This window comes from Diadema antillarum, unplaced genomic scaffold, assembly GCF_040938485.1.
Source record: "Diadema antillarum isolate AM-2024a unplaced genomic scaffold, OU_Dant_1.0 seq00000483_RagTag, whole genome shotgun sequence".
In the NCBI taxonomy this organism is placed as follows: Eukaryota; Metazoa; Echinodermata; class Echinoidea; order Diadematoida; family Diadematidae; genus Diadema; species Diadema antillarum.
The window spans coordinates 1,524,557-1,596,645 of NW_027271446.1; the positions used below are offsets into that span (position 1 = coordinate 1,524,557).

Consider the following 72,089-nt stretch of genomic DNA (forward strand, 5'->3'; position numbering starts at 1 on the left):
GTTTTTTGATAACAAGATTCTGAAAATTAAGGATTTGTTTTTATTACAATTAGGGCAGTTTATGTATACTTATAATAATAATTGCCTCCCGTTTGTATTTAACTCCATGTTTATGCGCAACCGGACATACCATAGATACCCAACTAGACAATCAAATGAATTTCATTTACCTCTGTTAAGAACCTTGTTAGCTCAACAGACTTTTATTTATGTAGGTCCAAGATTCTGGAACTCCCTTCCTATGGATATAAAAAGTGCCCCTTCATTGAATTCTTTTAAAACGAGATTGAAAATGCTTCTTTTGAAGTCTTATAATGTAACTGAATGTTTTTAATTTTGTAATATATTTTGTGAGCACGATATCATCTTCTCTTCTTTGACTGAAAGGCTGCGTTCTCTTGAGGTATCACTTATTTTTACCACCTGGTAGTATTCTATACGTGCTCTCGTTCATTCGTCCTCACAGTTGAATCTCTTCCGCTGGAAAGCTGCTCGACAATTTGTCACTTTAGAAAACACCTGGCTAATTGTCTCTGTGGGCTTTCGCCCTTGGTGTATGCATCAACAAATTTTTGGTTTCTCTCTCTCTTCTCTCTCTCTCTCTTCCACTTTTCCCTGTTTGTTGTTTCTTTTTTTTCACACTTTTGCTTTCTTTTTTTCTCTATTCCCCGCTTCCCCAGTTTCCCGCACTCTTTGTAGTTGTAAGTTTTCACCCCATTTTCCCCCTTTCCCTCAGAGGAATCCACATGTTACAAGCTTAGTCTTTTGAGTGGGTACCTCCACTTTTTTTCTCCTCAGTGTGTATATATAGAGTGTATGTATCTTTATTTTACTGATCATGTAGACAAGAATATGTTGTTAATCCTGTCTGGTTATATATATTTACAACGAGTCGCATATCAAGTTCATGATATTGTTTCTTATACATTCTGTTGAAGAAAGAAAGTGAAAATAAAGTTTGAATTTGAATATCAATGTTTATGCCAGCAACAGCTTACTAGGTATCCCTCCCCACGCGCAGCTAAAAAACACATACGCAAAAAACTGACATAATAAACACATTCTTCCATCACACACACACACACACACAACACACACACACACACGCACGCACACGCACAAACGGACACTAAATTATCATGTGCACGCGCACATACACACTTCCTTGAAACCTCACCATGACTTTTTACATGGCATGTTTGCATGGATGTAGTCATGTAAGTTACCCCGGTATGTGTTAGTATTTCAATGATGTATGTCCAGAACGATATTACCCAGCAAAATGTGCTTCGAGGGCGGGCGACAATCCGTGTAGGGGGCGACAATCCGTGCCGCCAACTCCCGTCACGGATTGTCGCCCCGAGCAGGAGGCGACAATCCGTCTAGGGGCGACAATCCGTGTCGCAACATTTCATTCCTTTGCTTCCCCTAATAGAGTAAGATTCTGTATTGATGGGAGGGACTAGGGTATATTGTAAGTATGTTGTCTGGCTAGAGATTTAAGAAGCTACCTGGGTATTGATCACAACTTATTTGGCACGCACAATGGAGGAGTTAAAAATATTGCACTGCCGTTACCATCATGTGAGGTTTGTCATTCCCAGACATTGTGTTGATTTGCATTTATTTTTTCATAGTTGGTGTACCTGGTGATCTAAAGTTGTAAGATCATCAGTAGTTTGGTGTAATATAATCTTTTAACATTATTATACCCCCATCTTACCTTGTTGACCTTCCTGATTTAATGTAGTATATGAATCAGGTGTGTGATTGTCATTGTTTTGAGTAGGCCTCACAGTCGATTTGACTGGGACGAAGTGACTTCTAAATGTTAGGAGTGATAGATGGAAGAGAGATTTTTCCGTATGATATCGGGTGACTTTTATTTTAAAAGCGCAAATGTGATCTTAGGAAGTTTATAGAAAGTGTTAATAATGGATACATTTCAGGCTTCGGTAAACTGTTCAGTACTTTAAATTAGTGAAGAGATAAGTGCTGTATCATTTGTTGTTCTATTATTCGAACAAAATAGCAAGAGTTTCGGTCAGATCTCCGTAGGACCCTAAATCAAAACAGGTATAATTTTTCTCACAGCTAGTTATGATGAATAAGACCTGTATTTATAGGTATGGGATGGTGGTCACACATCTACATTGTATCTTGAATGGCTCCGCAACATTGTATCCGGCCATTTAAAGTCTGTTTAATGCATCATGTTTTTTAAGAGTCGTGACTAATGAAATAACGCAGAGAGCTTTTAGGTGACATTCAGCTAGTGACGGCGGATGCTTTCATTAGTTATGAGACTACTATTGATACTCCACCGTGATTTACATGGCTTAAGGACAATAACTCACTTGGTATCTGTGTGTTACTATGAATGGGTTGTTTTTAGTGTTAAACATGTGCGGACTTTATGATGCTGTACACTTAATAGTGTCTCAAGGGTTCGCCGAAACTGCATTTTAGGGGCTGTAATTGTGTTATGATTATATTATGAGTCAATAAAAGAGACCTCTCTGCTTGCTGTTAACATGACTCCTGTCAAGTGCTTGTCCTTTTTGGCTTTTTTAAATAACCATCCCCATCATAGACACACACCGTTCTCACTTCATCTCATCATCTCTCTCGCTCTCATCCACCCACTCGGCCCCCTTCATTATGATATATAGATGTCGCATGGGCAGACTAGGAGTTTTGAAGTAGAGCCTATAAACCCTAACATGTGTATAGTCACGTACACATCTCTGTACGATCTATACGCTGGATACATACGAGTATATGAATATAAGAACGACCCAAGTCCATGGAAGACCATTTCGAGTAAACTTTAAAAAAAAAACTTCATATCTTGTTTATTTGTCCAATAATATTCTATTTTACTGTGATGGGAAGGCAACATTGAATATAAATTGGAACATATATTATTATGACAATTGACATTTACATTAATTGTGGAGAGGCCATTTTGTGTGATGGACTTGGGTCGTTCTTTGATTCAAATGGACTTGGGTTGTTCTTTGATTCATATACATGATATTCTGCTATAGAGATGAGAGGACGAGAGAGGGCGCTATAATATGAATGTAAGAATGACCCAAGTCCTTCATTCTTCCATTCATATAAGATTTAACTCATTTTTATTTTAGGCACTTCCGGGGGTAATTAGGATTTGTCATTTATACACAAGATGAGTCCATGCATAAGCTACAATTTCCCATGGTAAACTGAATTTGGCCAAAAATTGGACTTGGGTCGTTCTTATATTCAGGTCTTCATACATATTGAAGTACATTGAAGTATACCAACCAGATTCCAACCGTGAAGGCAGTAAACTTGAGGACATGGTTTGGAAGGAAACACCATCTGCAAAGTCAGGTCACGTAATGTATTATGCTTTAGTATCGTGTTCCAATGTCATTAAAGCTCTAGATTAAAACTTGCACGATAGGTCAAGGCACAATGCCTCGGAGAAATTGATTATAGTCGAGATCAAATGAAAAAAGATGGCTCATTTATCGCGAGAGATTCACTTTTTAAATCAAGAACTTGGTTGCTTGTGTTCGTCTGTAATTATGGATCAAAGGGTGAGCAATGTCACACAGTATTTGTTACCAATGTTTATTTTTGTTATTATTATCATTATTATGATAAAAGAACAGCATTTATATTGCGCCATTTATAAAGAACGTTCAAAGGCCCCGGCTCCTAAAATATGTCACCCGTTTTTCACAAAGTTGCTGACAAAAAAAATAATGTAGTTCTTTAGTTGAGATATTTGAAGGTATCAGGGGTGGTAGAGCGTATCATGCGCAACTTACTGTGGGAGGATCGGAAAGGAGGTGCCTATAATGTGTATGATTATGTCTAATTTTCTAAATTGCAATTTGATCATAGGTTTGGTAGTGAGAATACACACACACACGCTACTTCCCCCCCCCCCCCCAATAGCTTGAGATCTTCATAATACTCGACAATTCTCTAAGTTTGATTGCCTTCAATTATCAGTCTCTGGTATAATGATAATGCTGACCTGTCTACCTTGTACCAGCAAGTGAATTAAATGATTTAAAGGGCGATGTAAAGGCAGTCACACTAACGTGGCAGTCAATTACGTCACAAAGAGATCATTCCATCACCACAGGTAGACAGATACGTGTACTCTCACAAGACACTTTAATCGAGGGCATCTTATAAGTATAGAGAATTAGATTCATGAGCATGGAACCCAAACAGAGCACATCATTACAATCTAATTCCACGCGGAAATCTCCTCCAGGATAAGGCTTCTTTTTAAGAAGCACATCTTAAAGAATGTCGGTCACTCAGAGTTATTGATTACCTTGCGTTTGCAATGATCGTGGCTAGCTTTAGTTTATGAAATTGTACAAATAATTCCTAAAGCACCATTGACAATACCACATATGATTTGAGATGAAAATTCAAAAGGTTAATTGCATTCAAGGTGTAACATTTAATAAGCTTGCCACTTCTATCATCTACATTAATTTTCCGCTATATTCCAGTCTTTAATAGAGACCTCCGGATGATTTTCAGACGGTTGCACTTCAACAATAATACTGGGAACAGAGTTTCAAAATTTATAGTTAGGCCTATTAGGATGAGGAATAAGGTTTTCAAAATCTATGACAAATCACAGTAAACTAGGATGATGACATTGCAGCCTCACTGTAAGAATGCATGAGTGGGGGCTCAAGAAAGCAGATCAAAAGAAGAAACATGCATCATTTCTACATAGGTGGACTTCCCAAGCATGACTGCTTCATTTCTGAAACATCTTGCATCTCCTATGTCATCATCCTTGTTCAGTGTAATTTGTTTTGAGTTTTTCAGGGTATTGGTTTCTCTGCTTAAGAACCACGATGGATTCCACAAATCTATCCATGGAGCTGTCAATGTATGTACTACATTATGTGCAATTATGAAAATCGTTTGGACCTCTCCTTTAAAGGCATTATTTACCATTTGCAGATGAAACATAAAACCCAGCTTTAGTGCTTAATAATAGTTCTATAATGTGAGTTAGGAATGTCAAGTATTGCTTAATATAAAAAAATATGAACAATAGTTATAATAACAATGTTTCTAGACTAAACCATGTACAGTTATGGTTTCATTAGAAAAAATAGTGATATCTCCTTATATCTGAGGCTTTGCTGCGAAATTCTTATTATAGGATCTTTTGTGAAACAACTGACCTACCATACCTACACATATGTGTCAAATGTCATATCTTGAACATGTTTTAAATCACTGCTCCCAATGGTAAACAGTTCATCTAATCATAGGATTCGTTTTACGCACATAGGTCATTTTTGAAGATGATGACGAGGCGTGAAACAACTGGCAGACTGACTGTGGGGTCATATCAGATGAATATTGTAACGACCGCCCACACCACGAGGCATTTTCACGTACATCACCAGTCAGAACATGCTCAGCCACGCTGCTCTCCACAAGCATTCATGGGACTGACACACAAATATTCTTCAATTCAAATCAAATTATCGTCACTATTTCAATTCTTTATTGATCAACAGTCTACCAAATAATCAAATAATCACAACCGACTTGTCATACAAACCAGATTCGTGTAGATTTATCCCGATTATCGCAGCTCGATCTCTGTGTCGATTGCCTGCCCTAGTTTGTCACCATCCTAGCAGCTCTCCCAACGTAGGCGGCAGCAAACTACCAGCCCGTTACAATATGTGACCGTGCACCTCAAAACGAACATAAAGTCGCACACACTGATTTTGCGTTTGGACTGAAAATAAGTGAAATGGGTCAACCTAGCCGAACTCGACTTTTTTATATTTTCTGAAAGAGCGGGTCTTCTTTTACATTATGCTAAAATTTGGTATCTTAAGACGGGCAGGAAAGTCTGTTTTTTTAGCAGTTTATCTCGAACACTTTTGGTAGAATATTGTGATTAGGTGTGTCTTTAGAATCCCCTTTTCATTTCTGAAAAACCTTGTCCACACTCTTCACTTTCAACTCTAATAACTTTTGAAAGGATAGTGCTACTGCTTTGAAAGTTGGCATTTATTATGGACAGAATGTGTTAATGAGGCATGCTTAATTTTAGTTTAATCGAGTAATCCCTTCATTGTTGTTACTCTGGTGGTTTACTTCCTGTTTTTTGTCCCATTCATCTCACAGCCAGCACGGTTTGGTAAAGATTAAGCGCTTGAATAGACACTGTACTTCAGAGCCTCTTTTCTCACTTCACACTTTTCCTGAGTTTGTGCTTTCTTTCCAATATTTAGATAGGTTAAGAGAGTCCATTTGATTTGAGTTATTCATCATTTTAAAGCTTAAAGTCTGCTCTTTCAGAATATGGTCTTAACTGAAAATTCATGTCTGGCGACTTTTTGTTTGTTTTGAGGTGCAGGGTCACATATGAACACAAGCTATATTGAGAACTCTTTATCCTATGATCTCTGAGACATAATAATGGATTACCCCATAAAATTCCATGGCAGGGAGAAGTAATTATAGTACAAGGCCCCCTTTCAGTGAGGTATGTACTCCTTTGTAGCTATGATTTAATGGTTTAATTTAAAAAAAGGGACTACTATTGACAAAGGAACTACTTAAAGATTAGTTCATGCATTTGTAATGTGCCACATTGACTATTGTAACAGTCTTTTGTATGGCTTACCAGACAACCAACTCCAGAAACTACGAGTTATTCAGAACGCTGCTGCAAGGCTAATGACAAAGACCAAGAAATACGAGTTAGTATCACTTATCATACGTGCCTTGCATTGGCTTCCTGTCAGATCACGTATTGAATTTAAGATCTTATTGTTTGTTTATCAATGTTTCCCCCAAATTGCTCCTTCTTACCTTTCAGGGCTCCTTGTAAAATATGAGCCTACGAGAGTCCTTAGGTCATCACAGGGGGATCTATATGTGATACCCTCCATTTCAACAAACTACTGTGGCAAACGTAGTTTCAGACATGCCCCCACCCCCCGAACTGTAGAACAGGATCCCAAGTGATATAAAACATGCGAGTTCCATCAATAAGTTAAAAACGTTTTTAAAAACGTATTTGTTTAGAAAGTAACATAGTGATTGTAGATGATGATTTATGCAGCATTTGATTGTTTCTGTATTTACCTTTTCCTGTTTATATCTTCGTTTCCCCTGTACAAAGCGCATAGAGACTTTGCCAAAGGTATTACGTGCTATTATTAGAACGGTGATAATAATGATAATGATGATGATGATGATGATAATAATAATACTAATACTACTACTACTAATAATAATAATATGATAATGAGGTTTTGTAAATGAGTTTCAATGTGCTTTCTTGACACTTTGTTAAAACGTTTCTAAAGGTCTCGATACAAGTTAACGTTCTGGATATCGAGCGACCTTGGGACACACTCGCAGTAACTCACCGGTTCACTCAAAATAACACCACTAACAATTTCAAGCTGACAAGTGGCAATGTGACGTCACTGTTTCTACCGAGTGGCGGTCACACAACAGTCCAGTTTTGCAGTGACGTCATGAGGGAGTTTGATGGTTTTGACTTGGATGTGTATTCGTCTCTCATTAATAGTAAGAACTTTTAGGTTTCTCTTCCTGCCACTCCTTATGTCCCCTTTAATCAAGGATAATTTGGTTTAACACATTTAGCAATGTTTGAGACAGATAATTTAGACACTGTTTCAATGAATTCCAACTGCTCAGTCAGTAAGGCTACACGCAGGGTGGGTTTGTTCTTCCTGAAAAAGGACATTATTTACGTCAAACGCATACGGCCAAACGCTAGGTAAATACCATGTTTCGATTGTTTTTCTTAAAATAAACAATTAAAGTTATATGTTATTTGATGAATTCATTAGGAAACATCTTCCAAATCTGAAAATGTATGAGAACGAAAGATGTTTTTTGATCCATCAGAAATAGATTGGTGTGCAAGATCGTCAATTATACGATCATGAAACTGATTCTACTATGTCAGCATGTTGATTTCCCTGTCTACCCGTAACAATCTGCAATTAGACGCTAATCTTAAAATCGATACAACGAGGAACTTTTTCTGACTATGTCACAGCCGCCAAGTGCCTAACCTTTTGCACACAATCATTGGAATTTGTTAGGTGATGGCATTATCAGCTCAGTTTTGTCGAATTATTGTTAACTGTTTTACAGTACTGTTTGGCGAAATCTTACAATTCCATAAGAATCCAATGTATCCAGTTTTGATCAAAATTACCTTGATGGTGTGCTTATGAAATTATTTTGCTCTGACTTTTCAAAATGAATTAAGTTTTAACTTTTCCGGAATTCCCGCTGAGTAAAAGAGAAATTCGTCTTTATTGTATTGAAGTGTTCTTAACGACAAATAAATAGTTTTAATACCATATCTGTACTATGTCATCCATGCCCCCAGCCACGTGTGGAAGCGATGATCTTCACGGCTTCGTGTGTTCGTCGGGACTGCAGACAATCAGGACTGTAGCTAGGTGTGATCATGTGGTAGACTGCCATGACTTTTCCGACGAGGTTGGCTGCGGCAGTGAGTATCCGCCTACACGAGTGGATAAATACAAAGACGATGGTCCTTTAAGCACACAGTCGCACGTTTTCAGGATATATCTCTCTCTTTATCAGATGTTTTCCCTCTCTTTCGTTTTCTCTCTCTCTGTATACTAATGTGAATTACATAAATCATGTATACATTTTACGTCATCTATAGTGCTGTAAATAGATGTATGAAGGTCGTTTTTATATGTGACATTGTTATTAAATGTTGGGTTTCAAAAGAGACACTTTTTGATATTGGCACGCTCGATTGTGCTCGTAATGATTCATTATTTTTATAGATCTCCTTATGATTTCGTGGGATAATAACCTGACGTTGAGTTATGACGATAACAATCAAGGCAACAATAACAACAAAAACATTCGTAAAAACGTCGAGGTTAGATGCAAATGTGGAAACAATTATTCGAGCGAACACTATTTTTGGCACTAACATTGACGTATAACGTTTTCAGACTGCAGTGCTGAGTTATTCGCGTGTCGAGGAAGCGATTTATGCTTGAAAGCGGATTACCAATGTGACGGTGTCAACGACTGCCCTCTATCGGACGATGAAGAAAACTGTGGTGAGTTTCACCAGAACTTTTAAAAGAAAAGAAATAGTCCTTATTGTTATTAGAATTACACTAATTCTTATATTACTTCTAAAACGCTCATGTAGACAATACAATGATAACAAGGGGGAAAGTTTAAAGTAAAAATTAGGCTAGGAGATGATTAAAATCGTTCATATGTAATTCGACCATATAGCAGAAATATTCTTTTTTTAATCAGCACTTGTGAAGCAGAAATGAGATATCTCCTTCAATCTGTTTGTGTATAATATCGAATGAATTTTTGTGTATAGTTTTAACAATGTAAAATTAAGTTCAAGTTCAACTTTGAAGAATTCTGAAACAAGTGGAGAATTCCACCAAATCAAAGCAATACTGAAGGGAAAGCAAACATTACTATAGCTGAGTCTTAACGGCCTCTTTACAGAATACCTTAGAATACGACGTTATACAGACAAAATAAAAAACAGTTATACATTTTTGCTATATTTTGATCTTTTTTGTTTTTCTTTAATCAAATGTGTCTAAAAACTTTTACATTTATTATAACTTTTTGACATCATCAGTTATACCAGCAATTAATGGTAGCAGCAACCTGCCTTCTCGGTTTTTGTGGGTGTAGTATGGTATAATTTCATGATCATGTCAGTAATAGATAAGATGCATTGTGGAAGAATTTAACTGCACAACTCTGCAGAAACTCTCTGGTGTCCAAGGGGTTGTTCCTGCGGTGAGTCGCCATACAATAACCTAAACGGTCCCCTCCAACCAGCCTGTGGTCAACCAGACTGGCAGCCAATGTGGGTAAACTGCACCAACGGCTGGAACGAAGAATACGCGAGGAACACTACGAAGAAGGCAATTCTATTGTAAGCCTCGCTACCACAAATAATGCTGCTTTCAAAAATTCACGTTTAGATTTCTCGATTAGCAGCATGTTTCCTGTTTTTTGTATTTGTTCTTCAGTTAAGATGAAGATGAATCATAGGTGTGATCGATCTTAAACCAAAATGTATAATAGAGTGTTGTGTATTGATTAAGACTAGGAACGCACTTTCCCTTAAACTGAGCATGACTTGCATGTTTTCATGTTACTAATAATATGATAAACAAAAGTCATTATAGGGAAACCTCGAAGTTACACTTTGTCAAAACAGGGTACAGTGTAATCTAATGTCTTTGGTCAATCATAAATATCACTGTTCCCTTATTAATTAATCTTTTTTTTTTTGGGGGGGGGGAGGGTCGAAGGGGACTTATAGACATAATCTGAAGAAAAATACCAGTAAAATCAATATAACATACAATATATATGGTACATATTCAGATATCCTTTCGGCCACATAATAGTGATAATTGGTGAACTATGAATCAGTGCAAGTCGACGTGCATTTGCATTATACAGTCCCTTTAAGTAGGAATGCTACATTGTATCAACTGAGAATAAAGTGAACGTCGATCACACAGGGTTTTTCACCACGATGCTTTACCCGTTTGTCTGCCATAACAGAGACATAAGTAGGCCTACCCATAGTTTCTATTACGCGATACCACTGTATATTATGAATGATAAGCATGTTTGTGTATTCTAAATTGTTCTGTTTTGCTCTGTTCTGTTTGTCCTGGTATATTATATCGTCTGTATTTCTTTTTGTTCTTTTTTCGGTCTGATGTGACATTGCAAAGCCCGAAAATCAATCCATGGAATTTCCAATGTGAAATAAGTCGAATTGAACTGGAATAGGTATTGAATCTGTAGGGATTCAATGGCAGTAAGTGCGAAACTACAAATGGCATGATTCTATGATGTGGTTACCTTGTTTCAAATTTATTTTGTATCGTTCCTAACTATTATGGTTTACATAAGCTTGTTTGGAAATTACAGATGTGTGAGGTCACATCATACTTTATGCCGCGTGACTGGTTGGCAGACAGTGCTCTTACGTTTAAACAAAGTGCTGGAGCCTCTATTGTTAGAAGTCTCTATTGTTAGAAGCCTCTATTGTTAGAACAACTACAGTAAAGCAGAAAGTGTAGCAAGTGTTGTTTTTTTTTTTGTGTGTGTGTAATCCAGAAACCTGATTGGTGCAAATACTGGAGATTTAGCAGCTGGGTCATTTGAAGGACTGGAAAACGTGCACACGCTGTGAGTTCAATAGTCATCAGAGACCTATACAGTAGTATAATATGCGTTTGCAAGAATTACAAATTATGCCCGACATTGAAACAAGAAACGAAAAAACACAACAGCAATTATGAGTATAATCATGGAAAATTGATAGTTTCCCTCCCGTCATTGAAAGTAATCAGCTGAATTTTTATCTTCTGACGTATTCATGCTAATTAAAACAAATACTGAGAAAGTTAAGAAATTCTTCCTAGAAATGAGATTACTCTAGATGGGTGTGACATTACACTTCTGTGTTTTTTTGATACTTATATCCTCTTTTTATGCCATTGAGTATAATGCACTAAAAATTTATTTACGGTTTCGGAGTAAAGGCAATAAATGACAATAATGAAAAAATATCAGGTATTAAGATATTGCCAAAGATATTCAAAATAACGACCGTATAAAGACTCTTCGATCCTTTGGCATTTGTCTCGAAATTCGCGAAAGCTGTTCATTATTTTCAGCAGTCATATTATTGTGGCAAATTTGTATTCCCATGATTTCCATTAAGTCGTCCTCCCACATAAGTGTCTTGTGATATCTACTTCAAACTTTGTCTTTTACGTCGGTCTCCCTATTCCAATAACGCAATGATTCTGAACAATTGTGACCTGCTACAACAAAAGGATCCGAAATTCGGGGAAGGACAATTCTCTGAAAATGGCGTGACGTTATTCCCTTATTCTTCTACTTTAATTTCATATATAGCACGACTCATAAAAGTACTCGGTTGCGGAGATATCAACAATTCTAATTGCGCATGTCAAGTAGTTGACGAAATCAGATTTTCTAGAAAAACGCCTTCAAAGTTTTTCTTAAAGGACAAGTCCACCTTCATATATATAAAGATTGAGAGAATGCAGCAATATTAGTAGAACACATCAGTGAAAGTTTGAGGAAAATTTGACAATCCGTTCAAAAAATATTTTAAGTATCTGCGCAGTCACTGCTGGAAGAGAAGACTACTACAGTGTATGATGTCACATGCGTACAACTATATAAGGAAAATAAAAAGAGAATTTCACAAAACCTTTACTTTTTGAATAAAGCGCACATTTCTTCAACTTGCTACTGACGTATATGTTAAGGGTAATATTATTCCCCCTGCCTTTTGAAAGAAAGAAGTCGAGTGTTCTTTTGTAAAAAAGAAAAATGGAATATTATGTTGAATTTTCTTTATTCTTTCTTTATATCGTTGTACTCATGTGACACCACGAGCTATAGTAGTCTTTTCATCCAGCCGTGACTGATCAGAAACTTCAAAAATTCATAACTTTTGAACGGATTGTCCGATTTTGCTCAAACTCTCATTGAAGTGTTCTACTAATATTGCTGCATTCACTCAACCCACATGTCTATGAAGGTGAAACTGTCCTTAAGATAGAATCTCATTGAGCGGCGAACGTTTGCGAACGTAGCGAATTAGAGATTCGCCAACTTTTCTGACGCACGTTTGCGAAAAATCAAGGAGCGCTTCTGCCATTAGCGACAGTTACCGACCTTTAGCGATGTTTAGCGACAATTAGCAACACTTGAGCGAATGTTTACGAAAATGTTTGCGAAACACAGGTGGCAACATTTAGCGACTGTTAGCAAATGTTAGCGACAGTTTTGCAAATATTAGCAACTGTTTTGCAAATATTAGCAACTGTTTGCAAATCCCTTGCGACAATTTGCGAATGTTTTGGACCTTGAAAAGTACCAGGCGATTATGTATAGTCAGACCCATAAAATGAACGTACAACTTTCCACTGCATTCAGATCTCTTGTGACCACCGTTCAAGGTGGATTCCCAGAATATGGAAATGAATTTCTGCGAAGTAGAGGCTCAACGTCCTGCTATCCTTGAAGAGCTGCTTTGCCTGGCTGCTGCTACAGCTATCGTGCAGCTTAAGAGAGAGAAGATGAAGAAAAACAAGAAGGGAAAAAGAAAAGAAAGACTGTTTGGATCAGAGAGTGGTTGTTGCAGAGGACAGATTTTGATCAATGTGAAAAACTTTTGCAACAATTACATGATGGAGATGTCAAGAGTCTCAAGAACTTCTTAGAGTGGAACTTGCCTGTTTCAGGAGCTTTTACTTCGGAACCATATGGTAACTTGTTTGCTAGCAGTGGCGAATCAAATTAAAATGATAGCGACACCGTATTAAGACCGTTTGCGAATTCTTGCGAGTATTTTGCGAATGTTTGCAACTGTTAGCGGGAATACAAATTCGCAAAGAAATTTTGAACATGTTCAAAATTTCTTTGCGACAAGAAAAGCTTCTTGCGACAATAAATACCGTTTGCAAACTTTCTTGCAACTGTTAACGAACCTTATGCAACCCTTTACGAACCCTGGCGAAATCCCAAATTTGCTACGTTCGCAAACGTTCGCCGCTCAGTGAGATACCCCCTTTCCGACGCTATCGTGATCAAGGGGAGGCGAGACAGTTTTCACCGCTTGACAATACAAATGTTCATTCAAGCAAAGCGCCAACGGTCTACGCAATCAGTAATCGGAATGTCACGCACTGACAGAAATCATTCCCTCGTTGCTAGGGGCGAAGTCTAACTGCGGCGCTAAATCCAAATCTTCGGACACGATTCTGTTACGTTGAAAGTCGGAAAATCATGGGCCATAAAAACGCTGACTTCTTGCTTTTCCTTTGATCATTTAGCTTCGGAATTTTTGCAGACGATAGACAAGACATTAGACTACAAAATAATACCAAAAAACAGAATCCGATTGTTTTGACCAATTTTGATTATGTGACTTCAAACTCGATTTTCTCGCCTCAGTCGTCAGCGACTTAAGGATCCTTTTGTTGCAGCGGGTCACAATTAGTTTCACATGTACTCTGTGTATTGTTGTAATGCATTGCATGTTTGTTTGTTTTTTTCTCTCCTTGATCTTATATCAACAAAAATGTGCTACTAGAAATAACACTTCATTTGAATTGAATTAAAGACTACTTGAAATAAAAACGGAAACTACCAAACCTTATACTAGTATAATAAGGTTTGCAACATTGACTGGTTTTTTTTTTTATTTCGTGGGTTCATTTGGTACTTCGTTGCCATGGAGACAAATATTCACATAATTATGAAACTTTCCTGCGATTAATCAAATTCTTGAGACGTGAGATATCTCTGCACTGTTTCATTGAACTATACTTCATCGCACTTTGACACAGTTATCATAGTGCATCGTTTTGATTGAATATACTTGTATTCATAGGGAATTTTTACAATTAATAACTTGATTCAGGATAGATTACGACCATCAATGTATTCACATGGCATGCATACATTGGAAAGGGTTGTTAAATTCTTACACACTGATTTTTCATTCAGACCATCACTTTTAACTCCATAGAAGCGCGGCGATTCATTTCCACAGTTTTATGTCTGTGGAGTCAAAATGTACAATTGCAGACATGACAGATTTTGCTATTCAAGCTGACCCTTCTAACCTTCTACTAAACTCTGATACAATTATAAGAGTGCGTTAGATTCAATATAGCTTCTGTCATCTTCATGATTTTATGATATCACTTCAGTATTAGTTTCTATTTCGGCAGGGACTTATCTTCAAATCAGCTAACCCAACTACAGCCTGGTACCTTTGACGGACTCCATCGCTTGTGGAAACTGTACGTATATTATTCAGAACGATATTCACCTTGTCTCAGTTCCTGTCTCTGCGTGATGTTTCAGCGGTTTAATCGCAAAACATGTGAAGCGCCGATTCTAAACATTTAAATGTAAGTCCATCATCAGATGGACCAAAATATACCTTTGCGATGATACCTCACGCATTCAGTATCCTTTACATTATGAGAAAAAAAAAACCCCGTATTATTTGTGACCGTGCATCACAAAACGATCAAAAAGTCGCACACACTGATTCTGCATGAGGAATGAAAATAAGTGAAATGGGTCAACCTAGCTGCCGATCTTGACTTTTTCCTATTTTCTAAAAAAGCAAGTCTTCTTCGACATTTTGCTAAAATTTGGGATCATAAAACGGGCAGGAAAGTGCGTTTTTTAGCAGTTTATCTCGAACATTTTTGATAGAATAGTGTGACTAGGTGTGACTTTAGAGTCCCCTTTCTAAAAAACCTTGTACACACTCTTCACCTTCAACTCTAATAACTATTGAAAGGCTCCCTTTGAAAGTTTGCATTAATTATGAACATGATATGTTCATGAGGTATGCTCAATTTCAGTTTAATCTGACAGTCCCTTCATTGTTGTTACTCCGCTGGTTTACTTCCTGTTTTTTTTTTTTTTTTTGTCCCATTTATCGCACAGCCAGCACGGCTTGGTAAAGATGAAGCGCTTGAATAGACACTGTACTTCAGAGCCTCTTTTCTCAGTTCACACTTTTCCAGATTTTGTGCTTTCTTTCCAATATTTAGATATGTTAGGAGAGTCCATTTGATTTGAGTTGTACACCATTTCAAAGCTTAAAGTCTGCTCTTTCAGAATATGGTCTTAACTAAAAAATTTTGTCTGGCGACTGTTTGTTTGTTTGTTTGTCTTTTGTGGTGCAGGGTCACATTTATCACATTTTTTTCTTTTTTAGCAGATTAAATCGCACAAATCTCCTTATAAAAAGAATGGTATCAACTCGTCCTATGATCAAACTCTTCATTAGCTGTTAACATATCTTCACAGTCATTATAACTGTATGCCCCTATTACAAAGACTTTGAAGACTCCTGCTGGTTGTTCAAAGATCTGTTTGAAATTAATGCCGATGATTTTTACTATCACTATTTAAAAAAACAACTCAGAGTCGACAATCGTTCTTTCTCTTTAACCTCCTCCCTACTTCATATGAGTGGTTGAAGGACTTAGTAGGCATATGTGTGAACAAAGTGTCTTTAGTTTATGCGTTTAAACAGGAAATGGTGTGTAAAGAGTATTTTTTTTTTGTGTGTGTGTGTGTGATTTAGTTTTGCTAAGTTGATAGGTAAAAATTGTTTTACAGGAGACTGATGCAAAGCAAAATGTGGAATTGAATCAACAAAATATATTTCATTCAATACGCAGTAAGCCATTTGATTTTCCATTGACATCAATTATATATCACTTGTTGCATAATTAAAGCTATGAAAGGCTTGCAAGATTTTAAAAGCAGCTTGATACTGGCACACTATAGCTTCAGTATACTTGAAAATGATTTGTACAAAATTTGTTTTAAGTTTTAAGTTTGTAAGAATTTTTGGATGATCTTCAAAATATTTCGAAAATTATTTGCACATGCCGATAACTCTTTTTTATAATCTAATTTTTGTCATTTTGTACCATACAGAATCGTCTCTAACAACAGTGTGTCATATTTAGAAAGAGGAACATTCAGAGGATTATATAACCTGCGCATGTTGTAAGTATGGCTTCCAGACATAGTATTATTGTTAATAACGTCAATTATAGAAGAGCTTGGATTAACTCACATACTACTCTAAACAACAAACGACCAAAAACGACGACGACATCAACAACAATAACAACAACAACAGAAACAAAAGCAAAAACGAACAAATAGACAAACGGCATATGAAATCGAAAAATATCATACCGGTCAGTTCATTTGATTGAAGATTCATTCAATTTAGCGAAATTCCTCGTCACTGCACATTCTGTCATTCATAATTGCAAGCTGTTCGTTAAATTTAGCATTTCGATCAATGAAATTTGCACATGTGCCTTTCGAATTCGTAAAACGGGCATTAGAATTGACATGTGCTCTTCAGTCAATCAAATTCGCCAGCACTGGCCGAAAAGGGTATTCAGTCATTCAATTTCGCACATGGGCAGTCAAATTCCACCAATGTTCACTGAAATTAACGTCATGTTATTTCTTTTTTCAAACGGTGAGAACATTTAAACTCGTATGTCTAAGTGACTTTCCGTTTCATCCACGCACTGTTAAGCAGTAAAAGTATCATATTTTTTGACCCCTATATAACTCGAGTTTGTTGTTCTGCAACGCCCCTCTTCTTTCATACATGTAATTTTAGGCCTATACGTGTACCAATACTACAGATTAACTTCATCTTCATTTGATGATCATGACCTTGACTTCCTAGAACTGGCCGACACACTCTGAATAAAGCGCTCAACGGCCAGATAAGTTGTGGCCACTTTCACTATGTTTGAACTGGAAGACTCAATAAGCACATTGAAGAAAAAAAAAATGTTTCCAAAATCCCTAAAATGAATACGACAATATGAAATGTAATGACGCTTGAAACAGAATAACTATGTTGAACCCCCCCCCCCCGAAAGAACAAAAGCATAAACATGCGAGCCAAATTGACTGCAATGTTAAAGTGGATGCCCAAAAATGGATTTGAATGAACGAGTGCAGCATGTCCGTGATCACGTGACTACATCATTCTAAATTGAATGAACGAATAAAGAAATGGTGATTGTTTTACGAATTTTAATTGAAAAGTGTCAATTAGAATGAGGCCGAAGGTGATTTGAATGCTCCAAAATGAATTTGAATGAAGAGATCATTAAATTGAAATACCAAACATGTCATTTTGCTAAGTTGAATGCAGCAATTAGGAATTGGACTGACAAAAGTGCGAAATTGGCCGGAGAAACCTATACCAATCTTAACGGTCTTTGCAGTACTGAAATGTTATGGATTAATGGTTAATGAACTAGATAAAACATACATATTGCAAGAAGAGAGAGTAAAAAATGAGAATGAATCTTATTCTTAGACTCATCTGACTTTAGGATTGCATAAAGTATAAGATGTGCTATTACGATTTTGCAGTACAACGTATAAACCTCAAAAAGTGGGCAATGCAGTCTTACATAACCTTAAAACGGATATTGAACAATGACTAATCTAATTGCGACATTTCTGCGTTTGTACCTAAATCTGGTATACTCCTGTTTGAGAGGGTGCTTTTACCAAAAGACTAATAGATGGCTGTAATTTCAGACCGAGATGAATAATTTATTCAGCAGCAAAAATAGACAAAGAGCAACCAATGTGAGGGGAAATGTCTAATCGATACCCTGCCTAGTTTGTTTGTTTTCTCATTGAAATGATTTTTAAGAGCTCTTTTTCCTTCCATGAAAAGGCATCTAGAAAGCAATGATATTTGGAGGCTGGATGATGGCTGTTTTCTGGATCTTTACAACTTGTTTTTGATGTGAGTACATCATGAATGCCAAATGATGTAGATTATTGCTTTTTTTTGGCCTAGTGTACAAACGTATGATTATGATTTCCACCAAGTAGGATATTTGATATTTGATTGTAGGGTACTGATACGAGTATTTGTTTGTATTGTGTAACTCCTATAAGACGATATCGATACTCACTGATACTGTGTCATAATGAAAATTCGATAAATAAAAGAGATATTTGAAAGGTTACTTTGTTTTCCGCAGTGGTGTATGCGGTTTTGATTTCTGATTTACTCCTCGATTTAACTGTTGATAAGTATCTACTTATCAATACAACGATGCAGTCCTAAGCAACAAAATAAATAAATAAATAAATAAATAACGTTTCTTAAAGTTGTCGTATTACATGTTTTACATCTATTGGAAATGAATACCCTGTTTAACGTGTCTTTATTTCTCACAACAGCGAATTTGATAAAAATCAGCTGACAAACCTCAGACCGGGTGTCTTCAAGGATTTAGGCCGATCTCTAGAACGACTGTAGGTATAAATCGTAAAAAAAAAAAAACAAAACAGGAAAGACATAAAGCGTTGACATAATTATGCAATTGCAGATGACTCACACACAGAGGACAAAATGAACATTATGAACTCATAAACCCAAGTTAATCTTCGCACTTTCACCAGGCCTTTCCCAGAGCACGTGCACTGTCATTACTATGGAATCATCCCACGAGACCAACACGCACGAGTCATACAGCCCACGAGTTCCACAGTATATGCAAACAAGGCCCACGGATCTGCACTTTAAAGGCTAGGGAGTCCGACAGTGGGTAAAAACGGTAAAAGAGAAATGTGGTCGACATTACATCATGGGATCTTCTGGGCCTTGTTTGCTTAGTGTCGAACTCATGAGCTGTAAGACTCGTGGGCTGTATGAATCGGGGGTGTTGTTACATGCACACATTATTATTACCCGATGTGCAGTATCGCGGAGAAACCAATCGTGCATACGTTGCTGGGACAAGAGGAACATCGTGTTGTACCTATACACGAAGATGTACCCAACCTTTTATGGAAAACCTGATAAACATATGAAGAGTTTGTTCGTAAAACCGATAAGTCCATATTTGCCAAATGAAAATATTTGAGATTAAAGGTCAAGAAAACATGTTTCCTTCATTTGATCAGAACCTAAAAAATGTATCTTTATATGCGGTGACCAATATATCATTTAAAATGAATTATTTTGTACTTTATGACAGGGACCGTACTTAAAAATCTTCAAAAATGGATTTCTCGGGTTTTTTTTTGCAGCAAGCTCTTCATAATATTATTTATTTCTTAAATACTATAGCTCTTGTATTCTATCATAAAACATAAAATACACGAGTTTGACAGCTAAACTAATGTGGCCGCTCCATTAATGATATAAAATTTTGAAGAATTAAGCTAGCCGTTATGGACATAGTCATGATCGTTATGTGACTATATTATGTAATTTCTGAATGAAAATGCGAAAGCGCGATTTTCTCTACGGCTGATGCACCAAGATATAGGGTAAAGTGTCGCGGGTGATGTCAAAAATATATCAAAATACAATGATTTTAGCAGTATTTTGAATGTAATATTTGACAGCAATGGAGATAAATAATATAGAAATGAAGTTTACGTGACATTATTTTCTTAGTTCTTAACATTATCTAGTTCAGCTTGGATAGAGAGAGAGAGAGAGAGAGAGAGAGAGACGGACAGAGAGAGAGATGGAGAGATGGAAAAAGAGACATATTATGACATTGATATGTGTAGCCAAGATTTGATTTCCATTCATGTCAAATGTATTTGAAAAAAGTACAGAATAGAACAGTTAGTGAAATGATTCTACAATTTAAATTTTCAGAGTTCTAACCAACAACTCTATCACAGAGGTGAATGCGACATTATTCACCGGTGTAGAGAACAAGCTGTACATTCTGTAAGTGGATTACCTTCTGTACTTTAACCGTGTTTTCTATATATAAGTGTATCATTTGATATTATGTTACTGTCCCTCTTATTATTTCAAACGTTATGTTTATGCATTTATTCATTCATTTATTCATCCATTTTTTTTTTTATGTCGTCGCATCCGTCAAGTTGGTTGAAGTAACATACAGGACCAAGGACGTATTGCGCTTTGCGATATTTTAATAAGAAAAAGTCATTAAAAGAGTGTTCATTTTTCAATAGGGCCCCATTTATTCATTCTTTTGTCATAAACAACAACAACATGAGTGTTCACCCCTACAAGGAATTGATAAAGAAAATATCAAGTAAGGTTGTTTTCCGATGTAGCACATGTTTATTTATTTATTTATTGAAACATATTTATACAGGATAAAAACGATCAGCTAAAAGCTGTTTTACATCGAAGTCCTGTGTAAAAACAATTCATTTTCCTGCACAGGGGATACTATAAAAGAGAGACCATCAAAAAGCGAAAAAAAAAATCATTTTCAACAGATTTACAACAAAAAGGACTGCCGGACTGGGATTCAAATGCACAACTCGTTAAAAAAAAAAGAAAAATGCTGAGTTTTGGAGTATATTCTGCCCACTATTCACACCAAACAGAATCAATACACACAAGACTGAAACACGCAGTTTTCAGCAACCCCATTTATACAGCACCAGGGCACTCGGTCAAGCCTACAGTTCACACACGGCACACTCAGTTACACACACGCAAACACACACACGCGCGCACACACACACACACAATTACACACGCACACCATCACAGACACACCACACACAAAACTCGCTCGAGCACACACTCGCACCACATGCAGTGATACAACACAAGATGACATATCACAGGCAAATACTCACACAAACAATGCACACATACATAATACACATTCTAGAAACACAACGTAATATACAGTAATAAGACACTGGCGATGGCATTATATGTACATAAACGTGTCAAAAAAAAAATGCGACACAACAACCTCCATTTCTATGTATAGGCCTACTGAAATACAGGGATGAAATGTGGTAGGTGACTGGTAAAAGGTGACAGCCCGGCAGTTCAAAATAACCATTATCACAATTAATCAATCAATCAATGAAAATATAAAATCATACTTAATGAAATATCCAAGGAATCCCCGTGCAGGAAAAGCTCACAAAATTCAAATAAAGGAAAAGAAGTTTACAATCAGCATTGAATATACAAATAGACGACATAGGCAAAATAAAAATGTAGTGACGGCTGTATACATACATTTCAAAGCATTGAATAACTAAGAACTGCTATTTCACAATATATATCTTTAAAAAAGGTACGTTTATAAAACCTTTTAAAAGTCAAAAGAGTTGGTGCATTTTGCAATTCAGTGGGAAGAGAATTCCAGGCAATGGAGCCCGAGTATCTGAAAGATTGTTTAAACATTTCATTTTTTGGCTTCGGTAATACTACATTTAAAGAATTTGCATTTCTTGTGTTTAGGCCATGTCTATCAAAATACATTTCTACTTCATTGCAAAGCCTGACTGGTGCTGTGCCGTGAATGCATTGATACATGAGCATACAAAGAAAATAATCACGTCGGGTTTCTAGGCTTTGCCATCTCACTTGGTTAAACAATTCAGTCACGCTTATATCACCATATCCAAACTGTTTGGAAACTACACGGGCTGCTCTTTTTGGAATGCGTCGTATAGATTCGCGATTTTTTTGCGGAGCAGTTTCCCCACACAGAACAAGCAAAGTCAAAACATGGTTGAATGGTAGACTTGTATAGGATGTTAAGTAACCGAGTGTCAAGGGTGCTACTATAAGTCTTCGTAAAGAAAACACTTTATATGCTAAGCGTTTACACAGCTGTTTTACATGATTATCCCAAGTCAAATTATATCAACACCCAAATATTTTACACAATCGACTTGTTTAAGTCTGATTCCATTAAGATTCACATTTAAATCCTTCAAATTAGGTTTAAAACGTGAGGATACAACCATTACATTTGTTTTATCAGTATTAATTTTCAATCTGTTATTTCTATAGCAGCTATATATTTCATCAATGCAGGCTTGAAGCCTTATTTCAACATCATTCACATGTTTCCCATAGCTGTAGATTGCAACGTCATCAGCGTATATATTACAGATACCTGAATTAACACTCTGAGTGATATCATTGATAAAGAGCAAAAAGAGTATGGGTCCAAGAACTCCACCTTGAGGGATTCCTATTGTTACTTTGTTTGGCTTTGATAGCTTTCCATTCAAACATACTGCTTGTTTCCTTCCTTTCAGGTAACTCTCAAACCAGCATAATTCAGTGCCATAAACTCCATGTTATTGCAATTTCAAAAGTAATAATTCATGTGAAATTGCATCAAAACATTTGAATATATCTAGGAAACACACTGCCACTACTTCACGGGCATTTAAAGCTTCAAGCCAGTCATTTAAAGCTTCAAGCCAGTCATCATGTAATGCAATGTGGTCAAATCTACTTGGCACAGTTTTAATATTTGTAGACTCAACTGAAACATGCATTCAGTAATATTTCTTTGTCCATTTTGCAGCTCGTTTGAAGGTAATCCACTCATGCGCATAGCACCCGGTACATTCAAAAACCTGACAGTGTTGAAGAATTTGTAAGTATTTTTTTGTCAGAAAATAATATCATAAGACAGATACCCAATGCTCCTCACATTATAAACTATAAAAAAAAAACCATTATTTTTCCCTCGATGATAAACATGGCAGTGTATTCAACAGAATTGTAATAATTTCTCATTTTTCATTTTGTTCACTCTGTTTAGTTATGAAGGCCCTTCCACACGTTTTAGAGACATTTTTTTTTTGTTACAAGAAAATGTATAAGTATGATAGATAATATTGATGGCGTGTATGTCATAATAATGGTAAGTGTACTCCGTCACATTCAAATGATAAGCCCGCCAGATCTCTATTTTGATTCAATCAATGCGTAAGCGCCATTATTGACTGCATTGTTCTACTTGATAACGAATAAATTATCAGTAAGACATTTGTAATGTTTAATCACTTCTTTTAAAAGAGGACCTCGTCTATTTACCAGTAGTCAATGGTACTGCGTCCATTTTTTCTTTTTCTTTAAAGCACCAAGTCACTGTTTTTCTTTTCTTTTCCATTGTTCTTGTCTTTTTTTAGCAAAATGTGTTAGGTATATAACGTTATCATGGTTATGTGTAGGTTTATTGGTGTTGTAAAATTCGTATACTAGTATTTAAAGGTAAGGTCTCATCCACGTCAAGCTGTGCTTTATAATGACGGTCCTCTGTATTGATTTCTCCTTTGTTCGTAATAAAAATACAGTATGTCTTAGATTAATATGTTGTCCCATACTGATGTTGGTATGAAATTAACACCTCTTATGCTAATTTTTGTGCTATATTCTCTCTTTTTTTGCATACTCTGTATCACTTTGTTTTCATTTGTTATTGTATTTGGAGAAAGAAAAATGCAGAAATAAACTAAACCAACCAATAGAATCAATATATTACAATTGCAATCTAAACGACATTCGTATCAGCTGATAGAATTTATGCTGTGCAAGTCCCATCCATTTATTTTGCTGTGAGGTATCATTGGCAACAGTAAATCCACGGTACAATTATGACTTTAATGTAATTATATGCAAGTAAAATGTTGCATTATGTTCTCCATTACGGTAGCTTCTTGACAAAGGTTCAATGGTTTTGGTTTGTTCGGTTTTTGGTCAAACAGCACGAATGATAATAAGGTATGTATGTATTATCATCCATTCAGCATGTTTCTTAAAAACGAGAAATTTGTAGCTGCTAATAAATTTTCCATCCTTCCTGGTATTTTTCTCTCAACGAAGATACATCTTGGCACGCCCACCTTCTCCCCTTCTGCTCTATCCTGACATATTTGACGGATTAGGCAACCTGGAAACCATGTAAGACTTTTCACTTTGCTTCACACGTGCTGCCATCAGTATTTCGTTAATTTCATCTAAGATAACCTATGTGATTATTCAGGAACAATCAAATGATGTGACATTTTCAATTTAATCGTCTATAATCTAAGTTATCTTTTCATCCCCTTTGGTAACTCATTCGGTGTAAAGCTATGATCGGAAATGTTGAAGGAAGCAGAACAGCTAGTAACAATGAATTTCTCCATGAATCATTGCAGTCTCTAACACATTTCTAGACAAGGCCTATTAGGTTACTATGCATGGCAATAACTGCTTGCAACAATAAACAATGATAAAGGATTTCAACTCAAGATTTCAACTTTTTTACTGGTTTAGTAGTTTTACATGTTTACTGATTTTACTTGTTATCTTGGCGTTTTTTAACCGATAAATCTAAATATTCGTTGCGTCATACTGGTCCCGTTTTATGGAATACGTTAGAACTGAGCAAATTCAATACACAGTTTGATAATATGTTCAAAAGGCAGTACAAGAAGTTATTGATTAGTAAGTATTGATTGGATTATATGTATGGATGTATTGGTCTTTCTTCTATTTGTATTATGGTGTTTAATGTTTTTCTCTTTTTTGTTATGATTAATTTGATTTTTTTTTAAAGTAATTTTCAAATGATTGTAACGCGGGTTATGTGCAACATAACAAGCCTATCTTGGCTTTTTACGCGCATACCATTTTCTGATCAACCAAGCACATAATGTTAATGAGTTTCTGTTTTTTATGTACCTGTGATATCTGTTTTCCCGATGTGGTGTTTTATTCTTTTGTCTTTATCATAATCTCACCTTGTTTTGTTGTCGTTTCCATTGTTTTTAAACTCACTTTTTGTACAATTTGCTCATATTCACATGTATGTTTGTATATTATATATTGAATCGGAAATAAAGATTGAATTGAATCTTGTTTTAGCGAAAAAAAAAGAGACATATAGGTCCTCTCAGAACAAGAGAATAACTTTTTGAGTCACTAAGAAACATTTTTGATCTGACTTTTTACACAAAGTTTTCATTAGCAATGAGCAATGATTAGGTTATGAAGTCATAAAGTCGGTTATCGTTTTTGTTGTAAAGACGATTTCTGTTCCCATCAAGGTTTACGTAAAATCCAGCATTCTTAACGCGTTGACCATGTTGACGTTGCATGATTACACTCATAGATTCATTGATCCGTGATTCGCTCAAGCTCAACAAAATATCTAATTAAAACTACTGCATTAGTACATCAACTTATCAACAAATATGAAAGGTCGGTTCTCATTTGTGTTCTGAAGAGATTATTTCCCACCAAGGTTTACCTAAAACTTTGCATGCCTTACATTTTGCCGTTGCACTCATCAAACTCATGGATTAAAAAATTCTATCAAAATTTGATTTAACTGAAGAGGAGTGAACTAATGTATGGTTATCATTAAAAATAATGCATTAGGAAATTACCCGCTCAACTGACAGTAAGACAGCTTAGCATTTGTCACTTGTGGCACTTTTGAATAATTCTTCTTGTCGAAATAATCCAACCAATATCAGATTCTGGGTTCAGCTATAGATTTCGTCTGTTATGGTCAGCTACTCCTAAGAATATAAATGTGATTTGATTTGACACATTTACGTCCATGATTGTAAATTTTATGTCTCAATATCTCATAAAAAAGACAACAACTTGAATATCATACTGTCATACCCGTACAAGGGCGAAATTTATACAAAAGACATTCACATTCAGAATGAAAACTATCTTGCTGTGTCACACTTGCATATATGCAATATAGTCAATAGCAGAATTGACTTTATCTACACCATACACCCTGGCACCTACCTGCATTCACGTATAACAGAGGAATAGAGAACATAAATCAAATCAAAATTAGAACACAAAGGCTCAATGCAGAATAAAGTACTTCTAACTATAATGATAAGTTTAAAGCTTGATTTTCACACTGTTTCCAACATCGACATAGTTTAGATTAGCCCTTGTCAGCACGTCTTATTGAAGTTAACGTCTGATTGGTTGAGATGATTATTTTTTTATGCTTGTGAACGTTATTGATTGTATTGATTGTATATTCTTTGTTTCTTTTTCAGAAACGTCTACGACCCACGCATATGTTGCATATCGCCAGGAGACTCTGTGTGTACGTTATTTGAACCAGCTCACCCCCTCTTCACCTGTCGAATGACTTTCCTACAGAATCTTCCTATCGAGATTTCCATCTATATTCTCGGGATCAGCGCACTTATCGGAAACTCCTACGTAATAATCCAGCGACTGTTGGCCAAGTTTTCAAGAGATACGGCTAAAGTCCAGTCTATTCTTATTTTGAATCTTGCCATCTCTGACTTCCTAATGGGAATCTATCTCCTGATCCTAGCAATTATGGACATCGTCATTTCGGATTCATACTTCTGGGAGGGGCGGGCCGAAGAGTGGCGAACCAGCAGCATTTGTCAGGCGGCGGGCTTCATCTCTGTACTCAGCAGCGAGACGTCTGTTTTCTTGATTACCATCATCAGCCTCGATCGAGTCATTTCCGTTCTCTTTCCTTTCAGTGAACATCGCCTCAGTGTCAAGTCGGCTCGTGTGGTAGTAGGAATGACCTGGGGACTGGCCCTCTTTCTCAGTACCTGTGCCGTTGTACTAAATTATCTCAACCCTGACGCTTACAGCCTGAGTGACGTCTGTGTGGGCCTGCCATTGGTTCGCAAGAATTCTCACCTCAATAGCGTTGTTGACGAACGCACATTCAATCAGATTGGTGTTGCGCGGTATGCTACCGTTGCGATGGCGTCGGAGTCAACTTGGCAATTTTCCATTGTCCTGTTCCTTGGAGTCAACTTCTTTTGTTTCTCCGTCGTACTCATCGCTTACATCATTATCTTTATCTGGGTGCGGGTGACCAGGAATAATGCGGGACGCAAAGACAGTGAAGGAACTGAAATCAAGATGGCTGCTAAGATGTCACTCTTGGTCGGTACGGACTTCTTTTGCTGGATGCCCATCATCATTCTAGGAATTCTTGTCCAGAGTAGTGTAATCACACTCAGCTCGGACGTCTACGTCTGGCTAGTGGTCTTTGTCCTACCAATTAACTCATCAATTAATCCGTACCTGTACACCATTGTGGACAGCGCAACCCGTAAACAGACATTAATACAGCCAAACACGGGGAATATGCGCAATACTCAATCTCATTCTGCTGGTTCGAAAACTTACGCAGCCTAAGTACTGGTATGTATAACCCTGCTTCTCTAAGATGGTTCTACAAAAGTCCTTTAACCCCCCCCCCGAAAAACAAAACAAACAAAAACAAAACAAAACAAGACAAAACCGGTTACAGATCAGGAGGTCGGAAAGTCGTAGGTTCGAATCCTGCTCGAGTATGTACGCGCATGATTTTTTTTTTTTGTTTATCATGGCTACTATTTAAACACTGATCAATTCAGTACTTATTTACGTCGATGTAGGGCAATTTGTCAATCAGTTGCACCGGTTACAGCTGCTGGTCAACTTTCAAGAGCATATCGTGTTCAAATCAGGAACATTGTGAAGGCCTATATTCTTTTCCATATCCTTATGTCGAAAGCCTATGGTCGTTTCTTCTCGTATTATTTTGGTAGACCGAATTGTTAACATTGGGCAAACCATCAGGATAGTAATGTCTGATTCTGTGACATGCAGTTAGCGTTTCGTTATGTACGCAAGACTGAGACTGTGTTCATTTCACATTTCATTTCATTTGTTGGTATCTGTAACTTTTGTACCAAGAAAATACATATTCAAGTTATGATACATGTATAACTGAAAATATATAGTATCATCATGAAATGCGCAATACAGGAATATCACAATTAATGAGTAATATGGATTGTATATTCTATGTCGGAATATGTTTGATGGAATTGCAGGAGTTGACATATGAAGCAAATCCTCGGAGAGTGACAACAGCCGAAAAAAAAAATATCCACATTTACTTTCGGAATACCACGGGTGCATGTGCAGGAGCATGCATGGGGGCCGGTGGAGGCGCTGGCACTGTGGTTTGAATGTCTTGCTTTTTTTGATATGACGCAATGAAAGGAGAAGGTGATTCGTACGTCTTCGACGATGAGGGAGTTTATATGTGTTGAAATTTTGCCTGCATCCTGAGAACTAAAGAGTACAGCTCAAAACCTGTCTAAATTATCCTATCGAGCGACAACTGATAATTGTCATTGTGATCACCTGAAAAGTTTCTGCTTTTGCTGCAACGTGGACAGACCTATTGTCCACGATATACCGGACTTATTTTATCCTATTTTTTAAATCGTCCACTTTAAGTTTATCATAACCCATAACCACTTTCAATGTATGTACATATCTGGTTCATTATAACTAATAATATTGAAATTGTCTTGGAAACAGTAAGTGTCGTTCAGTGTTGTCCGTAGGCTCTAAGGCATTACACAGTTTGACATGTTTTCAAGGAGTAGCAAATGGTTTTGTTCGCGATCACATCTTCACATAAGTGAGTGGATAATGTCATCATCCCAAAACACTTACTGCTTTGTACCGAGAAGTGTCATTCAAATCATACTTAATTGGTCGATAATAATGTACATATTGTGATTGTATATTACTGTTTCGTGATGATATACATGTATAAACTATATATGTATTTATTGCTTTTAGGTCCGAAATGGATGAAGCCTTTATTGACTGAACTACTTTAACAAAGGCAATTTAAAAATGGAGTCACTTGCACTTTAACGGGCAGGAGTTGTACACGTGACCACCCCCCCCATGTCCTTTTCGAGGGACAGATCGGTTGGTCCCTTTATATAGAGCACTAATGACTTTAGATGAGAAGTGATCATTCAATGAATCCCATATCAGTGAAAACGAACTTTTGCTGAAGTTTGCTTTAATTTGTATTTGCTTTTTGCTAGTTCCGTGTATTCTCGGGACTCGTCTTCAAAGGGGTAACACTAAAGGCAACTCTCGAGAAGACCAGCAATGGCTTGAAAAATGTAGATGAAAAAACAACAAATTAACAATACAGCTGTTGAGTCTAACACTTAAAGGTCCCGTTTACCTTTGGGAACAGTGATTTTAATAAATGTTCAAGATATCACATTTGATGTATATGTGTAGGTCTGTTGTATCACAAAACATCCTACCATATAAAATTTTCGCAATAAAGCGTAGAATATAAAGAGATATCAGTATTTTTCTCATTAAACCATAACTGTAGATGGTTTAGTCTGAAAACATTTTTATTATAATTATTGTTCACATTTTGTGTATTTAACAATACTTAACATCGATTGTATGGATTCAAATTTTTACAGTGGTTGTTACTATACCAAGCTCACATTTTAGAACTATTATAAAGCACTAATGCTGGGTTTTTGTTTCATCTGCAAATTATAAATTATGCCTTTAAAGTAAACGACAACAGGCAAACCCATACTGCACCCCTAAAGGTACGTAAATACAAGTTGAATGATATGAGAGTAAATATGCACCTGAACTTTATTTAACACATCAATATCGTGTGATTAATGGCTTGGAAAATTAGATTTTACTGGAGCACCTTCCTACTGGAACAACTTCCGATATCTGGATATTACATCTTATATTCTCCGTCCTAAATGTGCGGCCGATACTGGAGCAGGTCCTCCAACACGATAAAAGCCTGAGGGTACATTGTAGGCCCTACATTAAGGTACTCGTTAGGCAAAATATGCATTGTGATACCTTGTTCAACCATATCGCAGACGCGTATGTCCAGTAACAAGAGTATCATTACATAACCTCTTTATCCCGTTTTGTTTTATGCGGAATTAGGTGAAGAGATAGATATAGGCGTAATCATTGTTTATCAAAATGGATGCACGTCATGACACCGACACCTCAGACAGCCCATGTGTTTGACACTAAGCAAATAGAATGGCCCATGAGACCTACCTGTGTCATAATGTCGAATTGGTGGGCTGTTTGTACCTATAGTGTCAAACTCATGGACCTTATTTGCCTAGCGTCGAACTCATGGGTTGTATGACTCGTGGGCTGTAGGACTCATGGACTTGTCTTTCAATGTCGAACACGTGGCTGTATGACTCGTGGGTGTCGGTCTCGTAGGATGACCCCATACAAATCGTTTGCTAACACTTAACTCATTTCAGTACTTTTGATTTGCTACATTCTTGAACCCTTTCCATAAAAAAGGGTAACATGGACAGAATCGTATTCATAGTGCTGGCACTATAAAGAGTTCAACCTTTGAACTGGTAAGGAATATATTGCAGATACATTGCCAAAGTTTTCTCTGGGGAAGCTACATGTTTGACATGTTCTGAGTCCCCCCTCCCCCCTTGTGCAATTATGATTACGTATACCTCATAATTTTAGGACGCTGGTTTCTAAAACCTTTCGCCCTGGAATGAGCAGAAAAGTGAATATGAAACGTAATATTGCACTATAAGATTATAAACATGAAGAAATTCTAACTATTATCTACTATTGAAATAAGTTTGTCCTGTTTGTCGTTTTTAGTGTTGAGTTTGTGCATAGGCGTATATGATTAACATATGCATTTATATACGTATTTCTATACATAAACACATACATATACATATATCTATCTATCTATTTATCTATATGTATATATATATATCTATATACATCATATATATATATATATATATATATATATATATATATATACATATATATTGTAGCGAAACTCGAGAATGCTCGAGAATGCTCGCAAAGGCTGCTGGACGTGTTGTCTTTTTGAGCATAACCACCGGTTGACATCCTAATTTCATCGGCATGCAACACTCGATCCAACCAACTGTACCTTATACTGAACACGAATGCATCACAACTTCAGAGGCGATGTACCGGAATACAAACTTTACAGGCACAGTGTGTACATACTCACGTTGAGAGTGTCGGTATGTGCTCCGCAAAACATAGACACGACGCTTTCTCTTTAGTTATAAGCTTCGACTACCAACTTTTTATGCACAGAATCCATACGTGTATGAATGACATTACAAGTAACGACTCACTAACATGTTGTTGTTGTTCTTTTGAATTGTGGAGCTCTCTGCCGGGTGAGCAATTTGCTCCAAACAATATAATTATTCAAAAATACCCTTAAACTTAATTATAAAAACCTAAGTTAATTCTAATTATTCAAAAAAAAAAACCAGTTACATTTATTTTTATATTTACAAGTGATATATGTACATCGGAAGGAAAAGGGACAGGGTTCCGGATATGATGTCATCTGCCTACTCCTGCATCTAGAGAAATGCAGGGTTACGCCGTTCCCGTCGGCCAGGCAGGTAGAGGACCCACCGGCCGACGCCGGTGAAGTCTCGGCCTTTCCTGGGGCAGGGGCCTCTAGTGACTTATCGGCCTAGGTGTAAAATTATTATTAGCCTAGTAGGCAGGGACATCATGAAAGAGGGGAATGATAGAAGAATAACGGAAAGGGTGAGGACAGAGCAGAGAAAAAAAAGACAGCTAGGGGGGTGGAGGGTGCTGAGCTCCTCTCTCTGACATAGGGTCAGCCCGTTACCGAAGTTACAAAAAAAAAGAGGAATGTGAAAAATGAGTCACTTATTAGTGAATGAGTTGGTGAATGACTCACTAATATTGAGGCAAGGTAGCTTGTATAATTTGTGTGGAATTATTATAGACATGGTTATCGAATTCCTGTAAAATTTCCTCTATTCTTTATTCATTTTTATACAGAGTTAAGCTATCCCTTTGAACTCTTCTGAGTTTGATTAGAATAATTCAAATCACACACCAAAACCATTTTCAGCCCCATAACGGATCACATATAATAAATGATTAAAGTTAATTGTCTAAAATGTGTCATATGGCCCACCTGTATACACACGTATACACACACAATTCTAAATGATGGTACCAAACCTCTGTAACACAACTTTGTACTAACTCTTGAAATTATCGCTACACTTATCATCATTTTTTTCTTATCAATTTATCTAAATCTTTACAAAAGTCAGTAATTGGCAAATAATCATCAATACAGATGACTGACTTAAAAGAACCTTAAAATACTCTTTTAGAATGCATAGCTTGTTACATCTATAAATTAGCATGAAGTAACCACAACCACATTGTTCTACTGAATTTATATTAACAAATTTCGTAACAAAGTATTTATGATTTCTTCATCGTGCAGTCCCTTAACCTACACGACTTAAATATCAGGTGGTTACTAAGTGTATGTATATTCGTATGAAGAAGTGATAAAAGTGCGCATCACAAAAGTGTAATGATCCATGGTTTTACATTCCATTCTTCCTTAATCCGTTTGTTTGACATTCGTTCATTCATTCATTATTTCATATACATACATTCCTCCACTTAATGTGTTAATTCAGTCATAGATCTTAACGTATGGTTATTGCATATCAAGTTCTTTGAGGTAAGCTTAACCTAACAAAAATTAAATGCTGGCATATCGATGGCCTCAAGAACAAAAATGCAAACTGTAGTTGCACAGGGATTTTTTCCCCATATCATTAAAAAAAAATCAATCTGGAAAGAGTTTCGACCTCCCTCTATGATAAACATTTCTGATATTGTAAAGGTAAAGGAAAGTATAGAAGACATTTCACCATTAGATCATTCTTTGAATCATTTCTATTGATGCATCCCATCAAAGAAAACACAGAATATTATACCGAGGTTTAGGTAATTTTCGGTTCAAATGTTCTTTATCAGACTGGCGTTGACTCGCCGTAGATGGGGTGTATGCAGTCTTACAGTCTACGGCGAGTCAACGCCAGTCTGATGAAGCCTACAGACAGTAGGCGAAAGCTCACGCAAGGTAAATAATTTTCTTTGGTTGTGTACAAACGAAATTTCGCCTTAATTAAAAAATAACCAACCAGATAAACCTCTTCCAAGAAATAACAGGTATCTGTCTCCCAAGAAAATCCTTTGCAAAGCGAGCAAAGTGAGTGATTCAAAATTGATCTCTTTTAATTGGCCACTCAGTTTGCCTTCTGCATTTTACTGAAACAAAGGAAAGCGAGTGTTTTCTTTTTCGAATTTCCAGGTAGCAGGGATAGGATCTAAGCAATTTCAATCAAAAGCATAACATATACGACACGTTTTGTGTGTTATTACATTGTAAACATTGCACATTCTTGCTCGGGCTGTGTTGATTACCTGATATATAAACATGAGTTGTGTAGCTGAAATAGAGTTATATAGAGGAGTTATCGAATCGGTAAACGCAAGGCATGTCAGAAATAGTTAAGTGTGATAAAGCAGCATAACATTGTGTAAAGGATTTTTTTTTGTACAATCAGTCGAAAATAACCTTTTCAATGAGACTTCCGCCTGCTAAGGATCTACAAGTTTCATATTTTACTGTGGGAAGAACGTTCTCTCTCTAGCCGACGTAGCTGGCGCTCGTAGAGCGTTAGAGACAGAGCCCTCTATTACAAACGAGAGTTGCACGAAGAGTATACACTCTCCCCCATACGTTCTCTCGAACTGCCGGATCAAAGCGAGAGGCCGCTTAGTAAACAAAAAAGTTTGGGTTTTGATCAAACTTTTACCGATTTAAAAACAGTCATGTAAGAGGGAGCATTATCACCCAACTAGACATCACTCCCTCTTCTAGATATTAACGAAATTAATAGGACGAGTACATTCATCTTGTACTTGAACCGCACTTTTATTTCTGCCGAGTCGAAATTTCAACTCTGAATCCGAGTCAAACAATTTTCACTCCGATCCGTGTAAATTTAACACCAACCGTGTACTTCTGGCTCAAATCCGAGTTATCGTTTTGGTTATCGGACTTTTTACACCTGCGCAGAGTCACATCAGAAATACCCAGCACGGTGTACATGACATACGCGCGCTACAATTGGACAAAACATGTCATGTGTCCTATGTGACCTAGTATCCCCGAGAAAAAAAAAAAACGTCATTTCTCAACGATCCGCCGCGGCCGCGAGATGACTTGCAACTTTTTGTCTTCAAGATGAACAATTTTGTGTGCACGTTTCTAGAGGAATGCGGAATGGAAGAATACATAGGAGTTTTCATCGGTGAGTACCCACCTCATTCACAACACTCATATATATAATTGCCTGAAACATGGTCTAAACAGTTTTATTTAGGGCAAAATGAACTTTCGACACGGACACATTGACAGGTAATGGCGTAGCCTTAGGCGGCCATACGGTAGCTCGTACCTTTTGTACGTAGCCCTGGGCTATATGCTATACGTTAGAACCAATCTACAATAGATGTGAACTTAAATAGCTACACCTCCACTGTGCATGCATAGAATACATACACGATCTTGATTGCTAATTCGAGCTACCGTACGGCCGCCTACGGCTACGCCATTACCAGTCAATGTGTCCGTGTCGAAAGTTCATTTTGCCCTAAATAAAACTGACTGTTTAGACCATGTTTCAGGCAATTATTTATATAAGTGTTATGAATGAGGTGGGTACTCACCATTGAAAACTCCTATGTATTCCTCCATTCCGCATTCCTCTAGAAAAGTGTACACCAAATCCGAGTCATTACTACACCAAAATGGGTTGCTTACAATGCGGGGAACGACACCGTATCAGAGTGAAATTGTGATCTTTTGATTCGGAGATCCGTGTCATTTTGCTGGAATAGATTGCACCTAACTGACCCCATTTCCGAGTCAAATTTGACACTTTCCGAGTTCATTTGACGCCACAGAAATGACTCGGAATCCGAGTGAAATCATTTGACTCGGAAGTCCGAGTAGCTTTCACTCGGAAGGAGTTGACTCCAAACTGGCGCCATTTCCGAGTCACATTTCACACTTTCCGAGTTATTTTTGACGCCGCAGAAATAAGAGTGTGCAATTTATGCTTTGAAGAACAAAATACTATGTGGGTTTATCTTCACATGTACTAGATTATGATAACTTTTGACGGGGAATGACATTCCAACACCATCTCTTTACCGCTGATTCTAAAAACAAAAACAAAAATACAAAGACACAAAAAAAAACAGCTTTAGGTTTACAAGAAAGCATTATACGAAAGAAAATTGATATTTAAGTTCATAAAAGTAATAAAACTGAATTCTCCGTTCAAACCCGTCACCATTCTCATTATCGACTTCAAAGCTGAACAACGTTCTACACAGATATCTTTACAAAGCTTTACTCAGTAAGACCCTTTAACCATTCTGACATGTTTGAGGCATACCCCATCTTGTGCGTCATTTGACCTTTTGTATAGGTATTCAATGAATCTTTATCTACTTACTCACAGCCAATAAAATTCCGAAGATGTTGAATCATGGATTACATATTCAGAGGATACAACGCGACGAAAAACAAACAATTTCCCTCTTCCATAGTGAGCTTACGAAGTGAAATCTCTTCGCTCGTTAAAGCGTTAATCAGCCTCAATCAACATTTTCCTCATTCCTGTCGTTTTTGTCACGTGATCTACCTATTCTAAGGCTGTAAGGGCAGTGAAGCAATACGATCTTCTCTTTTCGAAGCGAATTCAATCTAGGAACTGGTAATTCATTACGAAATGAATTATTTGATGCGACAGACATCTTATTTGTTGCGGTTGTTGCAAGTTCTGCTGTGTTTCCAACTGTCATGACGTCACAGTAGCGTGTGCACAAGGAGTGCCACTTCTCATTCACAGCGGGCCTTCGTGTTTCTCATCACTAATACCTGGTACATGCAATGTACTACTTTATAGAGAATGGATTTATAAGGCCACAGTACACTACACGACTTTGCCAAGATTCATCCGTCGTACGATCTAAACACACACACACACACACACACACACACACACACACACACACACACACATTAATTTCCTATCCAGTTGGGTTAATTTATGGTTCGTGTTAGTGTTAGTGTTTGAGTGTTAGTGTAAGCCCGCGTGTTCCATATATCATACTAACTCCATTGATTGAGCTCGGTTTGTACATCAGTGTTACGGTGTGAAATCGTGCAGCTAATTCAGCATTGAGACATATTATACAAAAATATAAATGATAGGCCTATATAAAATCTATGTTTTGTCAAAACGTCTTCGGTATTATGTACGAAAAGTATAACCTTAATACTGAGGGATTTTTACTCGGCAGCAATAAAAGACTTGATTTAATTTTGCAAGCCCTTCTAAAAAGTTCAAATCTTAAATCATTTATGTTGACTTTATTCATTTCTTGACTTGATGTAAAACAGAAGAAAGTGCACCAAATAACAACAGCAACAACAACATCAAAATCACGTCAGAAATGCGAATCAGACAGATTAAACTCTTTAAAAAAGAAAATCTATGTCGGGCTTAAAAAAAGACTACTTTGAGATTTGCAGAGAAATATATTTCCATGCCTATATTGAAATCCAAGTTTTGTTTTGTTCTATTTGTTTGTTTTTCGATTCGACTGTTTTAGTCAGCTGCCATTTAAAACAACAGATCATTAGAATCGCGCCATCTATTGACTTGCAACCAAAGAATAAACTATGGCTAAGAATACGTCTCATGCTTGACAAGCACGATTCGGGACTAGCTCACACCACACTGGAAACACATTGGAAACAGGACAGATTTCTTTTGTACTTACTTTGTACTAATTTCTTCTAGAATACAAAACGACCAAAGAAACTTAAATCAAACCACCGTAATTCCAGCCAGTTTACAGACATCGAACCTGCAAAGAAAATTAGTAAAGAAGACCAGTGTTCCCCCTCGAGTGGAGAAAATAACTTTTCAAAACAATATCAATCACATGATTCTAAAGACAACTTGCACTTGATAACCACAGTCATCAACATTGGCCATAATCATATAAGATCAAATATATAACATCATATAATGATAAATCATCACATAACAAGAAATGCATGTTTCTACAGGGATTGACCATACACTGTAGCCATAAACATACAAACATTCAAGCAAACATTCAAACAAACAAACAAACAAACAATCATAACTATTCTCTATTTGATAACTTTTTCTCCTCCACGCTTCGCATGTATTATGTACTAAAATCATATTTGTATCAGCTATGTAAAAATATGTTTGCCGAATTGAGAGTATCAATAAAAGATGACCGAAATATAAGAAAGACACAAATCAGCAAACATGTTAACAAAGTGACCCCTGAAGTACACCGTAATAACACATATTTTTTTTTAATCATAATAAGCTGGACATTATATTTTTCGTTTGATGTGTGACTGTCTATGCAAGAGTTGAATGGTTGCATGAGATGAGCATATGGGTTTATCTTTATACAGACATGTAGATGTGACGTGCATGTGTACGTGTGTGTATGTGTGTGTGTATGTATGTGTGTGTGTATGTGCGTGCGTGTGCGTGCGTACGCGTACACTGATAACCATGGTTATCATTTTAAAGTAATGTATTTTGCTTTATAATTTGTATTAACTGTCAATCTTTTTAACGTGATGATGTATATTTTGTTATGTTAATGTAATCGGTATTTCTCTTTGTTGAAATGTTCATAAAATGTATATTGTTTGATGTAATCGATATGTTTTTTGATATGATGCATTATAACTTAACCTTCGGGCTATTACTTTGCATGTTTGTTTCAATATACCATAATCAAATCAAAGTAATACCAATATACGTCACGCGTAAAAGAGCAATTTGTAAGATTGATAACTGATTCTTACGACATCGTCCACATGAACAGAATTGAATAAAAAAAAAACCTGCTGATATAAACCAAATAAAAACAAATGAATGGAAGTGAATAAAAATGACGAATCCTTACGTTATGTAATCATACTATAGGCAATTAATACAACAGTCTTTTAGTTTTACAACTCATCCAAGAATGTAATTATGGTATATGTCCTTCAAGAAAAACATTAAAAACTTGCTACAATTATCTTTGAAAAAAACACGAACACAACACGTAGTGATCACATCCTGAGCACGTGACACATCCAAAAGTAGCTACTTAATGCAGCTCGTTATCTGACGGACACAGACATCGCCTGATAACACCACCTGAGCCTTGTATTTACGCACATTTATCACATTCCCCATCCTTTCCGAGGTACCAAACGAGGTTAAATGTCATAACAAGAAATTATTATCAGATACAACATGGCATAATATATGTGAAGGGGTATCAGTACCGCTTAGATTAGGAGAGAGAGCACGGAGCTACAGAAGATCAAGTTGGACTCAAAAGACAATAAAGTAGAGTAGATCGCATACCATTGTGTCAGCCGATCAGAGGTTGACTTTGCTCAATGTTGTTGCATGTTATTCAACACTTTTTAGTGCCTTTAGACAACACAATAGTCATGTAACAAGATTTGATCCTCAGTGAGAATAGAAAAGGTTAAGGCTAAAGAACATGTACAGAATGAATCATTAACAGGTAGAGATGTTAGAACAACAGTAGTATAGGGTGTAAACCATTAAACTTTGTTTGCCTGTAGATACATTGATCTCAAGAAATTCATCATAGTAACGGTGTCATCCGGTTTGACATGACAAGTTTGCATTGGATCCTATTGAATAAATCACATGGTGATTCCAATCAGATGGTGTAATTGTGAATACATACGGCTCTATTCACTACTCTCAAGTGATTTCATCATTTTACCACATAGCAATTAGATCAAGATGCCAAGAACGTGGTTTGCGCTTTTAAAGACATCGATAAGAATGTATGCTCTCGAGCAAAATTCTATTCTACAATGACTTATTTCAACTCACCTGTTCCGTTTTCCCTCAAGCTTTTTCATTGAAAGTTCGTTAGTTCCATCAGGATGGAAGTCTTCACAATGCTATGAATCATCAAACTTGAAAACGTCTGCGCTTTGTAACCCTGAGGTCTTCTTTAAAGATTACTTCCTTTATTTTACCACCAACACAAACAGAATGAAGACATGCTCAACTTGTATGCATTCAATATATATGCAGTTTGCTTCAAGAGAATTCCTCCATAGCGACTCTGAGAACTAAATGAATTAATATCTTCCATTAATGAATCCCATCTCTCTCTTACTATTTAACGTGTAGACTCCTCTCTCTATTCTGCATGTTTTGTGTAGATTGAGTTAGATTCAAACAAAGTTTGACCTTTGATAGATATTTTATAACTTAGTCTAATTCTTTTATAAGATGTTTAACCCAGTGTCGAGTCTGCCTCCTTAATAACAAAACATACAAATACAACAAATATTATTTTATTGCGTAATGATAATGATGATTTGCAGAGAGAAAACACATACAGTACTTTAGAATGTTTCGAGATACCGAGTGTTGTCGTCATATTCTTCACATGCATACTGATAAGAAAAAGATGTGTATCATTTGCTTTATAAAATGATAAAGCAGAGCCTTGTCGTTAGATAAATCACCCTAATCGCTAGTCCAAATAAAACGATAAAATGTCGCTCGGTCACCAGTTCTAATAGTGCTAAATGACCGGTCATTATACTCTATGATCGAACATAAGCAAAGTTACTTGTTAGGCAAAATGAAAATACCCGGTCTCGTATACTCTCTCAACTAATCATTTGATTAGGATATATGTTTCATCATTTTATAATGACAAGAGCTCCATGATAATCACTAACTTTGATCATGATATCTCTGATAAGTCCTTGTATTCAGTTTCTTATCTTTCTAATACTCCAGCATTGTTTGGTTGTACCTATCGAGTGTTTTGTCATGACTTTCTGACGCTGATTCCCTTCATTGCAAGTGACCGAAGAACTTTTTTTAAAGATTGTAACTGCGACTTCATAATATATGTATAATACATTGAGAGTCCTTACTAGCGTGTTTTTCATCACACATCACCCTCTAGTATCACATGAAAATTTGAACTATATCGAATGTGATACGACTTTAAAAATGTTTAGTGAAGTCAGAAGTATAGCGGTGGTAGTTTGGGAAATTCTCTAGTAAACTTAGAGTATACGTAGGCCCTATCTACTTCTTTGTCTATTATATTGTACATTTTGTGTGTGCATGTGTGTGTGTGTGTGTGTGTGTGTGTGTGTGTGTGTGTGTGTGTGTGTGTGTGATTTAGTAGCACAAGAAAGAAGAATACAGCTGCTTATTTTTGTTTATATTAATTTCATTGTGAATATCGGCCTGATTCCGATGAAATTCAAATAAAGAGTACCAGAAAAAAAAATTGTGGGATGTGAGTGTGTGTTTGTTCATTTGAAGGGAACGATTCTTATTGACTCTACCTAGTTTGCCTGAGGGTGCCAAAAAGTGAAATGAATCAAATTCGTTAACCTAATATTTTGGCAGAGCGTCGTCGGATTGACACCTTAAAATCCCTCCCTCACTGAGTGACAGAGTACACAGAGTCTAGTCCACCATGGACTTCAGTCTCTCGTGTAATATAATCCCGGTGTCATATGCTTTCCCCGATATTTCCGCTTGGCGCACGCTCGCACCCGACGCTAAAAACAAGAGGAGCATTTAGGCTCCCAAACACTCGCTGTATTTGCTGGCCCTTCAGTCTCCATAGATTCATATCAAGCAATATTTGCTGAAGGTGTTATCTAGCAATCACGGAGATAGGAAAGAGAGTAGACTGGCTCAAAACCAGTCATTTTACAGATAAGTGTCTCTTCCAGTCGTTTTGTAGAACTGCGCTTTGTTTGACCGTACATCCACATCGCGGCATGCTTGAAAAGCTCCGCGTCTTGACACCGACACAAAAGGCGCGATCGGCAGATGACATTGAATTCAGTCCTAACGCCACCATGGATACTAATTCGTATTACAGCTATGTCAGTGAATTCGACAGATTTGCCGTAGTTTCCTGAAAAGAAAATTAGAGGAGTAGAAAAAAGGGAAATACCTAGCAAATGAACCACGGTATACGAAGAAAAAAAAATAGATAAGACAGAGAGAGAGAGAGGGGGGGGGGGAGAGGGAGAGGGAGAGGGAGAGGGAGTTGGGGAGATAGAGAAGAGGAGGAAAACGAACAGACAACGACGAAGGCAAAAGAGAGTAAGTAAAGAGTGAAAAAAATGACAGAAAAAGGACAATTATATATATATATATATATATATATATATATATATATATATATATATATATATATAATATTTATATATATATAGGAGGAGGAAGATCGACACCAAAAAAGTGTGTGTGTGGGGGGGGGGGTGGAAGAGAAGGAGAGGGAAAGGAAAAACTGGTATTAAACAAAATATATAGGTATGGGGGAAACTGAAAATGTATTAAAGAGGACTAAAGAAAGAATAAAAGCGTGCTTATATTGCACAGAAATACCAAACAGTTCAAAGGGGAGAAAACAATGAAAGTAGGGAGATGTGGGAAAAAGTGAGATGTGCAGTGAGAAACAGATGGAGGCAAAAAAAATAGAAAGAGAAAAGAGGGACGGGTAAAGAGAGGAGAGAGAGGGAGAGAAAGAGGGAGAGAAGGAAGGACAGCAGAGATACAACAGTACAATGAGCTGCAAATAGATTGACGGACATCAAAAGAAAGAAGTCCATTCGAGCAAACTGTCTCAGTAACCATGGAAACTGAGCTGTAGAAAGCATTCGTCCACAACAATAATGCCAGGGGCCAATTTAATATCACATTGCGTTTCTCTAAATGCAACTGAAAACTAAAGACAGAAAACGGTCTTTAACTTTTGCCTCTTTTTGTCATCGTACAGGAGAATCCTCGACGTGTTAATGGACGCTCTACATTATGACTGATACCATAGGAAGTTGTAGGTGTATAAACTACGTATGTCAAACATTCTTTGCCTTCGCGAATTGAATTCCATATAAGATCATAGATGACAATCATGTAAGCTAGCAAGGTAGATAACGCAAGTACAAAAATTGAGAAGACAATGTTCATTTCATAAGTTGAATATAATGTAGATTTCCTGAGGTTATTGAATGGAATACTAAATGTTTTTAGAATGTGTTTTAACTTGATGGAGAGAAAGAGACGGGGTGGAGATGGGGAGTGTATGTGTGTGTGTGTGTGTGTGTGTGTGTGTGTGTGTGTGTGTGTGATGCCTTACGTATATCTACGTTTGTTAGGTAAGCTCTTATATGAATTATACTCACCCTGACTCTAATACCCCGTTTGTAAAATGTATTCTTTATCTCTTTAGTTATTTGTAAACTTGTTGTTCAGATTAATTACTTTAACGTGGATACGAATGAAAACATGAAGGTATAACAAACAATGACTGCGCCTAAAGTGCAATTGCTAAGAATGATGATAATGAGGAGCAAGATGCTGATTCTAATAATAATGAAAATGATGATAATAATAACGATGATAATATTCCACACTGTGTTCAGGTTGGATTTTATAAATGGAATACATCAAATCAAGACTGTAGTAGACGATCTGTCCGACTTTAAACAGGAAAGTTAATAAAAGTGCAAAATCTCATGCGAAACTATTGTGTAGAAAGCTGCCGCGACACAAGTCTCGTAGCAAGACGAGGCGAATATAGGCTGGTCAGAGCAGCACTTGAACATACGATGGGCAAAAGTATTGGAACTCAGTTCATAACAATATGAAAACAGTAAAACTTTGAATTCTTATTTTTTTTTACTGAAATCTTATAATATACAACCGAATTAGATTCGTTTCATCACCTCAATCAAGTCATCAATTGTTTTAAAATTATGCAGATACATTAATACTTTTTTTTTTTATCAAAGAAAATAGTTTGTCAAACATAAGTTCTCAGATGTTCCTGTTATCTTCCTGCTATTTTGGCAATATAGTCAATCCAGGTTGCACTTTATCATTACTCATACACCATGGATGGATTCCACTTTGTTTGTGTCCACAATGGCATGTATTGTAGTTTCATTTATTTTCATTTTTATTCTTCCTAATTTGATCATATGTCAGTTGACATTGGTTCCTTTGATTCTGTTTTTAAATCTGTTTGCAGTTTCATTAATTCATTATTCGTTCTCTTATGTATTTTCTGAGGGTCCCATCCCATAGAAGCTTTGCTTTTTAGTGGGACCCTCCATTTCCATTCCCATCCTTATTTAATATGTACTATGCATATGCATATGGATATTAAAATTACAATTATGTTTTCTTCATTTCGTTACTCATTATCACATGTATTTTGTTAATTTATCTTTTTATATATATATATATATATATATATATATATATATATATATATATATATATATGAAATATATGTGAAATATATGAAATATGCATAGGCCAACTTATTCTTTGATTTGTAAGTAAACCAAGCAATACATTATCTATGACCTGACGAACATCACAACCTCTGTTTGCGAACATACCCAAACACACACACACACACACGCACACACACACACATACACACACAGACTTACTCTCACTTTTTATTCTTATTTTCATATTATGTTAGCACACACACATTCTAAATTTGTATGAATATCTGTTGAGGCATTTGAAAATAAACGTGTTGTACTTCTTATATAGTTGACACTTGATATCTTATTTGTATTTGATGGTCATACACGAATGGAATATAAAAAAATAATCAAAATAAAGCAGTCTGTACATATCGAATGCATATTCCTGTATTTTAGAAGGCCGTTTTCCTTCGACAGTGTGCATTGCTATAGCGGCAGACATGCTCAAAGTTTAATGCATTGTTATAAGAGATGTTAAACGCTAGAGAGCCAAGTAGTCTAAGATCGATTCTTACAAGATTCTTTAATATACCGCAGAATCATTAATGAGGCATACTTCGCTGCAGTACATATACAATATTGATGAATTCTGCTTTGAAAATTAAGGAATACTTTTTAGCGCCTCTATTTCTATTTGACTCCATTTTTTTCTCTGTCAGTAGGAAACAGCTAAAGGCAATTGTATTACAAATAGAACAGTTGGAGCCGGCCTTGGGGTTTTCAGACAATTTTTCAAAGAGGCTTCTTCCGGCCTGTAGGAAAGACCCATTTACACCAGGCTATTGACGTGTCCTTGATTATTCTGTGATGGCGTGCATTGATACGCTGGTGCCCGATAGAGTGACTATCTATATTTGATGAGAACGAAAAACTCGGCGATAGGAGGAGAGCTCGTACCACGTACCCGATAGAAAACTTGACGTGACTACACAATCAATATGACTGTAAACACACAATGCCTTGTCTGATGACCAGCACGCCCTCCCACTTTCTATCATTTACTGAGTCCCGGTGACTGTCTGCTCCTCTACTTCACTTAGTTCATCCTATGCCACGGAGAAAAGTAAAAATTCATTTAACCACTTTTTATTTGGCCCCTCGCCTCAGCTGAATTGTGAGATGAGTGTGAGTTGGGAAAGATAATGCAGCGAAATTATTTCATTTCTAATTGCAAAAATGTCACATTGGTGGTGTCAGTGCGGGAAGAAAGGACCATAGAAATGCGTTCTGAGGTGCGATATTTCTATTATGGCAATGCCATTAAAAAGCATCGGATTACATTGAAATGCTGACTTCACTGCAAATGCTACCAGCAATGCCAGGTATACACTGCACATGATAGTCGGCCATTATGACAATGTACCATCAGAGTGTTCCGGAATTTGCTCTTGAATTGCTGCCAATTAGTTTTTCCATTTATGGTCCACGTTTTCAATCTTTTCGAAGAGAAATCTTCTTACACAGAAATATAACAGGTCAGAGCGAGCGATACGCAGTTTATATCACCACTTCACTAAATGTAACATTTACATACTTAGTACATTGTCAAGGACTTAACATCACTCTGATCGAATGAGATCTGCCCCAGCACTTTTTAGGGTACAAGCATGTTTGATTCCTCAGTTTGAAAACATTCCATTTTCTTGATAGGAGTCACTGTGTCAAAGCTTTTGAACCCCCTTCCCCCATTATTGCAGGCTTTTCGCAAGGGTGATGTTCTTTATTCTGATTATTATATAAGAAAATGAATTAAGGTTCGTTATTCCAAAATATTCGTTAATCTGAAAATGATATAAGGTTGTTATTCAGAAAGTCCTCTAATCCGAAAATGAAAAGAAGGTGCGTACTGACGAACCTCATTTTGTCTTATGGATTAACAAACCTTCGAAAACATGAACCTTCTGAAAAACGAAGCAAATGTCATTTTCAGATTAACGAACCTTCGGAATAACACACATTTAGAGTTAGAACTGCCTTACTTTCAAAGTAAAATAATTTGGAAAAAGATTGGTCTTTCAAACTTGGCAGGAATTAAAAAAAAATATCTAGAGATTTGAAAGAATTTGTTATGATTTCAAAAATACTTCATAACCTTCTTTTGGAAATTCCTCAGCAGTTCAAAGAGAGAGAGAGAGAGAGAGAGAGAGAGAGAGGGGGGGGGGGGAGGGTGAAACTCTTTTCAAAGGAAATCTCTGAGTGAAAAATCATATACAGTCTCTTTTTAGGTAAATTCTCCGGCCGAGTTTTGTTTTTTTCTTTTGCGAGAAAAGCACCCCTTTACTTAAAATATGGGGAACATGCACACGATTTCATTAAAAAGGGGGGGAAATGGTGTGTATTTTAGGTGTGCTTAATATATAGAAAATGTATGTTTTTTTCGAAGATTTCACTTCCTGAAAAACAAATGATTCATTACAATTTACCAGTTGTAAAAAACACTTTTGAGCAAATTTGGATCTGATTTTTTATTCAGTTTTAAAAATATGAAAAAAAACAAACAAAGCAAATGCATGTGAACATATCATTGTATAAAATGGTAAAGAAGAGTTACATTTGGACTGTAAGACAAAATTATAATTTTTCTGACTATTCCCTCAGGTAAAGTACTATTGATGACGTATGTCTCCTCTAAAGCTAGAAGTAGCGTTACTATTAGGAGTATTCTTTGCACTTTATCGTTTATGATCTGGGGACATAATTGCTTTAGCAATCATGACAAAAAGTTATGACGTATTTTTGAATTGAATGGTGGCATGATTCAAAGAAGTCTGCTAACTTTGGGGTGGATTGTGCGTCGTTCCGTGTCGGTCCAAGTAATCCGGGTAATGACAAACCACTTGTTGACACGCTGTGGACGAAGCGCCTGATCGTCCACGGGTACGTTTGTTCAGAGCGTCTTGGAATCAATTCCTGTTGATGACGGTTTCACCAGACTTCTCAAATAACATCGTCTACGACAAAGGGGAATTGATTCACCTACACTTGCCATATTTGCTCGGTGTGAGAGATTACTCCTTTCTCAAGGGGGAAGAAGGCCCGGCGGCATGATGGATTGGGTATCAGCGACACGAACGGACTCTCTTCACAGCACGTCGTGGTAAAACCTGACAAACACCAGCAAAATCTACGCCCGCAGAGAGACAGCTACGTATGGAACGTCATGTGTGCAAAAGTTGGAATAACTACTGGTCAGTGGTTTTAAAGTAAAGATAAGTGCTTTTTACTATGCGCAAGAAACAGAAAATCTACAGTAAAATATGCACGAAGAATGCAAACCTAATAATCAGATGTTTCTAACTCTGAGGGAGCTTTATATAACAGATATACAGCTGTTGTAGTTCGCTTTCCTGGAAAGAAACTTGTGAAAAAAGCAGCAATAGAAACCTTTACTAGAGATCATTTTTTTTTTTGCTTGTGCAGAGATAAAACTACTGATTAGAGGATACTCTCAGCGTGTGAAAAGTTAAAATCTATATATATATATATCAGTAGATTCGCGATGTACTTGTAGCGATAAAACTATACTGATTAGAGGTATTTCTTTGCTTTTTTGACTTTGTAACAAGGGCGTTCCATTATTATGTTAATGAAGCCCGGCACTCTTCGGAGTCACGTGACGAAATGAGATGGACGCCGCCGGTCAGTGGTCACCTGATAATGACATGAATCATCCTTGCTCACATCACAGTCGCTGTTATTTTGACAATTACGGTCTGCAAAGATATCCTCCATACACTGTAATATGGGCACCAAATGATTATCATGTGATATTTTATCAACCCACTTCTCAAATGTTGAACGATGTTTATAACAATTGGATAAATTTAGAGTAAAATTCAGAGTAAGATTAAAATCAAGTCTTGGAGTACAGGAATCAGAAAAAACTAAGTCCAAGCAGACGAATCTACCGGCTCAAATGTCACAAATCAAATCGGAGAGTGGATGGAATGTCAAGATGGAAAGAATCCTTTGGCAAATTTATGTTCGTGATACCATCTGACATTTGTAGAATATAAATGCATGTCGTAGTATTAGTTTCCAGAGTGCATGGTGCACTAATCCTTGTTTTGTATTCAACAAATTTGATTTGCCTGTTATCAAGAGCGACCTAACAAAACATTCTTAGAAAGGTCAAGAGGAAACAATATAAAGGACAATTCTGATAAAAAGGGAAGAATGTGTTCTCTTTCAAGGAAGAAGAACATTCTCTACATTACAAAGCAAAATTGTTCGTGTAATTAACCTTCTCAGGGAAATGGAATTTAATTCATTTAATGACCTTCCAGAAGGGATAGATAGATAGATAGATAGAGAGAGAGAGAGAGAGAGAGAGAGAGAGAGAGAGGGGGGGGGGGAGGTTCGTTGGGGGTAAACGACATTCCCTAATCCCCATTTCATTACTGAACTCATTTTCTTCTGTCATTGACATTGGTAACTGGAATACGCATAGATGACGAGCATACACGTTCGCTCAGTGATAGCAACAGAACGTTTCATTTCTCAGTTCCAATCCGAATTATTTCTTTGTCCCGAGAGAGTTTAGTCCTCTTCATACTTGTAGCCGTTTGATCAAAAAATCTAGTCAAACTTGGAGAGGGATCCCAGACCACGGATCAGAAGGGCTCTTCGAGAATCCACCTCCGCTGATGTGGACCCAGGGAAAACGTTAGCTCTAGCTTTTTATTTTTTTTTTTAATTTGTTTGCAGTCGTACCTCTTCTTCTTTATCTTCTGCTGTCACTTCTTTTCATTCTTCCGTTTTACGTTTCATCTCCTCTTCCTTCCATCCTTTATGATCTTGTCATTACCATTCTCCTTTGTCTTCATGTTTTTCTAACTCATAACTATCACTCTTATCATTCAAGTATCCTGAAATAGTTTATTCAAAGAGTGAATTTTCTTTTTCATAGTCTTTATAGTAAAAAGCATCGGGGATAGTTCCATATGAAGCGTTTACTGTCTCTCGAATCCACTTATCAGTCAATAAAACAGTAAACGCGACAAACATGATGATTGAGCATTATCTAGTAACGTCAATTGAATACAATTCAATTTTATTTTATTTTTCGACAAGAACATGTATATAGCACCTTCAGAACATATCAGAGCGTCGAACATGTACTCGAACACAAAATATAAAATACATGAAATATAATATATATATAAATATATATATATATACATATATATATATATATATATATATATATATATATAGTTTCAGAAACGGGTTTGATTAAGATCTTTTGTCACACCATGGGCACTGATGAAGAGTGTGACCTTGCCTTTCAGTATTTGAGAGCTATGCTCCGTTTTTAAGATCTTCAAGATCTAGGATTTATTTATTTTTTTTTACGGCGTTCTTCTTCTACTGATTCGTTCACCATATGTATATTTACAATGTAAAATATAAACACATCGATTTCAGTCAGCTGACCTCACTCTTCTAAGTTAATCTAAACCACATCGAATAAAGACCGTGAGTATATTATGGAGTTAGATAAGGTAGATTCACTCTCCCCTTCCCTCCCCTTGCCTCCCTGTCTCACCTTCCCACCTCCCATCACCAATCACGTGTCAACGACCAACTCCGGCCTCCAGCATGTCCAGAGTGACTTACGGTGATGTCACGTGTGTCTGTTGATGCTTTGGAGGGTATGAAAGAAATTACGCGTGACTTATGATCATTTTTCAGAGCTGAAAAAAAAAACAAACAAAACCAACAAGCTTGTATGCATCATTAGGTCTTCTGTATAAACTGTGTAAGAAATAGGTTTTGATAACAATATGTGTCTCCCAGCATGTGCGGGCGCCTTATTTAAGTAGACTTATCTCTATGGATGTATCCGTGTTTGTATGCTTATGTGTGTAACAATCTACTTACTTGTATATTCATCTGTTGTGTTATTTCAAAATCTTACCTGTACTGAAGTACACAACATGAACGAATAAAGATAGGAGATCCACCTTCTTGTAAGCCCATTATGTCGATCTATCTATCTATCTATCTATCTATCTATCTATCTATCTATCTATCTTTCTTTCTTTCTTTCTATCTATCTATCTATCTATCTATCTATCTATCTATCTATCTATCTATCTACAGTATTCATCTATCCACACACCTGCCATTAGTTCTACCACGTAACCTATCAATCTATATACCCATTGTTTCCATCCATATATATTTTTCAGTCCATCTATCTAATTGCCCATCTATCAATCTATCTATCCATCAATCTAAGCCCAAAGATTGCTATCAAGCCATCTATTCGTAAAACATCCAGCCATCTAATTTCATATCAATCCGTGTTAATTATTATGTATCTATACACCCATGAAATAAACATAGCTTTAGATGTATCTACCACTCTATCTGTCCATCAGCTATGTTTCTTCCACCCATCTATCTGTTATTCTATCTATCTGTCTATCTATCTATCTGTCTATCTAACTATCTATCTATCTATCTATCTATGTATCTATCCTCTATGTTTATATCTATCTATCTCTCACCTACACATTATTGTCTATGTGTCTATTCATCTATCCATTAATTGACCTATTTATGTAGACGTTGCTTTACACAGAATGATAGTTGAGTATTACCATGTGTGTTGTATCAGTTTCCGAATAGCTGGTTACAGTTCTGACAGCTTGTCCTAGAGCTGAGGTGATGGCTTCCCAGCGATTCTCATGGTTTATGGACTTCTACTCGATTCAGTAGCTGCATCCGAAACGAATTTACCTGGCCACTTCACATTAATTTTCCAACTGTACAAAAGAAGCCCAAGGCGTCCGTGTTTACATCACAATGAGATCCCATGACATCACAATGAGATGTCATGAAAACAGAATGAAGTTTCCTATTCTCTCCACACCGTTGCGTCCATTACGGTGATGTATAGAGACGCCAGGTAGGCACGCTATACTGCCTATTCGAGGTCACCTGACGGGGCCGAGGAAATGTTGTTATGTCTATCTGTAAAGTCTATGTGTTACCGTTTAATTCAACACCGTCAACCCACACACAGTTGGCAGTTATTCTATACCTTTGTCCTTATCTATATCCGACAATTATCGCCCACAACCGATTCCGAAATTTAAGGGCAAAGTTGCATGAAGACCAAAAATATGGGTATCGAACCAGTCAAAACAGTTTTCATCATCATCCTAATATTTGTCTGCACACAGGGCTATGTTTCATGGCGATTCCACTAGCTAACTACGATGATACCATCAACCTATTTTTTTCCAAAAAAAACAAAAACATTTTGCCCTGAATTCACTTTAGAACATCTATTGTACAGTTCGTTTTAGTTCAATTAAATTCAATTATATATATATATTTTCCCCGACAGAACATCAGGAAATTACAAACGGTCTTGGCCGTATGTTGTTTGACTGCATGAAATTAGTGGTAATTAACAAGTGAAAATCATACGTACATGGTTTCAAACTAATCTTATTGGATTATTTCTGTTCTGAGATGAAAAAAATAAGGGGTCCACTAAAAAGCATTGTTTGCATATTATAGCCAACTCAAGCATTACGCAAGTCCTGCAGTGTCTACCAAAGTATGCAGAGTTATGAAAATGTTCTTTTGTTTGTGTTTGGTTGGACACATTACCTATTTTATTCGACATTTATGTTAGTATTTGCATCTTTAGAATTAGCGGATTGCAAGAAACATTGAAATCTGGCGATTTTAAGCTAATTGATGAAAAAAAAAACTAACTTATCAGTCAAGCATGAGGACCTTGAAAGGCAGTACCAACAGTACGTTTGTGTACAGTCAAACATAATTATGGTTGTCATGGTAACTTGACAGGAAAGGGAAGAACATGCCTTTGATGTCTTTCAGTATTTCTAGGAGCCAACAAAGATATGTTATCGATCAGAATTTGATATATCTTTTTTTTACCTGCATGGAAATACTGCTGATACTAGTGCTTCCATGCATAGCATTAAAAAGAAAAAGACGTCTTATCGATTTCTGCACAACATTTTACCACTCCTTGTCCTTCAAACCTCGATACGACTCTGAGTTGGATGCCAGTAGTAATATCTTTTTCTATTTTCCCCACGAATCTCTTATCACCCTGTCATTATATCTTAGGGAGAAGATCGGACAAGGTAATGACATCGAATCAGGAGGGGAGGGGAGTGCAAAGGATGACATTAGAAGCAATACCTCAGGGGTAGGTGTGTAATAGGGCTATCCAAGATGACCGATCGACTTTATGCAATCCTTCCGGAAAACTCACTGAATTCTCGTGAAGACACAAACAGTAAGAAAACATTTGAATTGATTTATTCTTATTTGATTTGATTTGATTAATTTACAAAATGCATATACATCATACGCATTTCATGATATGTAAATATTTTGTACATGGAATTAAATGTCATGTAGCTGTATCATACGCTAATAAGATATTTAGTTCAGGTATATTTCATATCTTTTAGCAATTGATTTTGGTCTTCATTGTTCTGTTTGAATATCATTCTAATGTAGAAGATTAGGAAAGAATTGGAAAACCTCACCAACAGCAGATTAAAACAGCATTTTAAAATCAAATTGCAGAGGTACTTTGGATAGCATCACTATAATCCCAACATTTTTTCTGACATGCTATATGTTGTAATGGTTACTTTAAATCATTTTTTTTTTCTATTTGTTCAGCCACCCTCAGTCGAGGAGTGAACCTCGACTGTCCCTCGGATAGGACATAAAATGGAGGTCCCGTGTATGAGAGAGTCGCAGCTCATGCACGTAAAAGATCCCGCTTCATTCATTCATCGCAAAGAGCAGGGTGTCTAACCCGGTGAAGTGGTCCCACCCCACATCCAACTGGACCCCATGGAAGACCAGCTTAGTGTAGCTGAATAATTATGGGCTATCCAGCCATCTTCACAGATGGAAAATGAACAACAACAACAACCCGACATCTCACCAAAGTGACGTCATGAAATGACCATGACACACGTGCATGGATTTCTGTCTTCTGATTGGTCACTGAATCCTGCAGACTCATCGTGGTTTGTCAATTATATAAAAAACGGATTAAAAATAAAAGTCCCGATGTCATTACAAAATTGGTTGCGATTTTGGCAAACCACCGACAGCCTTACAGTGTTCAGGAATACATTTAACTCTCACTCTCTTAACAGGATAGCAAGTTGGTGGTGACAGAATCTTGGTAGGCCCTACTTCACAGGGGTCGCGAAAGCGAGGGGGTGCTACAACTCCCCACAATTTAAGCCACCCCCCTCCCCCTTAAAAAAAAAAAAACGGACAAAAAACGTGAAGAAAAAAAAAACGCTAAAAGAGCATCATCTTTCGAAAGTTCCCACTTGAGATTCTCCTCCTCGAAGGGGGAAGGGGGGGGGGGGGTCGTCAGGGAATATTGCCCCTAAAATTGACCAAACCAACCTCTAACCCCAACCCCCTTCACCCTCACAATGAATTCGCATCCCGCTGCTCCTGCTTCATAGTTGCACTAAAGAGTACTTAGTGATGAGGGCTGAAGCGGATAATGGTCAATAATGACACGAGCTTTATGTATTATTGTTAAACTGGAGGCTGTCATCCTGCCACCTACAACAAGGATATCAATAATGAAATATTTGTTACCCAGTGGCCAATAATACCACAAAGTGCACACAGTCAAGTAAGTTCAAACACTAGTCTTTGGGAGGCAATATCTGAAAATAATTCCTGACATGTAGTGCGCTGCCTTTTAGAGAAGGAAACAGCAAAATATACATCAAAATTTATCTTGTGTCAGAAATATACAGGCGAATTTTAGTACAAATTAATCTGATACTTTCTAGTAATACATGAAATCCCCCCCAAAAAACAAATACTGCAGCACAGGAAAAATACGCACAGTATGCACACACACACACACACACACACACACACACACACACACATACACACACACACACACACACACACACAAACGCATTAATTACATAATATAAACTGAGGAGAGAGAGAGAGAGAGAGAGATCGCTATTTCTGTTGTTCTGTTTCTGTTTCTGTTGTGCATTCTTGTCTGCTATTTTGTCTTCAGTTTGTCAGTCTTGTCCATCCCGTTTTGTCCTGTACAACCTCTTCTTCAGTAGTTGTCTTGTTGTCTAGTCCTGTTTTATGTTTGTTCGCGTCTATGAAAGTGTATATCTGGTAATCTAATTTTCAGTGGGATTCCAGACTTCTTCCACTTTGTTGTTTTTTGTATCTAAGATGATTCAAATTATTTTTGAATTTATCATTTTTTATGTTCTTTTTCAGAGGGGCCCACACACTACAAGCTCTGTCTTTTTAGTGGGTCCCTCCATTTTTCGCACTTTATGCAACGGTACACATGTTTATCACTTTGATCACTTCTGTTTCTTTTGTACTGTGCTATGTATAGAATGATTGCTATAGGTCCTCAGTTGTTGTACATTCTTTTCACTTCACTATGTTCTAATTACCTCATTCTCTGTTATCAAAAGAAGTGAAACATATGTTTTGTCGAAAAAGGAAATAAACTTTGAATTGAATTGAATTGAGAGCAGATGGAGAGAAAGAGAATATTGGAATAAAGACAATCATGATGAAGACTGAAATAAAGGACTTATTTCAAGCATTTTCCTGTACAGTGATTCCCTCCTATGACGGGATATTCTGTACAGGAGTGTGAGAAGTCACTTTTCCTTTGTTCCTCTATTACACAAAATTGTATGAAAGCAAAGGAGGAGGTGCAATATGCACAGATGATGGAAGTGGTGTAATATTTTCTTCGACACATTCATTATAAGGTTGTCATGAGGTTTGCGATTTATAAGCTGCTCACGCTCGCATTCGCTACGCTAACACCGACTGCCTGATTCAAATCCACCTGCAAGGCAGTGGTGTGTAACTAGGGAGCATCGAATTTCTCAATATCCAGCATCCCCGTTACGCGCCAAAATTCCCAAACAGGCTTGGATTTTGGAGGATGGTAGACTGAGGAATAGGGCCTGGGGTATGTTTTGGAAGAAGTAGAAGGTGAAAGGTGCAAATGGGACAGATCACCGCTGATGCAATTATTAAGTCAAATAAAAAAAAAAACCCTGCCACAATGAATGATGCCAGTAGAAACAATAAAGTAAATAAAGAAACAATAGCGACAAAACTGAAGACAAATAAATAAGAGTTGATGGACATTTCAGTGAAGACTGCACTCTACACAGTGCCTAGGCATTTGTTCCCTTTGTTTAGTAAGCCATAATTAATGGTGTACAAGTTTAAACTCCTCGCGGCCCTTTTGGCCTGCCGTTTGTTACTTCGACACCTGATAGCTTTTGCTTACTATGACCCTATCACAGATCATCACATCTGATTGAGTTGGGAAAAGGGCACTAATGTTATCAAGGATGTGGGATACGTCTCCTCGAGACATAGTATATTTGGAAGTGTCTTGATTTGGCTACCATTCTGGGAGTGGAAGGGATGGGATGGGCTTGTAATGTCTTTGGGATTTAGCCGACGATCGTAGATACGTGGATAGTGTCTGCAAAATAGCATTAGTAATGTGACAACCACTATCAGTAAGCTGCCCCCATCTCAAAATTATCAGGAATTGTATTTTTGTCAGGATTCTTCTCCTTTTCTTCTTCATATCTTGTGCTGATTGGTCAACGTTTCATAAGATGAGCATTCCTGTTTTTTACTGTCTTTATGCGACTCTAGAAACAAGAAGTACTGAAGAAGTACTTAAGACTTAAGAAATACTATTATGCTGGTATGTTCGACGAGTCGAGTGGCCGATGGGGTGTCAGTAATCAACACAAACTTGAATAATCCCCACTCACAAATTGGGTAAAAAAAGGAAGAAGGTTGACAAAGCCGCCGGTAGAAGCCAAATATCGTAAATTCCGGAATCATAGCCAATTCCATTTACTACCCTATTCTACGTGGGAACTAAATGTTTAAAGGTTCCTGGCATTACAATGTATCATACAACAGTTTTCGGCGATTAAACACAATGATCTCGCTTGTCACCAAAATGTTAATCCTTGACAGGTGGAATCGCTACCTCTGCTCTTGATTATTGTAGGCTCCATTAACATTCTTGCATTTCTTTATTTTTCATGTATGTCATGCATATCAAAGATATCAAGTATGATAATGACTGAAATTTACTGTGTTTACAAGGGAACTATTGTCACATTTTAGAAAACTTGTGGGATGATTATTTGCAATCCAGTCAGTTTGTCCTGAAGACAGATTGTGGTCACATCATTTTTAAACTGTGGTAAATGAATAACGAACGAGATAGTCCCTGATAGATGACTGTGGTAAATGAATTACGAAAGAGGTAGTCCCTGATGAACATTAGTAAATAGACTCCTCTTTTAATCCAGAAACATTTTAATCACTCACGAATCTAGCAACTTTTTTTTTAGTTTGTTTGTTTTAGTGTGACGCTAGTAAGCAGCTTTATCTTGTCATGAACAACATTCAGAATTGGTATGTGAATATGTGAGCTGCAGCTACTGTTCTCTTCTTGGTGCTTGATAGACGACAACTTTTCCCAAGAGTATTCCGTCTCCTCCTAACGAATGGACTCGGCTTTGTTAGTTCTTTGCTAATGTGTCGTATCCCATTACAGTAGAGCAGTAAACGAGATGTTGCAATTATATGATAAACGAGAATACACAGAGAAAGCTTAAAGGACAATTTGCTCGATGTTAAAGGCATTTGCAATGCAGAAAACGATTTCACTGTGAAGGTGCAGCGATGGGAAGTAGAATGCTTGTAGCATTAAGTAAAATCTTGTTCTAAATCTTCGTGTAACCCACACATGAATCGCCTTTATTCAGTCAATGGTAATTTCAGACGGTCTTCCTATTCTCTCCTCTCCAATTCTATAAGGAAATAGTTGACTACTATTTCATAACCATGAGTTTTACCTGTCACATTTCAATAAACGTGGGAATTTGATTCCTCGAATATCATTAAGTATTGCCACACTTCATTTATTCCTACATAAATCATTGAGACTCATTTGGTGGATTCTTTTTTTTTAATTACTATAGCCTGCGATGACATATAGCTGACAGCTTACTATAGTGATTGTTTAAATATTCCAATATATCAACGACATTCATTGATCGTATACTAAATGCATCCTTGCAAGGAATAAACGCAACGGAATGGCATTAAAGTGTATATCACTAATTAAGAGAAAATGGATTAATTAAATTGAAAAACAAAAAACGTTTCCCCTTCTGTTTTGCCTAGCTTGTCGAACATGCATCAGTCATGTGCATTTCAGCGCTGAAAGCATTATCAGATTACTTTGAAGGCAACATGCCAAACGTGTGTAAGAACGCCAGAGACGAAAACTAAAACAGCGACAACGTATGAAAATAAACAATGTCACCAGACAAGTTCCACAGACAGACAAATATGTACTTTATAGTAATGTATCAAAATCAGGATAACAGCTAAAAAATGACAGCTAAGAGAGGAACACGAACCACTGGCCAAAATATTTGAATTAACGTTGGCATCCAATAGTTCAACGTAGATTGTAATATATACGTGACTGATTGGATTCTGGATTGAAAACTGCTAGGCAGCCAGTGTTCTTGGTTGAAGATAAACTGACTACACACGAATGGAGGCAACTTGACAGTCAACCACTATACATCAAATATCCTTTTGTAACACATAAACTTGGTTTATCGAGCTCAAAGGAACCGCTACTGAGACCTTTTCCGAGACTTAACCTTTTCTACTTGTCTTGTACTGACACTTTGTACAGAGAAAATGTTGGATCGTAATTTTCAAATCTGACAATAGCACCTATATGCAAATAAGAGAGAGAGAGGGAGTGTGGATATATCTTGGGAAATATTTACATCCCACCTGTCCATCACATCAATTAGTACAGTTACGTAATGAATGATATCACATCGAATCATATATATTTCAGGATAAGATAACACTGTGTTCTATTACCCCATTTATGAAACCGATGATATCTTTTTCTATTAAAGCAAATTCTGCTGAAAACTTATAAATTGCGGCTACGTAATTTCAGAAACGTTTATTTGCTTCATAATGAAATCCTGTCAGCTGATCAGTCTACGTAACGTCATGTGACCAAAATAACATTGCTATGGTGAAGACAAATACCGATTGAGAAAAATGTGCCCTACCGTATATAAACGTCATATTCATGGTATAGTGCATTATGACGTCATGGTACCATGCATATGACGTCATATTTATGGTATATTCATCGATAGTGTATGCAGTGATAGCGGTATTGGTCTCATATACGCATAGACCATTGGGTGAAATAAATCACGACTACTGCTTCGCAGTACAGTGATCATCAGAGCTTTGCCGCAGTATGTAAAAACTGGAGTGACATTCATTGTAAGTGAACACATTTTGCAGTTTTCGAAAAATTTGCTTGAAGATATAAAACAAATATATCATGTGCTATTCGAGCAGTTTTGAGGGCATGGCTAATTTGTTTTATGTTATCTCTAGCTTAGAATATAGTTTAGAGTATGAGACTTGGGTTGTTTCACTCTGACCAATGTGTCATGGAAAATGAAACTGATATGGGCGCTGAAAATGAAAGACTACTTCATGGCGGAAAATGAAATCTTTAGTAGATATAAAAGTAGTGTATCGGAGCAGCACTCAAGTATTTTACAGGAGAAGAGACTTTTTGTGTTAGATGTGATTGCTTGTTTGAACTGCAGACTTTATTAAATCATCTATTGACACCCGTGGAAAACAGATCGATACTCAGAAGCTCTTACGCTGTTTTGTCTTTATTCTGTTAAAGGAAATCCTAAATGTAAAGCTATTAGGTGTGAGGTCTGTGATATCCCATAGATAAACAAGCACGGGCGTAATTTTTGACGGGTTGCGTGCAGCTCGACTCAGCTTCAATGAAATGAGCTGGATGAACGCCTCTCTTATCTTTGCGCTGCTCTTGTAGGCACCCAATCCTGAGACCCGAGCCTGAAATAGCACACTGCCAGCCCTATCCGGCGGCCAGCCAGCTTTATAAACTAGCGGCGTCCTACGCGAGTATGCGCAGGCTCAGAAAGAAGAGATGGCGTAACAAAACTACGATGTTCACTTTGCGAGTCGTCAGATGAGTGCGTACATGGTCTGACAGCGAGCACGTAGCTCTCTTTCTCTTATCGTGATATAATTCAACCACTCTAACCACCACGGCGGTCGCCCATGACAACAAAAATCGCTGAACAAAAGAAAAAAAGAGTTCATTTTGCAGGGACGAAGGGATAAAAGATAAAAAGCAAGCCAACAAATAGTTTAACGTCGAGCTGCCTGCCTTATCAGGGCTCTTCTTGGTACTTGCTACGCCAATACAGGGACGTTGCTGCTTTCGAGATCACTACTCTCATCCGGGCTGGACTCTGCGGTTGACTGTCCACTGAACTCTCCCCTCTACTCTACCAATCCAAGAGAAAGGAGAGAAAACTGGTCAAGTGTGCAACCCTATGGTATTGATGTCACCATTTTAAATCTCATCAATCAATGCTGAGTTTAGGCTTCGAGTTTACTCTCGTGTAGCGTATTTCCAATCAACGATTCAGGAAACGCACACTTGATGAAAATAGTTTGTCCTCTTCCGCGCAGCCTCGCATCGGGCGATCGATGAAGAAGAAAGTTAAACTCATCCGTGAAAATCAACAGGACAAGCCGTTAATTGCATCCACCCTGAGGCGAAGACAGTGTGACGAAAACTTGGCTGCTGCTTCTTCCAAGGTTCGTCTTGTTTTCCCCATCGTCTTTCTTGTCATATTACTCTTTTTATTTTGCCCAGTAACGATGGTGTACTTTAACGATCATCTTATTTTTATTCTGCCCTGTAATAAGTTATATAGTTCTGTGCAGTATGACCTTCTGCATTAATGATATACTTGACGTTTTGTCAGAATATGAAGGGTTTGTTTGCAAAAACCGATAAGTCCATTTTTGAAGATTTTGAAGTACGATCTCTGTCATAAAGTACAAAATAATACCTTTTAGATGATATATTGGTCACTACATATAAAGGTATATTTTGAAGTTATGGTCAAAAGAAGCAAACATTTCCTTATTATTCTCTTTATTTTTCTTAAACTTTAATGGCAAATATCTCCATTTGGCAAATATGGACTTATTGGTTTTTGCAAACAAACTCTTCATATATTTTATAATCTTAACACATGAGTCAAGCCGTGACAGTTATAGTGTGTCGTGCATATAGACATTATTTCAGCATGTTAGCATATGCTTTTATTTGTCAGTGCTCTCTTAGGGACCTTTAAGACTTTCAGAATATGAAGGAACATATCGACAAAGCTTCATCTCTCCATTCTATCAATATCACAATAATCTTATTCAACAACACAAAGTATTCTGTGAATTATATTTGTGGCCATTGAAGTTGGTCAATCGGGAAAATATTTGAAAATAAGTCCAAAAAATATTCTATCTCGTTTCTTTGCTTTAAAAAAATTCTATCTCGTTTCTTTGCTTTAAGTCCTTCATTCTATAGCTTGTTTTCTGCCTTGTTCAAGTTCAGTGTACTTTCCATTTCATTAGAGCCATTCATTTTAATACCTTTGAATGCATTTTGCGGGATGCCTTTAAATAACCATGACTGTTTGTGTGTATGACACCTGAACTGATTTCCTTACCTCGAATGTCTAAAGGTCCTATGATGATTAGGACTTCAATCAAAGGGGATAATTTCACAAATAATGAAAGAATGACTGAATGACTGACTGACTGAATGAATGAATGAATGAATGATTTGATAAACAGTCGTGCAGGCTATACTAATGAATAGATGAATGAATAAAAAAGTACATGAATGAATGCTTAAATATATAAAGACCTATAATAAGTTTGAATAAATAGATATTGATACTGAATACATGTTCTAGCATGCATACTTTCAAAGGCCAATTGATTTCTTTGTCTATCTTTATTCAGTAAATGACTAACATAAGGTTCGCTTATACTAGGACCATACATTTATTCAAATTTCATAACTAAAGAAGGAACAATTTGCTTATTTGGAAATCGTGCGGCAATATATATATATTTTTTTGTTGTTCCGGAACAGATTAGTAATGAAGAAATACGGGGTGTTAAAGCAGTACCAGGACTCATCTGCCACATGTACAGCGCACAGACAACGTCCCATCAACCATTACCTTGCTGACACCTTAAGACACTGCTTGTCACACCTCCTTTGATTGTAGCTCTATGATTGTTTATAAAGCAAAGTCCCAAAGGGAAAGCGTTAAATTCGTAAAGATCCGAGTGTTGGGTGTCTGATTTTCAGGATGCAATTTTATCTGTAGGGTTGTCTCTACTAACTTCAATTTCAGATTAGTATTCAATAATGCATACGATACACATGATATGTGTATCGTGAGAAGGGGACTAGGGAAAGAAGGGGCTAATAAAATCTGTAGATCTCTCTCTGATCAATATGGCAAGTTCAGTTCTTGAATTAATCATTACTTTAGTTTCTTAGATACAGTGTCCTATGACTAAATGTTATAATGTCTTTTGAACAAACTGTATGAACTGAAATGTATTCTCTTTTCCTTTGCTGATTTGAAAAAAAAATATTCGATTGAAAGCTTTATGTACCTAATTGTGTTTTATAATAATTTATCATGCCAATATTATTACCAGATATGTTTGTGTTCCTTTCCAATCAAAGATTGTCGTAAACAGGTACAACTGGACTACAATGCGTTTTTGTGCCCTTGAAAACGAATTAGCTTTCAGACAGATAAGGACATGCCGGATTCAATGGGGTGTATTGAGTAGAAGCAATTACCATTTGTGACACCTAGACGGTATGTGGCCTATTGTTTCATCCAGTGCTCAATTCTTATTACAGTACCACAAGAGACACATTTTGAAATGAGCAGTGAACACTGGTACCGGGTTTTTCCCTTCTGAAGGCCATTGGCACGTACACTCGGTAACGCAAGCAGTCTATATTCTATACACAGCATGAATTTGAAGGCATTGTTAGCAGCGAACCTTGGAATACAAAAACACAAAGAACACACACATATATATATATATATATGTATATATATATATATATATACACACACACACACACACACACACACACACACACATACACACACACATACACGCACCATTATCCTTGCCTCACACCACACACATGATACAAACACAGAGATGTTACTCAAGTCTTGAGTTTTCCTAGATGTTCATTTTAATCGCATGATACAGATAAATACGGCGATAATATGAGACTTTTACGAGGATCTTGGAAGAACGAGCGGGCCTATGTGTTTTATGAAGTATACGTTGCATGTGTTTACTTTTCTAGGATTATGGTATGAATAGTGCACGATCCCTATTGTTTGCACCAAATATACGATTTTTCCCCTATTGCAGCTTTATGTCACTGCGGTCTAGATGTAATATTGAATGTGAGGGGGCTTCTTACCCAATTTGAGTGTACAAATCTCGAATTGTGCATGACAGAACAAAATCAATTACGTGGGAGTGAATAAAGTATCTATTACACTGATTCGTGGTAACTGAGCATGGTCGTCAAAAAAGAAAATGAATTTCACGTGGTGCCAATGCAACCGATCACAAATATGTTATGAACGTTACATTAACTATGGTGAATGTTTTGAATTCACAGCATAGAGCACTTTGCTATCTCAAAGTAACAAGACATAGATCTCTATACACGCAATCAATTTGATTGAATAATGCAATAAAACTTAGTCTGGAATAAATGTATCAGAAATTTAGAAATTTCAAAGGGGAAAACCTGAAGAAAATATATATATATATATATATATATATATATATACGAGAAGAAGAGCATTCGTGGACGTAGCTAGTGAATAAAATCATGAAGGAGCTACACTGGTGCTGTACACGGTCGGGACCCCTTCTCACACACCCCCCCTCTCTCTCTCTTTCTCTCTCCATCTCTCTCTCTCTCTCTCTATATATATATATACATATATATATAGCTCTACTCTGTGATCTCCTGTGATTTTGATTCGATTTGATTTGATTTTAATTCGATTGTTACATTCGTAGTCCATCGTATACAACATAAAATTGTATTGAGCAGGGAGGTACTCCTATTTTCTTGCTGGTAAAGGAAATGTTTGGTGGTGGTGGTAGACCGGAGACCTTATGAACCCTCTGTGTGCCTTGAGTGACAATTGGTACAGAAAAGCCCATAGCGCTGTACACACCGTCCAAGGTCCCTAGTACACAAAGGGGTAAGAATGGCCCAAAAGATAGGTTTGGTGAAATGAGAACTGGTGATAAAACCCGAGGCAAGAGATTCCCCCCCCCCCACCTCCCTCCCTTGAATTAGGAGCTGAGTAACGCAAATAACATCTCTTCAATGCAAAGGATGCAACTGCAACTGATGTTTGATGTGGTCCTGACGCACCTCTCTATTTTCTATCCGACGTATTTATGGCATACAGACAAGCATGACAGAAGTCTTATCACCGTCTCTGGCTCCTATTGAAATTCCACGCGGTTTTATTTCAGTAATGCAATAGTTTTCTCGAGATCTCGTAATCAGGGTGACTTTGCCCTTTTTCCTCTCCAACATTCTAAAGGACAACTGCCTGATCCCTGTCACTGCCTGTCGATGTACAAATAACAGATCAGCGGGCATGAGGCCTCTTTCCCACCCGGTCCCTCCCCGAGGATAAGTATTCACATTCCGGAAGAAAGGATAATCATGGCAAGCAATACATGGAGAATTATCGAATGAAAGGGTACAGACACATGACATTGTCACTAGGTAGATGGATGAATCAATAGGAACAAAAGTAGGAAGAACTTTTATCAAGAGGTATATACAAACATTATGCTTGTGTATTTGTGTGAGTGTGTATGTGTAATATTGCATTATATAATATAGTATCACTAATTTTGTAAAACAGTTTGGATTTTCGTCATGTTTACTTTAATAACTGAAATGAAACAAGCAAACATGCAACATGAAGTAATTTGGAACACAGGGCAAAAGTAGCGAAGACAATTTGAACATTTCTTTGCTCATGCAGCTGATATCTTAGCAGCTTTATAAGGAGGGGGAATCATACAATAATCGCCAGATTTTTTTTTATTATAATTATGTTGAGATAATAACAAGCGAACATTACTTAAGCGACATTGCACTGCGTTGTTCATGAAGATAATATAATTTATTCTTTATTTGTTGTTTCGCTTCAATGTCACTATCAAGAATCCTTATTAATCTTAGTGTAGTACATTACAGCTTAACGAATTATATCAAAATGAAAGGAAAACACTGTTTTTGCACTTCAAAAAAAAAAGATGCGACTTGTTATTTCCTATTACAAACTCAATTCAGTGCAGATCTCAGTTACGTTAGTATAATTATTAGGATTTTTCAAGTGTCGGCACTTCTGTATTCCTTAATGTGTATTAATTAATGACTTTATGGCATAATTTTTTTTTTTTTTTTGGGGGGGGATGCTAAATCCAAGACTCTCATCATGAGCTGACCTCTATTTTAGAAGGGACGTTATGTTAATCTATGGCACAATTATCGTAAGTAGTCAGTGAGAGCAACATCAGCAAAGTCGTAAGACTAGTTATGACAGAACAATGTTAGCTGACTTCCAATGCTATTCCTCGTGATAGTGCGGTCTAAAAGTATGATAGGGTTAAATTCTAGATCAGCTCACCCACAGATAGAAACATAGTGTGAGCATCTGAGCGTTACTCGCCATTGTATGCTGACTGCCACGTGCTTCATGCATACATTCAAATGAAATGACATATGATTACATAGATGCATCATGACATTTTTTTTAACAATTTGATTTCAACAGCTTTAATTGGTTTGAAACAAATGGTAAAACATGTATTTGACATGTTATTCTATATCAAGATATCATTGGTTAACCATTACGTATGCATTCTTTCTACTCTCGAAATACACTGAAAGTGTTCCTGATTAATCTCAATACTTTTGGCTGTATTCTTTATCTTTCCAGTCCCTGCAAAATAGAGGGAGAGAGAGAGAGAGAGAGAGAGAGAGGGAGAGGGGATGATATTTGAAAATTATAGAATACAAAGTGGCACACACTGCATGGCCAGATTGCTATAGTGCTATAAAATATGTATTTATGGCAAATTCATGGACCATCAGGGACAGGTCGGTGAAATGAATCATAAATATTCAATGGAACCTTTGTTAGTGCTAATTGACTTTTGCAGAACTGTGAAAGCCGCTCGATCTATATTTTTCTCACTGTAGACCCAGTTTTAGACCCAGTTTTAGGGACCAAGTATAATGGCCACCTAGCCAGCCAACCACGCAAATGAGTTTCAGGGGAAATTTTAACAAAAGAAGGTAATTTCATTTTTCTTTGTAACACGTCCTTGCAATAATGTCCCTCGTCAAGCCTTTTCCTACCTTCCTCTCCATTGTGGCAATTACTTTGTTAATCAATCCATTAGGTTTCCAAATGATTTTTAAGGGTACCATGAGTAAATGCGAGCCTTGATGTTCGTAACCAACAAACAAACTTTCAACCAACAGGCAGTCAACTAGCAGACATTAAAGAGCATAGGTCTTCCCTGGATCTCATAACCATTCGTAATACTTAAAAGAGATATCTCCCTCTTTTCTCATAGTTGATTAAATCTACTGTCAATTTAGTAATTTTCTTCTTTTCCATTTCATACTACATGTGTCTAGCTGCTTTGGTATTTGAAGCACTTTGTCCTAATGTCGTTTCAAAAGAGATGTAAATAAAAAATAAGTAGTTTCTGAGCTCGAGTGTATTGTAGATACTAAAGACTATGAACGCTCAACTCAGCAGACTAAAACGGTCCCGAGTTCCAAGAGTTTCAAGAAAGCGAAGCGATCTCGTAAATTGTGCGTCAGTGCTATAATCAGAGAAAAGAAAAGACACCCCCCCCCCCCCCCCTATGTAGGAAAAAGAATAGGAAGCAAACCTGGTAGACTCTGTCCCGGAGCTATTTGCTGCTGATAAAATCAGAAGCTCCTTTCAAGCTCTCTCCGACTGATTGATTAGTTTACTTCATTGTCTTTCCTTTACTTTGATGTCAGGCAATGTGGAAATCTGTTGACCTAGTAAATTAGTGGTTGCAATTATTGACAAAAATAAGTTGTGAAGCTCTTACATGTAAACAAATCGCGAGAGCGAAGAAACCCTACACGTCTTGGTAACCATGGAAACGATGACTGAAATTCGTGAGCAGGGCCGATGAATGACTGGTGGAGATTATGTAAATTGGCGAAGATTATTTACTCTAATACTATTTGATTGATAGCAAATGATACATACATGGCGTGGAGTCAGAATGGCACAGCCTGCAGGAATTGTCGGTATTAACTTTTTTCCCTTTTCCTTATTAACAGAGCGTAGTTCTCGTCATGAAACAACCTCGATTCTCATTACAAAACTTTTGCGGTTGTAAATTGAGGTAAAGTTTAATGGTTGTAATATTGATTCAAAATACAAATCCGTCCGAATTGTAAGAAAGAGTAATGTTGTTAATTGAATGAATTTCTCCAAGCACAAAAAGGAAGCTTGCGATGATACACACTCCTCTCTTCATTTCTCTATGGAATAAATCATGTGGTTCTCTTTCATCTCACTCCATCGTGTGATAAGAAGAAAGAAGTAAGTGGGGGGGGGGGGGTGGGGCACAATATATGGGATTTTCCCCAGTCTTTAAAGATCACCCACACTTTCCTGATTTCAGCCGATATGAGGAGAGTTAATGGAATCTGAATAGGAAATAACGAAGAAGGACACATTGTGAAAAAACATGGCTTAGAATAATTTACATGGGCTATCATCACAATGCCTAATAAACGAGAAAGCTATCAACGTCTCCTCAATTCTTAGACTTCTTGTTATCCCTCATTCTTCAATATCAATTCATCAGCTAAAGCATATTCAACTGATTGCTAGTTGGATACCGAAGATGATACCTCTCACCACAACGGAAATTTACGCGGACACGAAACTCGAAGTTCCAAGCACTTCTTCATCACATAAGTTTTTATAGCTTTTTTGATAGAAAAGAAAAAAAGAAGCACTGAATCCCAATGACAAAAGTCTAGCTATCCATCAAATGATGGGCAAGATTTTCAAGAATAAAATTGTCAGGCAATTATTTTGTTGTCTTATGTTCTGTTGTCCCAGTCTTTTGCTCGTTAAGTATAGCAATAACAACGTGACCTTTCGAAAATTGCTGTTTGATACTTGTGTCCAGGCGGCATCGAGACTCAACTGGACTGAATTGACAGAGTTTGGAGGGAATTACATGATGCTTTCTGTCATTTATACATCATGCCTGTCGCAACCGTACATAACAGTCAATGTGTGGTGATCCATGGTTTGACAAAACCTGGGCTGAGGAATTCTGTTCATGTCGGAGGTCGATCGAGATGCTCCCATTACACAAAACCAGTGTTCAGGTATCACCAGATTTGTTATTCACATTTTACCAAAGATATGTTTATGGGGGTTTTTCCTAACCATATAAGCAGACCTCACAAAACGCGCGACTGGGTTCTTTCCGAAGACTGTTCAACCGTGCACAATAATTGCAGGCGGTATTGCTTTGGGCGTTGGTCGCGCAAGATTTAAAGCAAGGCAGGCGATTCAAAATGAAGAGAGAGAGGGAGAGAGAAAGAAATACGTAGGGAGAGAAAGAGATAAGAAGGGGAAGGGGGGGGGGTGGACCGGAGTTGGTCAGTAAAACACAATTTTGCGCAATTCTGATTTTTTTTTCCCTTTGGGAGAGGGAATATTAAAGACAGGTGATTCTCACAGGACAGAAATCGTATCTGTCAGGCATGTTGATCTAATCTTGCGGATTTATAAAAGGGGGAAATGAAGCGAAGAATTGAGCGAGTTCAATATGAAGCATATATACCTTCCGCCAGGTTTCATATCATATCTAACATCTGGCCTTTTGAAACAAGATTCCCCCACCCCCATTCCCTCTCTCCCTCTCTCACCCACACATGTTCTCTAGGAACCACTGCACTTTTCACTAAAGTCGCAACAGAATCAAAACATGATGTTTGCCTTCTGATGATTTTTTTTTTTTGATGTCTGCTACGAAACCGGCACCTTGATTCCAAACGCACCCTGACATTGGGTCAGGATCATAGGATATTGGTCATGACTTGTCCCTCCTTTCCGTAGGGACCGTCTTGAGCTGTGTTGATATCATGTGAAAACCAGCAAAATAGAATGGAGGAAATACAAAAACTAGAGGATTGTAAAAAGGAGTTTAAAGATGAAATGACTAAGTATGATATTCTGTAGCATTAGAATAGAAAGGAACAGACTCGTGTGCTTGAGAGAAGAAGAGGAGATGAGAGACAGAGAGAGATGGATAGATAGATACAGTAGATACATGAATACACAAACACAGACATATATATATATATATATATATATATATATATATGTGTGTGTGTGTATGTGTGTGTGTGTCTGCATGTATGTCTGCTTCAGAAACGGATCTTAATCTAACCATCCTGGTCGCTGATGAAGAATGCAATGACTAACCTGTTTGGTGTCTTGTTTCTAAAACATGCGCTTTCCTCGCCAGGATAAAGCGTTTTATTGCCATTTTAGGTTTTTATCACATACATACAATAGAGAGGCAGAGACAGTGACAGAGAGAGAAAACATAGCAATAATGGAGAGAAGGACAATGCTTTGATGCACAGATGAGAACATGACATCGACTCCCAAAGTTACGGCGTTGACTTCCAATGATACCCAGAAGCATAAAAGGGTGACCAGAAGTCTTGCTGAGGTACCTTGAAATCTGGCGTAAAACTCATTACACCAGCGGGAGATACAGACAGTAAAAGCTAGTGGCTTGCAGCTGAGTCAGGGTAAGCTAGTAGAATAGAGAGCTAGTCCTGCGGTGTCGTTTTGGTATCATAATCGCACAGCTGTGCTTGTCAGCAAATCCACAATTGTAACTTGTAATTTCCCAAGCCGCATAACACAGGATAAGTAATTCATATATTTTCTACTTTTTAACGCTTGCCTCGACCCTGTTTTGGCCACTATAGCTGTTGTGGCTTGCTCTACACGATATTGCAATGAAATTGGGATTACAAGTCTAACCATGACCGATGAAGTTTATCTAGTAGGTTTGAATATCGTTTTTCCCCAACTTTGTAAGAATGCTAAATCGTTAATTAGTTCATGCCGATTCTTTCCTGATTTTTTTTTTTTCAGTCCTCTAGCTACATTGTGTGCTTTCTGACCTGAGTATTATTAGATGGTTCAAGAAAACTTCGGTTGTGTATAGCAAGGTGTGCATAACAGGATGATTGCATTTTAAAACATTATCCTGCAATCAATCAAGATAAAAAATATCAAGTTAGTAACGATATTTTGTCTACCATGATCATCGTTCCAGGAAAATGATTTGAAAAATTACCCAACTGAGTCTGGACAAGAACTTTACGAGTGTGAGAAGACAACATTGTCACGTTGTGTTTTCAACCCGCTGCGATGCGCACCTCTCTGTTAGCTAGCATGGCCTGAGAGCGATATAGAATTTCAGATTAAATTTGAAGCCGAAGGGATGTAGGGAACAGGAATACAACTAGGAGGAAATGAGACGAGAAGAGAATAGCTTGAGACCAGAGAGAAACAAGGAGAGATGATAAGAGAGAACATAACAAAACTTCCGGTTGAATTGCATTCCTGCTCTGTAGTACCAAAACACGTGTTTCTTTGTTCAGTTCGCGTGACACATGAAACGTGAAGAAAACAACAAAGAACGAAAGGAAAACATACATATCAACGCAGTTCTAAGAAGAGGTCAGGAACAACTTTGGTTCTAGGGTATTGAAACACTTGCGTGTTTGTCTCTATGCTATGCTGAGAGGACCTCAGCTACTGTATAGCCCTCCATACACTGAGATGAATAATCACAACTTGAGTGCATCCAAACGATTATTTACCGTTTATGTCTTACCACGATTTAAAGCAAATCTTTAATTCCGTAAACTATAATTTTGCTCCCTATGTACTCTTTTATATAAAGTCTACGCTAGATATCGATTCGTTAGGTATTCTGTTTGTGGAAAGATAGCATCTTATGATGAAATTCTTTTTCAAAAAAGCACAATCTGCGTTCGTGTGCAGAGAAGTGCGAAGACAAGCTAAATATCATCTTTGGAGCTACTCAAAGGCTGATTTACTGTTAGGATGCATTCAACACTTCTTTGGTTTCATACCCAACATTGCAAGCCTCGTTGGTGACGTGACAAATTTTGTTTCTCATGTTTTCCGCGGCACTGCAGATTACATGAGCGTTTAATTAACTGATTTATATACCTAGGTAGGTCTTCAGTTATCTGTCTATTTATATATGCATATTCTCATTTATCAAAATGCACCTATTCATTTACTTATCTATTCACGTATTAATTCATTGGCTTTGTTTTCGCCACTTTCACAAGCTGTATGAAAAATGTCGTGATCAATGTTATCACTCAGCAACGTGATCATATCACGTGACTGATCAATGTTATCACTCAGCCACGTGATCATATCACGTGACACCCGGATGTCTCGTGGGAATCGCAATATTAATTCCTCATGTGACTGAGAGTAGTAGCTCTAGACTGTGAATAAACTCATATCAACTGTACATTAAAGGAAACAATTAGAAAACAAAATGAAATACGTCCATTTAAATCACTGATTTCCTAAGTCAAACAGCAGTAACATCCACAACGGACAAATGAAATCAATGAACACATTAACAATTACCGTGGTGGGGTGATTAACTGAAACTACGAGTAGCGTGCAGCTGTTGCCTGTTGATTTGAACATTAATGATTAACACCGAACCACATTTGGAGCAAGAGATTTGTATAAATATGGAAAATTAGTATCGCTAAGGCTTTCGCCGCTGACTGCTCATAGGCATGATTTTTTTTTGTGTCTATGTGTTGAGATATCTAACAACCTGTTTAGTTAAACTTAAGATCAACATCAATTGGAAGCATAGCAGAAATTGGAGAAAGACAACTATTTTCGTAGTTTTCTTTGTACTGAGAATAATGTGAAGGGGAAGTAGAATGTGTGCTTATATATCTCACCAAACTAAGAAAAAAAGATATAGTGTGATATAAAATCCTTTTACAATATGAATTACGGATGACAAGTCACACGATTTGATACTGTGCACAGACGATATCTAATAAGGTATGATAGAGTAATGGAAAATTAATTGAAATCTCGGCCGACACGGGTGAATCGCTTAAGTAGCCAGTCATCTATACTGTATTTTCTTGTTAGAATCTAACCCCTTAATTTCCTCAATGAATCTTGTCGGAGCTTTAAAAAGAAATGAGTGTTGGTTTCTTGTCATATCCTGTTGTGATGAAACATGATCAGCGCATTGGCACGGGAAATGATTAGCAAGCGATACAGCCTCATGCCTGGATTGTACCGGGTGAAATAAGGTGAGGCCAAAGTTTATACTGAGTCAAGTCATTAGCGTGAAACATAAAGCTCATTTAGCGCATTTAGATGTTTCGCTTCATGGAACTCAATGATTGTAAAACAGCTATCGCAGTAAGATATGAAGTTAGTTTCAGACTACGGCAGTCTATCTATTCTACTAGTATTACATCATTAAATATAGTCTCACGCTACATTTGATAGTCATGCCCAATAGCCATGATAACAGCCAAGTTGGTATATATGATTGCTTTAAAGAATCCCTACAGGAGCAGTAGAGAGAGATGATCATTTCATGTTCAGAGTATCTTATACAACTCTGCGTCTCGCCGTAGACTTTATACAGGTCGCAATGGGTCCTGCAGACATCAGTTCTAGAGATTTGTAGGCTATGTGTCTACATATTATGACATGTGACACCCTCAGGGGCCCGGAATCAGAGGGGCGCGGGTGGAACCACATTTATGTCTCTTAGCCCTCCCCCTCCCCCCCCCCCAAAAAAAAAAACCTTAGAAGAGATGTTGATGATTGAGTGAGCATGGACCCTTGCCCCTCCCACCTCGTGCCAGCCCCCCTCCGAAAAACGTTTCACCGCCCATGACCTTAAAGATATTATTTTAATCTAATGTGTACACATACAATGAACGCCTAACTTCTCGCTACCACACCTGGCACATCATTGAAATAGGCAAATGGCTATCCAATGTGCATGGCTCCCGTCTCAACCACATGTTGCATGATGATGAACGTAGTGCAATTTGATTACCATGGCAACCAGTGCCAGGGGCGTGTTGCGTTGATATACCAGTTCCATCTCCTT

At 37.1% G+C, this 72,089-nt stretch overlaps 1 protein-coding gene across 1 annotated transcript; it reads left to right on the plus strand.

Moving 5' to 3' along the window:
* The first annotated feature begins 8,418 nt into the window (after positions 1-8,418).
* Positions 8,419-27,673, plus strand: LOC139733578 (G-protein coupled receptor GRL101-like). Its single transcript, XM_071644387.1, has 8 exons — positions 8,419-8,563; positions 9,045-9,155; positions 9,841-10,012; positions 18,925-18,999; positions 20,360-20,434; positions 23,037-23,108; positions 24,341-24,418; positions 26,536-27,673. The coding sequence occupies exons 1-8, from the start codon at positions 8,419-8,421 to the stop codon at positions 27,671-27,673; spliced, it is 1,866 nt and encodes a 621-aa protein (XP_071500488.1).
* Positions 27,674-72,089: the final 44,416 nt, after the last annotated feature.

Excerpts from the sequence above, each read along its gene's own strand:
- LOC139733578 (XM_071644387.1), top strand. The coding sequence starts at position 8,419 with ATGTCATCCATGCCCCCAGCCACGTGTGGAAGCGATGATCTTCACGGC. Across the intron at positions 9,156-9,840 it reads GGACGATGAAGAAAACTGTG|AAACTCTCTGGTGTCCAAGG; the intron begins GTGAGTTTCACC and ends ACAACTCTGCAG. Across the intron at positions 20,435-23,036 it reads GAGAACAAGCTGTACATTCT|CTCGTTTGAAGGTAATCCAC; the intron begins GTAAGTGGATTA and ends TCCATTTTGCAG.